Here is a 72,089-nt window from a genome sequence, read left to right as displayed (position 1 = left end):
CTTTGAAGAGAGGGACTGGACGGTACCCTCTCGAAAATGAACACCAGGGAAAAACTATTAACCCTTTCCAGTACTTCCATAGTAAGATGGGTTGTACTGGTTTGGTTCATAACTATTGACTAGTAAAGTCAATGGAGACTTTACATGCCCTGGGAGACAGTAGTCAGTCCCAGGGTATGGAGTCTATGTTTGGGGGTCACTATGACACCCCTGTGTTACTGCACTGAGGGTGCTGTGTAACACACATGTAAAAAGATGATACCTATGAGGGTGAGAAAAACCTCATAGACCATAAGCACAAAAATAGCCTAAAAACACACATCAGCTATGATATGATATGGAATTTATAACTCGCCTATACACAAGTGTTTCAAGGCGCGACGAGGCAGGAGGGGAACAAAAGGAGACAGACAACGATCCTACTAGGCCAGGTTTCATTCAGATCGCGCAAGTGCAGGGTGGAGGGGAAGGGAAAAGTGCAAGGGGGAAAGGGAGAGGAGAAGTGCAGTACAGGTTAGTTAGAAACAAGATAAATAATAAGGGCCAGCTGGTGGCAAGTGCAAGATAAATTCAGACAAGTGCTGGGAGGGGGGGCTGTAGGGATACAGAGACAGTCCCACAAGTGCAGGGGTTGCCAGGGAGGCAGTGCAGGGGAGAGTGGCAGGGCCACGGCCCGGGATAGGTGAGTGGCCCCTTTTCAGATTCATTGCAGTTACAGTAATATTAACAGGCTAGAGGGTGAGAGAAAGCATAGGCAAAGAGGAAGGTTTTGAGGTGCTTCCGGAACCGGAGATGGTTCCCCTCAAGTTTCAAAGAGGCAGGAAGGCTCTTCCAGAGGGAGGCACCTGCTGCGGAGAGAGATCTACCCCCAACTCGTTGCTTGGAGAAGCGGCTGACCCTGAGGGAGTTGGAGGTGGATGAGCAAAGAGCTTGAGAAGGAAGATATTTAGGAAGAGAGAGTTGAAGGTATTTTGGCCCAAGGCCCCAGAAGGCCTTGTGGACAATGCAGAGGGTTTTGAACTTAATCCTCGCAGCCACTGGGAGCCAGTGTAGCGATTTCAGTCCTGGAGAGATACGGTCCCTGGGCTTGAGGCCAAGGACAAGTCTTGCAGTCCTGTTCTGGATGAGTTGCAAAGGGCGGAGAGTAGAGGCAGGTAGATTTAGATGGAGGCTGTTACAGTAGTCCAGCTTCGAGAGAACCAGGGCTCTAGAGACAGTGAGCTTCTGGGGGAAGGAGAGGAAAGGAAGGATACCTCTGAGGAGGTGAAGCTGGTAGTGTGATTTCTTAGAGACGTCAGATATGTGATGAGAGAAAGAGAGTGTGGAGTCGAAGATGACCCCAAGGTTTTTAGCCTTGCAGGTAGGAGCAGGAAGAGGGCCAAGAGAGGCCAGCCAGAGAGCTGCAGGGAAGGAGGGAGTGGGTGTGCCGATGAGTAGAATCTCAGTCTTACTGGCATTAAGGCAGAGGTCATTGACGGCACACCATTCCTGGATAGCAGAAATACAGTCAGAGATGAGGGAAGGAGAAGAGGAGGCCGAGGGTAGCCTGAAAATGAGCTGGGTATCATCCACATAGCCCTGAAGGTTGGGGCAGAGAGCGGCGATGCGGTGGGCAAGAAGTGCCAGGTACTGATTGAACAGCCGGGGAGAGAGGTTAGATCCCTGGGGGACACCACAGGTAGAGGAAATTATGTCAGAGAGGAAGGACCCCAGTTGGACCTGGGAGGGTCGATTGGAGAGGGAAATATGTCTAAGGGTGGGAAAAAGAGTCTCACTCTTAGCAGGAGAAAAAATAAACCCTTCAAATCCAGCAAAGCTGCTGGGGGACTCTATAGGTAAGGGAAATTAGCCTTAGAAGACAATTCTCCCTAACACTTTGTTCTTTCTCATACATTCACATCCCTTCCTTTGGCACCCAAACTCGACATACACCACACAATCTTTCTCCTGCCTAGGCATACTGTTCTGGGCTACATATAAGGTAAATACATCCTCCATCACCTGCCAAATCTGGGTCTGGTGGGGCCGTAGCCACTGTTCTCGGGGGGGTCAACTCTTTGCTCGATCCTCATTATACAGGGTTTGTTAGGATCATCTGTTTGGGCCTGCCCATCTTTTATACCACAAGAAGCACTATTTACCCCAATTGTAAATCATCATCATTGCGCTATTAGGGAGTGTCTTTATGCCGCATTGAAGGATCATCTATGGAACTCTACAATGGGGACCAGTATATTCATCAGTGCTCTATCTGGGATTGCACCCATGAGAACATATTATCGAACCAGTCGTCTGCATCACCCACAGTTTGCATATTCATATTCAGCCCCTATAATGTGCATCAGGGACCCATTTTCTGAGTCATTTGGGGCTATGTAGGTGCTACATGATAGTCCTATTTTCCTACAAACCCTCCCTCTATGGCAGTGAGCAGATCGAGGACATAGCGGTTCTGGAGTGTCATCAATCTAATCACACTCATTTCACTCTTGATCACGTTTAGTCCTTGTTCTGTATCATTGGCCAACTGGATCACTTCCCACCTGACTATTGGCAGCAGCCCTTTTGCATTTGTAACTGCTTACACTCCTGCTATCAAGATTGATGTGAAGAACACGTCAGCTATGTTGTATAGCAGATATTTGTCAGGGATATCTTTTAGTAATTTGGTAGAGTCCTCAGACAAGTAGTTCAAAGGGCTCTTCTGCTGTCGTCTGAGTGCGTGCTTATTTCCTCTTGGTTGTGGGGGTTGGTGAGTGGGGTGTTCAGGTTGATTTGTGCCAATGTTCAGTGCTGTCACAAGATGCACCTCATGACCCACAATGATCGCTGTATGCAGGGTGGCCAATGAACATGTGCCCCTCCATGAAGGTCAGAGGTGCAAATGTACCTGTTGCCTCGCACCCAGTACATGTCCATGAGTGCTGCAGTGCCCTTTTTGAGATCTGTAATATGCAAAGTATTGTTACATTTGTTATTATTCTCTACAGGAACAGTTCTGACTCCTTGGAAGCACACCTGATATTCTTCTTGCACCTTCACCGGAGCTTCTTTTCCTACAATACATGTTAGTTTAAAAAAGGGGCGTGTCCAGATCTCTTGACAGAAGTTGTTTGCTTCCCATATGACCTCTTAGTCAAACCCACCCAGGCCTCCAGCTGTGCAGCTGACCATTGCACCTTCCCGTCAGTTAGATACAAACAGTACGCCATCCATCTTTATGAGTGGACGTGGCATACACTGAGGGCCTTTACTATTCTTGGTACACTTTTCACTGTCTGCATCCATCAACATGAGTTGTATCCTATGCACCTGGAAAAAGCTTCACACTCGGCATAACGCTAGATGGACTAAGCACTGCGCATCCAATGACAACGATTCTTGGGGTACTTACATTTTGGGTGCAACCAATGCGTTGGGGATCAGGGAGCACACATAGCAGCTCCCATTTGCCCCCTCTTTCCCCACTGTGCGTGTGTCATTGTACCACATTTTACTAAATTCAGAATGGTACACGTCCTCCATTGTATCTAAACCAAGGCCTCTGTATTCATCATATTTCCTTCTGGTGTCCATTTCTCTTTTACTTCTAAATAACCATATAACAGAAAAATTAATTGCTCCTTGAGTAATGATTCAGAATATATGTCAGTTGGTACCTTCGCTTCTCTGTCTATTCCAACAGGTAAACATTCCCGGCTATTATCCCCCCCCTTTATATGCCTCAACCATATCAAATGAGTACTACTTATATACATTGTTAATGCAAAGGAGAAACCTACAACTATCATCACTGTCATATACATCACAGAATTGTAATGGGAGTCATAATGCATAATATTATTTTAAAAGTGCTGTACATTTGTGATAATGCAGGAAAAGAAACATGGGTATTAGGAATACTCATGAAGATGTCAACAAATAGCAACGTTTGTGGGTACTTGAGTGCAATTAACGTTGATTGTGTTGATGAGTTATATTTGTTGTGCTACAAAAACAAAGCATATATACAGATGTCCCTTTTTTCATTATTTTTCTTTGTAGTAGAGCGCTCTACTTTAAACCCGAGGGTATCCAAAATTAATGACAACAACACAACTATCTGTCAGCAAGTATTGGTACTATGTTAGAAGAGGGGGGGCAAATGGAGTCGCATTCATGACCGTGAAGGGACCATTATATCTGGCTCGGTCCACCAGCGTGCAAAGTTTCTAACATAGATGGAGTCTCCAGGTGATAGCTGAAGGGGTGGCAAGCTTGCGTCTTCCAGTGCAGCGCTGGTGCCTTTTTCCACTCATCGCAGTGCTATCTATTGAGAGATCATATTGATTGAGTTCTATCAAAAAAAGATAAATACTGTTTAAACTGATCCCCCAGGATTGACGCAGCCCTGAGAGCATCAGAGGCACTTCTGATTGGTGATACAAGCGTGTGCATACTCCAGCCCATTACTATTTCTTGGGGCCATAGGTGGTGATCCTTACAGTTCTGCGTTCTCATGTTAAACAAGGACAAGGAAAAACAATGGACCCAGCTTTTCCTGAGGGTATCAAACAACTTGGAAAGTTTTGCCTTCAAGAGGCCATTGATCCGTTCCACTATGCCATCGGCCAGGGGGTGGTACACTGAAGACATTTGTATGCTGTATGCCCAATAGGGCTGTTATTCCCTTAAACAGCTCATTAAAGAAGTGTGGTCCATTACCCAAACTTAAAGTGTTGCACACAGACCATCAAGGTAATACCTCTCTCACAGGGTCGGATTGGCCCATCTGCCACTCAGCTCGTGGCCGGGCCTAAATCATGTATAGTCCCTGGGGGCCGGTTTGAAAAAATTAAGTTTAAAAAAAAAAGGTTTTTTTAAAAACACCGCAACAGCATAATTCATTAAAGCAAGGTAACATATTATGTTACCTTGCTTTGATGATTAATTTGCATGCATGATGTGTGCATCATAAATTATCATGCATGCAGCATTCACATGCTGCTGCAGCATGTGGCCAACTTTACACCAGACCTGCAGATGAACTTAACTGGTCTGCTCTTAAATCTCAATCACCAGTTTAATGGTATCCACTGCAGAATAAATGCTCAGTTTACTATAGCTGATATGATAGATCAGTGAGTTGAGCGCTTGCTGCAATGATTTGTGTGTGATCTGCAGGTTGCAGGTTTGAATCCCAGCAAGGCCATCTCAGCCTTTCATCCTTCTGAGGTTGATAAATGAGTACCAACACAGGTTGAGTGATATTGTGTGCATATGTGTTCTATAAAAAAGAGTGTAAGTGCTATACAATAACATATTATCATTTGGCCTTGGACGTCTGCTCGCATTTAAAGTAATTTGACAATATGGATCTATACACACCGATATTAATGATACATATGGTGACCCATTCTTGTATGAAATGTATATTACATTAGTGAAATCATAACAATATTTTTTGTAGTGTACTTAGGAACAATGCTATTTGATGCCACTTCCTGTTTTGTCAAGGGGTGAAAGGTCATGTTTCATTGCATCCAAGGATGTCACTTTTGGGTGTGGTCAAATGACAAACACTTCCGGTGATGTCATCTGAGGTCAAGGGTCATAAGGTGCGGTGTGGGCAACTTTTTTGAAGCGAGGGGTGGGCCACTTTTTCTTGGGTGTCCTGCCTATTTCTTGTCCCAATCTGACGCTGCTCTCTCACCAAGAACTTGGTGGCTGATTTAGCATCTGGATGTATACAAGGACCAGCCTCGACACATCGGGAGAAGGGGCATAACACCACGATAAGATACTGAGGTCGAAAAATGAGTACCAACACAAGTTGAGTGATATTGTGTGCATATGTGTTCTATAAAAAAGAGTGTAAGTGCTATACAATAACATATTATCATTTGGCCTTGGACGTCTGCTCGCATTTAAAGTAATTTGACAATATGGATCTATACACACAGATATTAATGATACATATGGTGATCCATTCTTGTATGAAATGTATATCACATTAGTGAAATCATAACAATATTTCTGTAGTGTACTTAGGAACAATGCTATTTGATGCCACTTCCTGTTTTGTCAAGGGGTAATGAGGTGCGGTGTGGGCAACTTTTTTGAGGCGAGGGGTGGGCCACTTTTTCTTGGGTGTCCTGCCTATTTCTTGTCCCAATCTGACGCTGCTCTCTCACCAAGGACTTGGTGGATGATTTAGCATCTGGATGTGTACAAGGACCAGCCTCGACACAACGGGAGACGTGGCATAACACCATGATAAGATACTGATACTAGTTGCACAGTTACCCCTTTCCCCGATGTCATGGAGCTCCTGAAGCGGCCCAGTAGGGCATGGTGTCTCATATTGTCTGGAGTGTTTGCCCAGTACTATAGCTTTGGCACACAGTACAGTTACAAATAAACACATTCAGCTTTTCCTGCAGGTTGGGGACAAACCAGTCCTCCTGAATGTCTGCAGCAACTTGTTGTGTGGATACATGAGGAGTTGCTGAAATGCACTTAGCCTCAGGTTCTCCTCCTTGGCTCCCCTTAGCACTTCCTTCCTGGGCCCCCTTCCAACACTTGTCCACTCCCCTGCTCCTCCTTCCATCCCCATCCCCTTCACTTCTACCTCAATGCACTTGCATGGCCAAATGCCTTAATGCCTAGTAGGACCATGACTGTATATTTATTGTTTCTGCCATTGTTATTATTTTGACTGTTTCTTTTTCATTGAGCCTTGTGGGGCTTTAAAACACAATTCTGCTGTATGAAGCACCTTACAAATTCTCAATAAAATTAAATAAACGACGATCAACTCATATGGCATAACCACCTTTCCTGTAGTACTCTGCCTCCACAATAGGTCAGTAGGGGATTGTGCACACCCTCTCTTCTGCCACAACAATGTGTCCTCCTGGTGAGCCTGCCCCTGTAACTCAATTATCTCAATGGTTGGTACGGATGTATAAGGTATGACAATGGTACTTACATGTTTGCAACCCCTGGATATTCAGCTCTCTCGGGTATTGGAATATATGTTGAATGTTTGGCCGCTGCGTCCACTGCAGCGTTTCTGAGAGAAATTTCACCCATGTTGTTAGTGTGGGCGGCACACTTCACCACTGCCACTAACGTGGGCAGGGATAGGGCATATATTAATCTGTTCAGCAGGGCGGCATGCTGTACGGTGAACCCATTTGCTCTTTGGAATCCCCTCCTTTACCACTGGGCTAAACTGGAATGTATGAACGCCAAATCAAAGGAGATCGTCATCTCTACACCCCTGAGATGCTTCAAGTGCTTCAAGTGCTTCTATCAGCGCTATCAGTTTGGCCTCTTGTGCAGAATAATGCATGGGTAACCTCATTTGTACTAGAGTTTCGTACTCTCCATCCGCTAATCGGACCACAGTTGCACCTGTGTGTCTTTGGCCTGTCTCTTGATCAATAGTGGCCGACCCATCAACAGAAAACACCTCTTCTTCATCTAGGGCATAGCCACATGCTTTAGGAGTGTCGTCATCTGGTTCTTCATAGGTGACAAAGTCATGAACTTCATCATCATCAATGATAGGTTTAGTCAAAAAGGTTACGGGATTCACTATTTTGTATGATGTTATGTGGATGTCGGGGCTAGACAATATAATCTCATATGTGGAAGCTCGCTGTGTAGTGAGGATGGATTTAGAATTTTCTTTTTTTTTTTTCAACAACACTTTATTGTTTTCATATAAACAATGATATTAAAAGCAACAATGCTTCACAATCCGCTTAAAGAATGAAATTACAAAGAGACTAGAGCATCATAAACAATACAGCTCAAACAAGAAATCAATCTTAGTGAAGCATAACCGGCAAGTCAACATCGAACAAACAAAACAAACAAACCAACAAACCAAAAAAAAAAAAAGGAACCCCACCTTTTCCACCACAACCACCTAAACCTTCCCATCAATCATATAAAGCCATAAAGGGACCCCAAAGATTCAAATAATCATCATCTTTATCTTTGTTATGAAATGAAACCTTATCATACTGAGCCAAAACATGTAATTGCATCAACCATTCATCTACATTGGGTTTCTTCCTTGATTTCCAGACCCTAAGTATTAGCTTGATAGCCACCATTATGGCCCTATCAATCCAACAAGAATGTTTCCTAATCCGAACACCCCTGTCCTTACGGGAAAGCAGTATAATATTCATTGCCGACCTCTGCAAAACCACATCATAAATCAAATCAATCCTATCTAACACTGCCGTCCAATACTCCAGCACTCTCGGGCAATCCCACAACAAATGCAATAATGTACCCCTATCATTATTACAGCCCCAACACAAATCATCCGTCCGGAGCCCCAATCTAAACATCTTAACCGGTGTCCAATACAACTTTCCAATAATTTTTTGTCGAATCAAACGTAAACCCATGTCAGGACCCAATGTCAAATGAACCCTCAAAATGTATTTCCACTCCAACTCAGAGATTTCAACCAGAACATCGTCTGACCATACAGTCCTTAATCTAGACCATGCCCCCTGGAGTTTCTCTTCAATAGGCATAAATTGCATATAGGTACGTACCCCGTATTCCGGACCTTCCAATAAAGTACAAATCTCTGGTTTATTCCCAATAGAACCATCAGCCAATTCCAATCTATTATTTACCATAATCTCTAAAGCTAAGTACCTACGCAACTCAGTCCGCCTCAGACCATACATATTTGTCAATTCCTCAAAAGTCAGCAACCTATCGCCATCTAACACATCTGCCAGTTTCATAATACCCTTATTAATCCAACTGAGCCAATTCAAGTATTTATTATCAATCTGTAAAGCAGTATTGTACCATATAGAAGCATCCCTGCTGAAACCATAGCTCATTCCATTATCTCGAAACCATCCTCCAAGCACATGTCTAGTAGCCACAATTGGGCGTAACTTCAATCTAATAACTGGCAATTTGTCCATACTGTAAACGGATCTCAGGTCAAAAGGAGCACAAACGCCCCTTTCCATGCACAACCAAATTGGATCATTCACCCCACCATCTCTAAAGTAATAGGAGCTTTTTTTTAGTAAAAAAGCATTATAATATTTTACCAAGTCAGGGAATCCAAATCCCCCATCCTCAGCTTTTTGTACGAGTATATATTTCGGAACTCTAGGTCTCTTACCAGAACCCCACAAGAAGGAAGAAAAGAGTTTGTCAATTTTAATTAGCTGTTTCTTGTACAACAGCAACGGGATGGACTGAAGAATATACAATATTTTAGGTAAAAGAACCACTTTAATTGCATTGATCTTACCCCACAGGGTCAAAGTCAATCTCTCCCATCTCCTAATCAATAGGGACAAGTGTCCAGTTACCAAATCCAGATTATACTGCAGTAGTTTCTTTAAATCCCCAATAATTTGAATACCTAGGTACTTAACCCCCCCCTGGAGACAATTTACAATTCCACAAACTCAAAATTGAACCGTCACTCCGACCAGACAAAGAGAAAACTTCTGTCTTCTCCCAGTTCACCTTATGCCCTGACAGTTCACCCACTTCTTGAAACATCGATTTTATTACCACTCCACACTCTTCTGGATTTGCTAACATAAGAAGCATATCATCAGCATACGATAGGACTTTCACTTCAACTTGTCCAACATTGATACCTTTAATAATCTCACATTGTCTAAAATAAGCAGCAAGAGGTTCCAACGCCAAATCAAACAAAAAAGGTGACAACGGACAACCCTGTCTCGTGCCCCTCCACAACTGGAATGAATCTGAAACCACACCATTAACCAAAACCCTGGCCTTAATATCATTATGAATACAATCGACCATCCTCATAAAAGACGGGCCAAAACCCATTTTTAGCAAAGCAAATTTCAGAAACTTCCAATTCACCCTATCGAAGGCTTTTTCAGCATCAAAGAAACATATGACTTCATTTGTGTCCTTCCCAAACCGGGCATCAACCACATTTAACACAGTTTGAATATTGTCATAGCCATAACTTCCTGGGATGAATCCCACCTGTGACCCATCAACCAAATCTTTCACACATAATCCCAATCTATTAGCCCAAGTTTTTGTGAAAATGTTCAGGTCCACATTTAGCAAAGAGATAGGCCTGTAGTTCCCACATCTAGTGTGATCTTTATTAGGTTTTGGTAGCACCACAATCATTGCCTCTTTCATGGAATCACACATCATTCCCGACACAACAAACTCATTATAATGTTCACACAAAATAGGCGCCAATTGGGTTTCGAATTGTTTATAAAATTCAGAAACAATACCATCAGGACCAGGTGATTTCCCATCCTTCATTTGGGAAATGGCCAAAGAAACTTCAGCAACCTCAATTGCAGCATCAAGAGAGGTACTTTTCTCCAGAGTCAGTTTGGAGAGTGAAATCTTCTCAAAAAATGATTCCAGTTTATCAATAGTCGGGTCACAATCTTCTTTATACAAAGATTCATAATAATCTTTGAAACAATCACAAATATCACCACTCCTATTTAAGGTAGAACCACCTTCAGTCTGTATGGAAGAAACACAGGAGTCAGACACCATCTCCTTAAGCTTATATGCCAACAATTTGCCATTGCGGTCACCTGCCTCCCAAAACTTCTGTTTTGAATAAAACAAACTTTTACTCGCCAAATTCTGAATGTGAGAGTTCAGTTCCGCCTCCAACCTACGCAATTTCAGTTTGGAGTGTCCTGAAATATCAGTAGCACAAACCCTCTGCAAGTCAGTGATCTCAGTCTCCAGAGCACTAATCAAATGTTGCTCCTTTTTCTTCACATGTGCAGACCTACTAATAAATTCACCCCTCAAGACCGCCTTAAAACAGTCCCAAACAGACTTAATACTAGCCGAGCCTAAATGTTCTTGAAAGTAATGCCCAATGAATGCCCCTAGATCTTCCGTAACCAACTTGTCCTTCAGTGACGCGGCCTGCATTCTCCACCTTCTCGTTTTAGGGCCCACACTGCCCAAAATCAGCTGAAGGTCCAATAGAGCATGATCAGATATAATTCTTTCCAATATATTCGTTGAGAACGTGTGACTACTCAAAGCCATACTAATAAAGAAATAATCAATCCTGGAGAAAGAGTCATGAACAGGCGAGTGAAAAGAAAATTCTTCTTCGCCACGATGAAGCTCTCTCCATATATCAATAAGATTGTATTTAAATACAAATGCCCTAAGTTCCTCACTAACCTTCTCATTGTAATATCTACACTCAGACTTACGATCCATCTTACTGTTCATCACTAGATTAAAGTCACCAGCCAAGACCAAATATTCACCCTCCATGCCATCCAACAAGAGACCCAATTGATCGAGAAAAGAAACAGTTGCCGAGCACGGCGCATACACTGAGCCAAAAGTCATTTTTTTCCCATCAAGGAGTACATCAAGTAACAGGATTCTACCTTCTCCATCCTTAACAGTCTTTTCAATCCTAAACGACGGGCCCTTTCTGAACAATATGCTCACCCCTCTAGATTTAGAATCAAAGCAATTCGAGATCACCCTAGAATATTTGGAATTGACCAAGTATTTTTCAGTATGTTCATCCAGATGGGTCTCTTGAAGGAAGACCACATCAGCCCTACTTCTCCACAATCTTGCCAGAACCTTACGTCGTTTCACAACATTTCCAATTCCTTTAACATTCCATGAAACAAAAGTTAACGCGACCATAACTCCCAAAACAGAGCAGTATAATGTAGGCAGTAATCGTCAGGGAAAAGGCCGGGTTCCGAAAAAAAAAGAAAAATGTAAACACAACAACAAAACACACACAAACAAACAAGCAAACAGAAAGCATAAACATCGTACAAGGATTTCAGTCTGACAAACCGCAGACTTAAGAAAAGCATAAAAACATACATCAAAAAACCATTCTGAACCATACCCACCAGAAACGAAACTCCAATCACAAACTTTATATGAAATTAAATACGATAAACTGTTCCCCTCAAACCAACTTTAATCCTACAATTTCCCTCATTTAGCTACCAATCCCTCACTGTCAGGTCATGTAAAAACAATTACTTGGCCCATACAATACTGTACACCAGTCACAACCCCACAACCCAACACAAAAAGACCCACTCAAATTTTCAAACACCAACTCTTTAAAGGCCTAATATGGATCCCACCCCCAGAACTGCAATCCCCTATAAATTCAAACCCCTAACCGCCAAACTCAAAGCCCATACAAAGGCAACAATTAACACGCCAAACTCCGATGGAAGAAGAGCCCCCATTCCCTCCCTCCCTAAAAAACAATAAAGATAACCCCAACACCACAAGTAAAATGAGCCCCGCAGACAGGGCAATCAACATATTAATCAGTAAAACTCAATGTCACATCTCAGCACCACAACCAACAGCAGTCTCTGCCTTCCCGTTTAACCCAGCATCCCATCCTCCCACCACTCCACAATTCACAGAAAAGCTAATATACAAAAAATAAAATAAAACAAACAAACAAACAAACAAACAGGCACTGGAGCGAATACTCCCACCATAACAATATGCAGCAAAGATCCAATTCAAATGCATTCAGACAAGCAAAGATCCCACCACAGTCAACCACAATTAAATGCATTTTGGCACTACTCTGAGTATAAAAGGGTTGTCCGACTCATGGCATAATGTCTTCTCAATGTCATCTCCAATACCACAACCATTCCATCTCAACATTTCACACCAACCATGTATAACCGACCAACCAGCCAACTAGGCAAGGATAATAAATGCTGGCAAGGCCATCCGCTGAAGGCATAATGTCATAACCCAGCCGGCCAAACCACAGGAAAACCCCATAAAACAAGGAAAATGGACCAAAGTGCCATAAAGGTTAATCCGTAACAATTTGTAAAGAACTAACCCCTACACAACCATTCACGTAGAAAGTAGGATTCCATGGGAACAATTCATTCTCCACACACAGAGCAGCAATCCACTCCCAAGCTTACACGTAATAGCTAATACTATAGAGTCCCATATCCCACATGATGGCAGCAGTAATATAGTGTATACAAACACATAAGAAGGTTAAAGGCTGCGAGCACATGCCAGTCAAATGCAGTAATGGACCATGCATGAAGGGTGAACTCCGAAATAAAGTCTGTAACCAAGTACATTCAAAGGCAGCAGTAGACAAAAAGAAAGTTCTCAATCTGCGATCTCAAATAAACCGCTGCATCACTTTGGAGTATTGAACCAACGCTGTTCCGGAAGTTGAAGTGAAAAGGAGCCACATTTAAAGTCATACGGGCATATGCAGTCAATGGTTGGGTGTACGGGAGGCACAGAAGAGAGCTTGATAAGCATGAAAGACAGCGTGTGAGGGCATCTTGTAAGTGACGCCAAAGCCCCACATCCCGCCTCTGCATATTCACCCGCAATGCACCCCATAAGGAAACAAACCTTTCACGTAAGGAAGTCCACCCGTAGCAATATCGATCGGGAGCGGATAGAAACACGTCTTGGACCATCCCCGTCCAGAGGAGTCAACCGGAGCAGAACAGCACCCAGGAGATTTCCGCAAGAGGGGTAGAGTAGCCGAAGCACATGTCCCAACATCACTTTCACGTACAGAGCGCGATTGAAGACCTCTGCTGCCACAACGTCTGGTCCCGGAGAACATGGCAACCCGGAAGGAAAGAGCTTGTCAGATAGCTACGTCGCCACGTCTGGCGTAACACGCATCATGCCACAGGGTGCTTTTCTCAGATGAACCATTTTAATCCATTGTATGTATGAGCAGCCCTGAAACACGAATTTCCTCCCAAGTAAACATTCGAAATCCGTTACTCTTGAGCAACGGAATACAGCATTGGCGGCCATTTTCTTCAATAGAAAGTGATAGTGAGGAAGAAAAAAAATAAAAAAATAAAAAAAAATTATACGAGCATCAAATGTTCACATCACATCTCAGTGCATGTCAGTCCTCCCCTTTTTCCTCCTCAGCCTTTCCTTGGGCTCCAAACCTGATGAAGTGCCTTCCATAGGATCCAAGTCCAAATCACACAGAAATCGCTCAGCCAGTTTATTCTCTGTGAATGAATGCAATTGACCCTCCACCACTATCTTTAAAATTGCCGGATAGATCATGTAGTATTTGAGGTTCAATTCTCTGGCCTTATTCTTAGCCTCATTAAAAGTCTTCCGCCTGTCCATAATATCCTTACTTAGGTCTGCAAACACCAATATTTTGTTGCCGCCCCAAGCTAGGTCTTTCAGCTCCCGGGCTTTCTTCAGCACCAGCTTTCTCACAGGGAAGCGCAGAAACTTCACAATAATATGTCTTGGTCTCTCCCCCAAGGCTGGTTTAGGGCCAAGGGACCGATGAGCCCTTTCAATTTCCAGTGAAACTGCTGCATCAATATTCAGTAACTTAGGCAAATTCTTATTAAAAAAATCAATGGGGTTCCCTCTCTCTGCATTTTCAGGAAATCCTACAAAGCGAAGATTATTCCTCCTGGAAAAATGTTCCTGCGCTGAGAGCTTCAAGGTAAGTTTCTCATTAATCACCTTCAATTCCCTTATCTGGTCCAGCATCTTTACAGTTTTCTTATCCACAGCATTTAAATGGTCCTCAACAGAATCCACTCTCTTGGCCACTGTGAAAAACTTTTCCTCAGATTTCAAAAGGGCTGCTTTTATCTCTCCAATGTCCAAAGTCATTTTGCTCAGCATATCAAAAAGTTTGTCTTCCCTGCTCTCTCCAGAAATATCCTTTTCATCACCCTTTTGCCGCTTAGCATCTGGAGTGGCAGGAGTTGACATCTTTCCAGGGATAATAATGATATTTTCAGGGAAATCAAGTTCAATTCAGTTCAGGTACAGGAGCACAGCAGTTAAGCTGCCATCCCTGGAGCTGACAGTTCTAGAATCCGGATTTAGAATTTTCTAAGATGTCAAAAATGCTGTGTTACACATACAAAGTTACTGAGCACCCCATGGTAATCGTTGCATACTCTCTATGGCAAATGCAGAGACGGCAAGTACTTGCTCAAATGGAAATTGGCCCTGCATGACAGAGTCGAGCATACCATTGTAATATGCCTGGCGCTTGTGGCCCATTGTGCTCTTTTGGGTTAGCACAGCTGTCATCATTTGGCCATCAGAGTGGAAAAAGAGATGAAAGTTCTGAGTGTAGTCAGGGGTAGCTAACACTGGTGCTGTGGTAATGTCTTCCTTCAGCTCTTTGAAAGTAGGGAGAATTTCCTCCATTTACTCAATACTAGATTTTATCCTTCAAGCCTCTTTGAGCACCTGCAACAATGGTCATGTATATGTGGTATTATCAAAAAACCAGGCCCTGCCATAGTTACACAATCCCAGAAATGTCGGTATTTCTTTTACTGTGATTAGCTGCGGTGTGCTGTGCATGGCTGCTTTGCAGTTAGGTGTTATTCATTTTCTGTGGACGGAAATGAGCTGACCTGGGTACAATATGTTTTGCTGTCAATACTGTCATTTTGCTCTGTTTACTTTGTAACCCTTGTCCGTTAGTAGCTGCAAAAGGGTGATAGAATCTGCTCTGCACTGTTGTTCACTTCTACAGCACAAAATAAAATCGTCCACCGACTGGATAATGTTACAGGGAACATGTATGTTGCCCAAATCTGCATGCAGCACCCTGTAAAAATGCTGGCCGACTCACAATACCCCATGGAACAGCCTAGTATGCTGGAATCACTTTCCTCCATGGGTAAAAATGGTAAGACATTGGGAATTGGGATGTAAATGCACAGAGAATAGTGATTTTTTTAGATCGATAACTGTGACATGGGTAGCTGCCGTAGGTATATTGCATGATATTGTGACATGGTTCGGGACAACCAGAAATTCTTTCTGCCTGTACTATGTTGTTCGGAGGGCGCAAATCCCGAATCATTCTCCAACTGGACCCCTTTGATTTTTGAATAGGGTATATAGCCGTGTTACAGAATGAACTAAACGGTACAATAATCCCTTGATGTAGGAGCACATTGATAGTGTCATGTTTCCCTTCCTCTGCTTTCTTTGACAAGGGATATTGCTTAACTTCTGGTAACATTGTACTTGGATTGAGGATGATACGTAATGGGTCAACACTTAGCAAAAGACCTACATTATGTGGGGACTGGTTGTTCACAAAACATTAGCGGCCTGTGCTAGATCTTCTTGAACAAATGAGGCAACACTCCCTGCCACAAACATGGTGCACGGCACCTGTCGATATTGGACCATAATTTTACAGGGAAGATATACTGCCATAATTATCTCCCCTTTGTCATCCCTGTCTTCAAACAGCTCGGCATCAGTCAATTCCTTAAACGGCTTGGTCGGGTCAATGCACAACAATGTACGCCAGCCACTGTGTTCCATCAGGGTCTACAGCTACCAGAAAAATGTTAGCCTTTGACACCAACACTCCTTCAATGTCTAGCATGAGGATTGCCCCTCCAATGTGCTCTTCGGGTACCGCAGATCAAATGATAAAGTCTGAGAGTATTATTCCCCATCCATTCCCTATACTTGGGATTGCATGCAACAACACTGTCACTCCGTAGACGAACAAGTCTGGATGTATTATTACCCCTCGGGCTGCCAGCTCACTTACTAGGGCATAAATAATTACCCTTGCTCTTATGTGGCACATTGCTGGGGTGGAGCACAATACTCCTCTTTTGGTAAATGAGATGGTCATGTTGAGCTTACTAAGCATATCTCATCCCAATAGGTTGACGGGAAGGTTTCTGAAAACAGCAGTGGATCCTGCATTGTCTTGCCGCCCATCCTAATAGCAAATTCTTCTGTAAAAAGAGCCAATTTCACTGCCCCACAGAAGCCCTGCATATCCATGATTTCACTTGATAAAGGAAAGCACCCATCCTTAATACATGATTTGGTGGCACCTGTGTCCACCATGAAAATAAAGAGTTTGTCACCTATCTCCACACCCAACCAACCATGCAAGAAGTCTCTGTGGGCTGACCTAATCTGGATAGGTATTTGTCCCTGGGAAAACAAAAGGGTTGCCTCCCAGAACACTTGCTCTGTGATAGTGTGCTACCGTACCGTTGGGGATCATATTACTATTAGGTATTTGAGGCACCTTCAGAGTGCTGGGGTGCGCCGCATATGCCGCCTGACTGTTAGCACTTGGAGGATGCAGCTGTGAAAAAGACAGAGGTAGGGCTGCTTGGGCAGGTGGCTGTAGTGCTCCGTACTGAGCCTCTGCAGGACGAGGGGCATACAGTATTTTATAGGGGGCTGGCACTCCTTGGGTATATGGGGGAATCTGTTGTACCCTCCACCGATCCTGCTTTTACACTCTTGTGTGAAAAGTTTCCCATTCTCCCACATGTCCAACAAATCCTCCCCATCCTCCCCAGGGGCCTGCAAAATCCCCCTTCCTTGCAGGTAACCTCATTGGGCCCATCCTTGGTATTGTGGTTGAACCCCACCATTCCAGTCGTGCCCTTCTGTCCATGCAGGGGCTGTTCTCACATGTGCCTGCTCTGCCCTTGTCTGTCTGTGGATCATATAATGCAGCGATCATGGGCCTTGCCACTGATATCTTTGCTAGTTTCCCTTTTGCACTAGTTTTGCTTCCTCTGACGGATGTCGCTGGCCTGTTTCCTTCTCCTTTCCTCTCAACCATTTACAGTAATGTATGATGATAGATTGTATCTCCACCCACCCTTTTGCTTCAATCCCTACTATTTTGTCGAGTCCCTTTTGAACCTCTTTGGGGAGTCCCCTCTTGACCACAAAATAAAATATTGGAATTGACCGATCCCATGATTCCCCTGTTTCAGACCTCCACATTTATTGGATCTGTAAAAGATATTGGGTGGGATCTTCATGGTATCCCATTGTACATTTCATAATCAATGGAAGATCAGGTGTATCAGGTTCAGTGCGGCGCAAGGCTGCCCACACCTGTGCTCTGATGTAATTAAAATAGGCGTCATTAAAGTAAGCTACATCATGAATATCATCCCCTAATTGTATACCCGGGTACCCTGCCTTTACCCAAATGGCATCTGCCTGATCTCCCAGTATAGCAACCAATAAGCTCTTCAAATTCCCCACAGCTAAGGTTACCCCCGCTGTTTGTTTCTCAAATGCGTAAATCCATTTCCTATCCCCAGCAGTGAGGGATGGCAAACGTTTTATTCTATCTGTGGCCATGGAATATACTGTTCCATTCCAGGTCCTTTGTGCAGTAAGGGGAACTGTGTTCCCATCACCTTCTTCGCTTTCTTCCTCTCCATACCTTTTGCTTTAGCCACTGCTGCACACCCATATCTGTTCCATAATCTGGCCGCCCATAAACTTTCCACTTGCAGCGATATCGCGGGTAGGTCCTCTCCTTCCCCTATCTCATCCACTGTGTCCCACTCCTCCTCTACTGGTTCTCCACTGATCTCATCTTCCAACCTCACTGTCCCGTAATCCAAACTTCCCATTTGCTCTCTTCCATTCCCTTTGTCCTTCCTTTACAAATGTACCCCCGTAATGGCTGTACGATCGATCCTAAACAAATTGTCTCCTGCTCTCCATTCGTCCAGTCCACATGGTGCTTTCTGCCCCTCCCTATGTTGTATTCTTTATCTAGCCAGTTCTTCCTGTGCTGCTTTATAGAGTGTCTTCTAACTCCTGTGAATTTGTATCAATGGCCACCCTCTCATTTGGCTTTATTGTGTCTGAGGGCTGAGGGCATAGTATTAGGAATATTTTGATATGGAGCTTGTGGCAGTGATTGGGCAGAGCAGTGGCAGCTGGGGGACATACGTGTGGTTGATGTATCCTAAGGTAGCATGGGTCGGGTAGCACCCTAGCAGAGACTGTGGTGTAGTGATGGTCTTCTCGTTCCTCATACCTAGTCCGGGTGGGACAAGCAGACTATGGTGGTGCCATGGGAACAGTTTTTATTTCTATCATGGGTGCTCCTGCAAGTTATTTCACCTGATTGGGGTAGGCCTCCTCTAAGTCTTCTACCCTCTTCCACAATTCTAGGACTTCTTTCCTCCTTTAATGCTTTTTACCCTTATATTTAGGTGCCAAAAAGGTGTAGATGTGTCCCAATATTAATTTGTTATTTGCACCCTGCTCGGACCATGATTGAAACAACTCTTCCTGTGTCTCGGTCACCCAATCCTTATGGTATTTCCAAATCTTGTCCTCGTACAGAGGTAAAGCGGCACACATATATTTTAATGGGGCACTCTGCACCATCTTCGGTGCTACTCCTCTTATCCTTTTTGTGCTAATAAATATACTTGCCAGTCAGAGATAAATATACTCGCCAGTCAGAGAGCTACCCTCGCAATTCCCTCGTACCTTTCTGTTGCCGGCCTCCCCTCCAGTCACCTTCAATACTACGACCCATTCCCTGTGCCCCACCCTTATTTTTTCCCTACTCTCACTTCTCCAAATCAGTACTTTCCTCATCATCCACCACACTCACCATTCACACCTCCATCTCTCACACCCTACACCACATCACCAACACCATGAACCCCTCCTCAGTCCCACCTAATTCAACAACATCAATAAAACACAAAAACGACTATGTATCCTTCCAGCATCCCTTTATATCGGGTGGGGAGATTCCAGGCCCTCTATATATACGGAGCCTCTACCCTTTTTCCTTTATTTTATCTCCTTAAAATACAGCACAGTCTTTTTACCTTAATCAAAAAGGCTCCTGTGCGCCTTTATCCTTGTATTCCACAATAATAATAATATTTTTTTGTAGAACCACCATGTGGTCTTTTCAGTCACTCAAATGCACCACTCACTATGCTCTCCCACTCTTTTCAACAGCCACAACCACATATATCCCCTGTACCCTCTTTGTCGCCCCATGTTGTTTTCTTCCACAAAATGTGCACTTACGTCTCTTCATTCTCCCGAGTTCCTCCGTCACAGGGTCCTATCAATGGCCTGCAACTTCAGGGAGCTGCACTCCACTCCAAAGAACAGACAGGAATTCTGGCAACACAGCTCCTGTAAACCACTCCAGGTTGTGCACAAGGGACTGGTTGCTACAGGTGGGCGTGGCCTCTCCAGATGTCTGGGCAGGAAGCTCCGTCTCTGTGGAAAATCTGTGTTTACGTCGGGGTCACCAAATTTGTGTAGTAGACCACCTGACAACAAGACACAGAATAAATGCAACCCTCGAGGGAAAAAAGCTCAAAACGCCTTTTGCAAGGATAGCAAAGTTTTACTTCCAGAAAGAAAAATGCATGTCGGCAGGTGCATTCAAACCCTACTGCCATGGAGCGTACTCATTAGTTCAAGGCAAACAAAGCATTTTAAGGAACAATCTTACCCATAACGCAAATAGTGTACAGTATCATCTCATCATTATCATTGGTGAGCCCTCTTTCTACATACAGTCGGCCCCTTATTGACCACCAGATGATTGGCTGTAGTTGCTTGTGTCGATCCTCTTCCACATGGTCCTTGGCCTTGATAAATTCACAGCCTAGCAACACAATTGGTTCAACAGATGAAAGCCTTTTCTGTTTGCATTTCAACCATGTGATGTGCACCTGGTAATTTACACATGAACTCAGTGGATACTCTTGAGGTCAAGGTAGCTCTCAGGAATGCGAGGCGCTTTGGTTGATCTCAGACGCTCTGGCGTCCCGATCATGCCTCCCTGTCATTGGCCTAAATTTGTTATCCTCACCCTGCACATCTCGCAGTACAGATCACAGGAAATTCTATGCTTTCTCCCCTTTGCATTTTAGCTTCCAAAATGGTGGTGGTTCAGTATAATTTTACCACTTGAAAAGCCAACGTCTACAAACTTTACACTTCCTACACACTTCTACATCATATTGGCCCCTCTATACACCTTCCCCCTCCCCCTGCCACCTTGTGCAATTAGTACATACACTCTTAGCATATTGCTCTGAGTCTGGACCGCTTGGGGGGACAGGAGAGCTGGGCATGAATCCCAACAAACTTCTAATGTTGCCCTTGGCATGCTACTTTTGTATTTTTCTGATTCATGCAAGTTTGAAGAGCATGTGGACTGGAAGGGGGTACACGTGCATATTTTGATTGCTGCAGGGCAATGTATAAAGCAATGGGTTGTGATTACATCAAGGGGGGACACCACCAGAGATGCTTTATCTTTTCATTTCATGTGTTCAGGGGTTGACGGGCAAAATCATCTGTGCCCCAGGACCCAAAATTCCTTAAAATGGCCTTGGCATCAGGCATACTGTATTGGTAAGTACTACATAAAGTAGAACACAAACAGAAACAATATACAGTACGCTTCTCAATGAACCCCTGCTCCATCAACCTTTTCAAAAATGTTGTTCAGATCAAGTACAACCTGACTTCTCCCTTGCCCACCTTTTGTCCCCCAACCATTGACCCCTCACAGCAATAGGATCCCTTATGAAAGGGTGCAGGTGCAGACACTTTGCAAAAGGCTAGTTGAAGTATTAAGCACTCACAGGAGCTTAACATATTTTTTATGTGTGGTGTGTCCTCACTCAACAGCCAGCACAACCTGAAATTCAAAGGTACCGTGAAAAAAGAAAGGATGAACAAAGTGACCCACACGTAGCACAAATTGCAAGAAAGATGTCACAATAAATATACCTCTTTGCAGTTATTATTCTTTTTCCCAAAAAAACTAAAATGACATTGGTTGGCAAACAGTTCCATCCCTGGGCCAACCTGGGCATTTTGATACATAGACCATTTTCAGCTCCCAGGTCAGTGCACAGAAACCCTCAGCCAACCAAGTCATAATGGTAAAACCTGCTCCAAATGTACGTAAGCGTACATGCAGTACTGTGAGCTGCAACTAGCATTTGTATTCTTTTGTTACTCTTGTTTGTATTGTAATTGCTTCAAGACATCAACACAAAAGTATCAAAATACATTTTAAAAAAGCCAATTCAAGATTGCGTTGATGAGGCGAGAGGCAATCCTAGCTCTGCTGGCTTCCTGCCACCAGAGGTGAACAGTCTTCCCACTTCACCATCAATGCCATGATGAAGAAGTGTGGAGCGGGAAAGAAGAGCAACAACTCATCGCCACAGATCACAGTAGATCCTGCTCAAAAGTGACAATCAGGCTGCTCTGTACACAGCATGCAAGGCTCATTGACTTTCTCGGGGTGACTGTTTTTGTTTCCATTTACATTGTTACAAAATAAACAGAGACATGCATTGGCAAAGCTAGTTTTGCTTCGGTATTGGGGTTCTGCAACCTGTGACTCTCCTGATTTTGGACCACAACCCCTCTGATTCTTCCCCCTTGACAATGCTGGCTGTGGCTTTTGGGAGCTGCAGTCCAAAATAAATGGCGAGCCAATGGTTGCAGATCCCTGAGTGTAACAATGCATGCATGATGCTGTATCACTTAGCACTGCTTTGATGATATTAGCGGGACGTGCTCCCACACTGTTCAGAACATTGCTGGTGGGAGGCAGAATTCTCAAGACTAGTCCTCATTCTGCAGGCCATGGCGTATCCACTTGCCAATGCAACACCGTGCTAGAGAAGCCAGCAGAAGCGCAGGTGGCCTTTTATGCATCCCATACTTCACGATAGACTTGTATTTGACAAAACCTTGAGCACGGGCAGAATGGTTTCTATCTAGCGCCACTCTGTGGGGAGAGTGGGAGGTGCAGTAACTGTCTCCTTTGGCATATCAGCGACTCGAGCAGAGGCCACTTGAGGCAACAGGGCTTGCAATGGGGTAAAGGCAGCAGCAACACGTGTTGGCCGATAATGCAACTGTCAAGGAGAGGTACTGTATGTAGGGTTAACTCCAGTGCAGTTTCACTTAGTCCTTTATCCTGAGGCTTCTACATTAACTGCAACAAGTGCATCCCCCCTGCACTTGTTCCCCCTCCACTCTCCTGTACCTGCTCTGCACTTACACACTCAGAACATGCCGTGCCTGAAGATCGTTGATCATTTCTTCCCTGTCTCCCCTCCTGCATTGTAGCGCCTCTAGGTTCTTAGAAAAGATGCAGAATCGTAGCCAGAGCTATTTGCTGTTATTCACACTGTTCTTTGCATTTATGCACTTACTCTGCCTGAGCAGACTTGTATCGAAACTCAAGGGCCCTGAATGACTGTTGTTTTTCTCACATTGCCTCTCCCTCAACCCCACCCCGCCTCGAGGGCTTTGAAACACTTGTCTTGTGTATAGGCGCTATATAAATACACATTAACACAACATAACAATGTGGTTGGATAATAGAACAGCTCTCATCAAGTGCCAGGAACCTTTACAGTTTGAGGTCTGTGTTTATAATTGGCAAATATTATTGAAAATGTTAATTTTGGTTAACTTTTTGTTGAATGTTCGGGCTTAAAACAGCCGATAATAATTATTTCAAAAAAGATGGGCATGTCGTGAAACGTGGTGTCTGTCTCCGCAACACGGAGTCGTGCGGTTAAACTATTTTCAATGGGTTGACGGGATCCAGACTATTTGGATTTGGGGACCTGTCCTTACGTGGCGTCGCTTTTAGATTCCTGCCAGTATTTTTGATAAACGTTCTACTGCATCAACTAATAATAATATCAGGTGTTTATTGTGTAGTTCATTCCGGATCCCGCAAGCTTATGCGTGCTGCAATAGTGCAGGCTTCTTGAAGTCAGAGACAACCACTTAACTTGCTGAGCTATCTTCCTGGCACTTGGGTTACGTTAGTGCATGGTTTGTACTTAGGCACATTTGGAAATGTGTTTTTATTAAATGTTTCCATTATATAATTGTAAAATGAATCCTATAAAGATTACGTGAATCGACCGAAACACTAATATAGTGATGTTTGTTATTAGTACTACTGTGTTTGTCGTTCGACTACTCTTTATTTGTATCTTTATTTCTGTCACTTCCGAGACTATCTCTATCAGCTGACATGTTGTTCCATGTCAAGTCAGACAGCTTCAGCCAATCATTTACAGTTGGCTTTTTTAAACCCAGACTACTCTCGAAAAACAGAAACTACAAGTCCCAGAATGCAAATGGGTGTTGGCTTGAAATCCAGTAATGGCAGCTAGTGTGAACGTTAATGTCACGTGTTCACTTTAGTCTAACAGGTAGGGCCCACTTTTTATTACTTCTATTCTCCTTCCCCCTTTTCAGCTGCCCTCCGAATTGTAAAACATGAATTCCGCACGTATTAGAGACAAGAAACACTGGCTCCCACGGATCATTTCTGTGTTCATTTTAAAACCATCTCAAGCAGAGTTTTTAAGTGACCCAACTGGCCCTGGTCTACGAGGTTAACTTTTACCCAGTACCCCATTGCAGCCTAACCATCCTTTGCATTGTAGATTAACCCACACTCATAATGACAGCATCGTCGCGAGTGTATAATGGTGACCTTGCTGGCCTGAAGCCAGTGTGGTTCTCGGCTGGTGCGTTCTTCATCTAAAGCACACCTGATTTCGAGAGAGGAAATAACAAGCTGGCGGGAGGGAGGGATGCAAACACCGAAGCCAGTTATTGCAAGATGACTCACTCCAATTGCCTTTTGTTTTCAGCTACAGCTTTGGCAAGACGGCCATAATCACCCCATTGTTAACATGATTCATTGAGATATACAAGGCGAAATTGACCATTCACAGCTACTGGCTGATAATTCATTTAAAGGGCAAAGTCAAAACCGATTACTGTTATCCGAAGGGTAAACTTTTCACGCTGCAAATTTACTTAAGCTCAATTTAGAAGACGGCGAATCTAAATCAGAGCCCAGCCAGAGAAGGGAGGAGCACCTGCAACTAAACGCCTCATATATTGTGAACTCTTATGCCGTGAATATTTCATCCCAGTAGAGAGCAAAAACCCTCTGAAAAAAACAGGCCCTCCTTCAAATTAAAAGATCTGCAATTTCCTTTTTAGCTTTAGGCAACTCCCCATACAACAACAGTATTCATCTAAATGCACCGCCCAAGAGCGCCCCCCCCCATCACAATAGCACCAATACACAGACATGTACTTCAGCAGGAAAGTATTACAGCGCTTCTGAGTGCAATTCTATGGCAAGACAGGAGGCTCCTATTATGCATTCAATCTTTACTCTGACATCACAGCAGCAAAGAAGAAAAACTTTGTTTAAAACTTTTTGAAGACATTTTTTTTATCACAACTTCAACAAACAATATATAAAATATCCCAATCCAAAATGGAGGACAGGTCATGCCCTCAGGGTAACCAATGGGCATAGAGCCAGTTCCATAAATGTCCCTTCCTCTAACACCAACTCCTCTTTCTTTGCTGCTGACAAACACAGCTAAGTCACTCCTCCTAGCTCTTGCCTTACTGTTGGTTTTAGGTCATTGTGAAAGAGCCTGCTATTTTATTTCATTGTGCTAATGAATTTGTCATTGCTTTGATGCTATGCTTTAGTTACTGGAAAAGGCGTACGTGTTCGAACGCTGACCTCAGGGTCAATTTGTTACTTTGTAGCGGCGTTCCGTGTGGAACGCTCCGCTCATTAATTGTTTTATATTTCACTCAGCGGGGTCCGTGCCAAGTTTTTCCTTGTAGCCTCACACGTCGCCTGCCTCGTTTTACACAGGCGGCGACGCGCATATAATATAATATAATATTGTTTCCCTCAGGTGAGGGGTTTTGTGCATAATACGCGACTGCCTCCCCGAAGTCAGCGCGTCCTCCCTTTGTTTATTTGGTAATGTGCGCGGCTGCTGTAGAAGCAAAGCTTCTTGCCGACGTCCGTTACCTCAGGAGTTATTGCTTCACACGCGATGCGTGTGTTTTCCTTTTGTACACTGCTCGCGTACCGTGCAGGATTTATTGTTTCACACACGACGGATGTGTTTTCCTTTTGTACGCTGCTCGCGTACCATGGATAGGACACAGGCGGAGGCCTGTCCTTGGAAATAGTCACCTGTTAAGGTGTTTGTGTGCAAACCACTTCCCCTATTTTTTGCCTTACTTCCCCAAATTTAGGTGCATGCTATTTACTGGTTTACATTGTTGTTTTGTTGGCCTGCTCGGCTATATCCTCTCCTGTCACCCTGCCAGGGTGCTTTGATTAATAGCCTGCTCGGCTGCCACTGGTTTTAGTCAACCAGTTTGGGTGTATACAATTATTTATTGGCCTGCTTGGCTAAATTGGCGCAAGTGCACACAGCCTGCTCGGCTTGGTGATTGGAAGTTCACACTTCTGTGGTGGCAAAGTATGGATAAGAATAACATGGGAAAGAATTTGATCCCTGCCTCTGCGGATGCCAGTACGCAGGTGAGGCCTTCAAAGAAAACAGATAATGGGGTAGACCAGGCGAATCAGCCGTCTGTGGCACAGGCCATTCAGTCTTTCCTGGATTCAGCCTTTTCGGGGTTTAACAATACGCTGGCTTCAGCGTTTGACAGACTGATTAACAGAATCGCTGATTTTCACTCCACTCCGACTGCTGGACCCTCTGTCGAACCTCAGCCCCCAAGAAAGTGTACTATGAAAACTAAACACATGTCAGGACAACTCAGTCCTTACCCTGTCACGTCCCCTGATTCTTCCCCTAACAGAGCTCAGAAGCGCAAACGTAATGAGTCACAGCAACCCCTCTCCTCGACCCCTTGGCCTTCATATGCACAGGTCCCTGTAGCAGTATCCCCTATACCTATTTCTACCTCAGATTCCTCGGAGGATTCAGATTCACCCCCTAAGAGGCGTAAGAGGAAAGTGGCTCCTGTCCCTTCACAGATAGGTCCTGTGTTATATATCAATGGAGTTCCGTTTTTTGACCCAGCTCTTATACTGCACCCTAGGTCGGCTGAGTGGCAACCCTCTCAGGAAATTTCCTCTCTCCTTGAATATTGGATTAGGCGCCCGCTGCCTAAAGGGGACAGGAGCAAGTTGAGGTCCAAATGCCCTAGACCTGTCCTGCAAGACAAAGTAGCTTGTACCCCTGAAATTGACCAACCAATGGTGGTTTTTCTGGCACAGAAGGGAAAAGACGCCAGAAAAGCGGTGGACATGGCCTGGTGTAGCTGCTAGGATAACCTGTTAGATGTTTTAGGTCCTGTGACGCAGATATTTGAGATGGCTGAGGAGGCGGCAGCCTTCAATTCCCCTGTGGATGTTAAGCTTTTAAGAGGTTGGATAAAGAGGACCATCTGCCTGCTCGGCAATGCCAATGCCTCAATATCTAAAGAAAGGCGCAAGTCTCTGCTGATGAGACTAGACTCCAAATTGGCTGACATGTTGGAAAGGGAAGCTGGACCTTCCGCACAAGGAAAATTGTTTGGAGAGAGTTTTCTAAAAGACCTTTCAGCATGCGTGCACACTTTTACGGCTTTAGATAAAGCGCAGGTCAACATAAAGAGGTTTTTACGCAAAAGTTTTCCCCAGGGCCGGAAGAGGTAGATCCCGCTCTTCCGGCCGGTTCTCCCAGGGCCATTCCCGCCCTCGCCAGTTTGCCTCACGAGGTGCACAGAATTCCTCCTCTGCTTGGGGAGCGCACAACCAATTCTTCCCTCAGCATAATGCGGGTTGGAGAGGACATGGAGGAAGAGGTACCAGAAAATCCAGAGGTGCATCAGGTACTGTCTCGAGTGTTAAAAGTTTTTTCCCACAGAGGTCTAGGGGAGAGACTGGCCAGGTTTCTCCCACAGTGGGAATCCCAAACAGTCTCTAATAGATGTAGAGGTCAAAGACCTCATCTCCAAAGGAGCGGTAGTCCCGGCCTCTTACATGGCGTCTCAGTTCCTGAGTACCATTTTTCTCGTTCTGAAACCGCATCAGGGGTTTCGCCCAGTGATAAACTTAAAAGCCCTCAATTCCTTTGTAGTATACCACCACTTCAAGATGGAAGGAATTCACCTTCTCAGGGACACCCTCCTGCCAGCAGACTGGATGGTCAAGCTGGACCTCAAGGATGCTTACCTAGTGGTTCCTGTGTTCCCTCCGCACCAATAGTTTCTCCAGTTTCAGTGGGGGGGTCGGGTTTGGCAATTTGCCTTCCTCCCGTTTGGCCTGTCTTCAGCCCCATGGTGCTTCACCAAGTAGATGAGGCCTGTGATGGCTCTCCTCAGGTCCAAGGGGATCCGAATCATTATATATCTCAACGACATGCTCCTGTTAGCCCAGAACTCTCAGACTGCAATCTCATCTGGAGTTTACGGTAACCCTTCTTCTGGGGTTTGTGTTGAATGCCAAAAAGTCCATATTGAAGCCTACGCAATGTGGTGGGCAGTCATAATTTCGAAAAAAAAATGGCGACAGACAAAAATGTCGACAAAAAAATGTCGAAAAAAAAAATGTCGACTTTCGTTTTTTTTAATTATATATTTATTTTAGGGGTTCGGGAGTAAAAAAAAGGGAAAAATTAAAAAAAAAAAAAAAAGGGGGGTTGGGGGGGGGGAACCGGGGGGGAACCCTCCCATTTTAAAAAAAAAATGCATTGGAAAAAAAAGTCGACATTTTTTTTTTCGACATTTTTTTTTTCGAAATTTTGACTTTCGACATTTTTGTTGTCGAAATTATCACTATAAACCACGCAATGTATCCAGTTTCTAGGCTTCGATATAGATTCAAAAGATTGCATCCTTCTCCTCCCAGACAGCAGGCTAGCCAAGATAAGGAAAGAGATCCGAGTTATCCTCAGGAAGGACAACATTTCCCTCAGATTGTTAGCCAGAATAGTGGGGTTGTTGTCCGCATCAATCCAAGCTATTTTCCCAGCCCCTCTTCATTACAGAGCGCTGCAACGTCTGAAAGATCGTCACCTTCGCAGATGTCTTTCTTACTCTCAGATGGTAGTGCTGTCCCTGGAGGCCAGGTTGGAACTCCTTTGGTGGCTCAAACACATGGAGGCCTGGAATGGCAAAGCAATTTTTGGTCCCTCCCCGGATGTAGTTCTGGAGTCCGATGCCAGCAGGGCAGGTTGGGGAGCCAGGTTGGGTCAGGTCTCCACGGGGGGAAAATGGTCCGAGGGGGAGAAGGAGCTTCATATCAACTGTCTGGAATTGTTAGCTGGGTCTTTTGCAGTCCGAAGTTTCCTCAAGGATCAAGGGAATTGTTGTGTACTCCTTCGCGTGGACAATGTCTCGGCAGTGAGATATGTCAATCATTTGGGAGGGACCAGGTCCAAGGTCCTAGCGGATCTGGCGAAGGAATTTTGGCATTTTTGTCTGGACCGCAATATTGTATTGAGGGCAGAATACCTTCCGCGGATCAGCAACGAGGTAGCGGATTGGAACTCCAGACACCTCCAGGACAAAAGCGACTGGATGTTAGACAGGGACCTATTTGCCAAGATAGAATCCCTTTGGGGTCCGTTTAAAGTAGATCTGTTTGCCTCGAGACTAAATTGTCAGGTGCCCAAGTTCTTCAGTTGGAGACCAGATCCTGGCGCTTTAGCTATCGATGCGTTTCTACAGGATTGGTCAGGTCAGAGGCTGTACGCCTTCCCTTCCTTTGCAATGATAGCCAGAGTATTGGTTCAAGTTCGCAGACAAGAAGTCATGCTAGTGATAATAACCCCCTTTTGGCCTTCCCAAATTTGGTTTCCGGCTCTCCTAGAGCTCTCAGTGGACATTCCTCATCTTCTTCCCTTTCATCCACAATTACTAACGAACCCGGGAGGTTTTCCTCACGAGTTGGTCCTTCAGGGGCACCTCTCCCTTATGGCATCGAAGATTTCAGCGCTTCCTGGTGCTTCCGAGGACTTTCGCAGGACTCTATGTCAATCATCATAGACTCTTGGGCCCCCTCTACCAAGGTGGGATACTCTTCAGCTTGGAACTGCTGGGTTAGCTGGTGTGTGGTTAGGCACCTCAATCCCATTTCTGCCCCTCCGGTAAAGGTGGTTAATTTTCTGGTGGATTTATTTAAAGAAGGCAAAGCTTATAGAACCATTAATGGCTTCAGGTCTGCTATCTCAGCGGGACACCTTTTGGTAAAAGGGGAACCAGTAGGTAGACATTTTTTAGTGCGAAGAGCCCTCAAGTCTATTCGTATCAAAATCCCTCCAAAGCCTAGGTATTCAGTTCTTTGGGATGTTAATTTGGTATTAGATCTGTTTACAGCATGGCCCCCTAATGAGGATCTGTCTTTACAACAACTTTTCTCAAAGTTAGCAATGTTGCTGTGCCTGGTGTCTTTTAAAAGAGTGTCAGATAGCAGAGCTTTAGATGTAGATAATAAAATGTTTACTCCTCAAGGAGTTACCTTTTTTGTTTCACGAAGAACAAAGTGTATGACTTCCTCAATATCTTATCCAACCTTCCCTGAAAACAAGAAATTGTGTGTTATAGCATGTTTGAAATGTTTTGAGTTAAAAACTGAGAGTCTGCGGCCTCCTAAACCTCTCAGCTGCTGATTTCATATAGGAAACCTCATAAACCAGTATCCCCTTCCACTTTGGCCAGATGGATTAAGCGGGTCATGCGGGAGGCGGGAGTTGACACTTCCTGTTTTGGTCCCCATTCTGTCAGGGGTGCTATTGCCTCTAAAGCCGCCTTTTTGGGCGGCAGCCTAGAACAGATCCTTAAAGCAGCTGATTGGTCAAGAGAGTTAACTTTCAAAACATTTTTTCATAAACACATTGCCCATGTAGCTGTTAATGTTCTGCAAGGCCTTTGAACTTGCATAATAGGAGCCTCCTGTCTTGCCATAGAATACCTAATCCCCCTCACTAGCGTGAGATTGGGGTTTAGATTCTATTAAAGACAAGGAGGCGAATATTATAACACCCACCCACGCTTACTTGTGTTCTGGTTATTTCAGATTTCGGGTGAGAAGTCCTGCTTTAAGGAGATCCGTTCGAATTCAGTTGTGAAAGTTCAAGTTCGCCTGTTTTCATGGAATCATCGCTCCCGGTGCTACGCAGAGGATTTCTGCAGTGAATATCCAAGGAAGGACAGCATCAGAAAGAGGAGTTGGTGTTAGAGGAAGGTACATTTATGGAACTGGCTCTATGCCCATTGGTTACCCTGAGGGCATGACCTGTCCTCCATTTTGGATTGGGATATTTTATATATTGTTTGTTGAAGTTGTGATAAAAAAAATGTCTTCAAAAAGTTTTAAACAAAGTTTTTCTTCTTTGCTGCTGTGATATCAGAGTAAAGATTGAATGCATAATATTCGCCTCCTTGTCTTTAATAGAATCTAAACCCCCATCTCACGCTAGTGTGGGGGATTAGGTATTTCATAATGACTCACTGATTAGACTCACCTGTGTCCAGAGCCCATCACACCACACGACTAATTACAATCAATACCTGGTCCCGCTTTGCTTTTGCTTGCAATTAGCGACCCTGACACGGAAAACGTTGTGTTTGTTTTCTCTCTCTCTCTGTCTCTCTCTCTCTCTTTTCCTTTCGCTCTCGCTCCCCCGCCCCTCTCTCTCTCTCTCTCTCTTTCTTTTTCTTTCTCTCTCTCTTCCTCTCCCTCTCTGCAATCCAGCCATTGCTGATAGCAGCATAACCAGGCAGTACTGTATTTTATATAGTAAAACATGGAATGAGACCAGCAGTGATAGGGGCACCCCCCCCCCACCTCCAAAGGAGCTTTCGGTTTTTTCCATACAACTCCTGGATTCAAAGGGCAAGAGTTCTAGGACATAAAGAGGAGTGGATGGGCATCTCCCAAAATGATATGATGCACATTGGCATTTACAGCAAGGTGGTGCTCTCGGGAGGATCAGGATAGAGTGGTATACATACACACGCGTGCACCTGCAGTGCATACTGAGTTAAGCTTTATTCTTTGCATTCTGGGAAATTCTTTTATTCTTTTCCATTTTACGATTTGGACTGGTCGCCCCAGAATGAAAAGAAAAATCAGAAATGGATGACCTATCAATGAATATCATAGGGCATCTTAAGAGCTCTTCCAGTGTCCCTCATGCACAGAAATAGTACACAGCATGGTTGGCTGTAGCGGAAGCATCGTTCATAGACAACATTGCGTCCCAGCTCAAGTAGCAGAGCAAGCGTTCCTCTTGCACAGAGTCAGAACTGGAGGTTTCAAATTGCTCCAGGTCTGCTGAGTGTAGACCATCCAGTCCTGTTCATTTATTTTCATTACAAAACTTGTAATCCTGAGGTCCTTTCTCTACCTCTTGCTTGTTCTTCCCTTGCAACCTACCGCATGGTGGCCGTAGCACCGGGATTTGGGGTAAATTACCAGCCTACTCTGGGAGCTCCATGCCCTGCTCAAACAGGATGGGTTTTTGTAATCCTTAGGGCATGTGGACTTGGCCAAAAGGAGTCATAGACCAAATACAATTGAAGAGGAAATAATTACAATCTGCCACTAACCTCTAATCTGTTTCAGTTTCCTGTACCGCAGTTCCTTCTCCACTTGAGCCTCAAGGTGCCTGTACACTGTCATGCAATGTGACCTTGGAACAAAAGCCTATACTCTGTACTGCAAAATAGCTTATAAAGCATGATTGTCTGTCAAATGGCTTGCAAGCTCTAGATTATGTGTTCTCCTGGATACACCAATAGGCACCCCAAAGGGATAATAACTATAAGAGGTTAATTTATCATGATGAGTTGCACCCAAGTCTTGAAACTAGTACTGCCAATAGAACGGCTTGCTAAGTTATCAAGTTGTTTCATGTTGTGTGTAAATTAATTAAAAAAATGTACTGTCTTTGTGACGGATCAACTTCTGGGGTGCCAGTGGTCTGTGGTGAATATTGGTTTCTAAACCACCAATCAGCCCCACACCTCTAATACACCAGAAGGGGTCCAAACAGATTGGAATAACAAGCAAATTATAAGCCTCCTTGTCCAATTTTCGGTAACATGTACGGAATTGCAGGCTTATCTACGAAAGGCTGTGGATCTTTGGTTAGTTGCAACACAGCAACAATACAATTACTACCAAAAGAGGGTCAATTCAAGGTTGTACTAAAAATATCAACTTTATATTCACAACAGACAGTCTAATAACACTACGAAATACAACCCACCCTGTTAGGAATGCAGAGGGCAGTTATAAAGAAGGAAAAGGGATGCACTCTGGATACTGACAGGAGGGTAATCAGAATGGTTAATAATCACAACAGTTTGTTAAGGTTTCTTGGCTTTAGCACAAAGGTGGAAAAGGATTTTAAAATCTCTAGCGGCCTTCTGGGAAGGACTATGGGTACAGAACCACAATGCACCTTTGGCTGTTGGCTTTCTTGGTGCTCGACAGGCTCGAGTTGGCTTCAGAGAGCTTTGCAGGCTTCTGCGACATAGTTCGAGACGGAGTCCACTGCGAGTATCAGGCGGCAAGACGCTTTGGCGAGCAAAGCTGAATGAACCGCTACAGCCTAGCCTACACAGCTGCTTGGGGTGAGAATCTTTGTCTCAGTGCTCATCGGCTGTTCTGAAGCACTGGTCGAGACATCTCAGATGTCTTTAAGGGATGGCGGATTGACTATGGCCAGAGTTACCGGCGGTTGCGGATCGAGCAACTTGACTGGCTCAAAAATATCCTTTAAGGCGGATGTCAATAGATGCCATTGAGGCACTTCTCTCAGCTTCTTCAATGGGCTTCTGTCTTCCTTTAAGGCGGACGGCCCACAGCTGTGGAGTGTGTTGCAGGCAGCTGCCTTTTCCTTGGTCGTGGGTTCATAGACATTCTGACTCTTCCTATCCAGGAACCTTGCTGCAGAGTTTATCAGGGCATGCTTTGTGCTGGCTGGATACCAGTTCTGGATAATCTGGAGGGTCACCTGGGTTCTGTATCTCCCTCTGTTCCCTGGGAGTTATTTAGGGGAGGGCTCTTGCTTCCCTCTTTGGATAGCCTGGCCTTCTTTCACTGGCGGAAGATGTAAGACAGAATGTACCTTCAGCCAGGGTCAAAGATTGAGTTTTTCTTTGTTACTTCTGGTGAAGTCTTCAGATGATCTCCAAAAAGAGGGGCTCAGCCCTCTTTTACAGCCAAATGGGCCACAGCGGTTGGTGGAGGCTAAGCCTACCTTAATGAACCAATCCCAGAGTCACTACCAACAATATCCTCTATGCTTGAGGTCATAACCAGAGTGGACTGCAACAGCAAAGGAACAGGGGTGAAAAGAGGAACAATGTGTGCCCCAGAACTAAAATGCCCAAACCCTTCTCTCAACAGAAAGAGCTCTGGGCTCGCTCCCTTGTGCTACTAATTTCCACCCATCACTCTGTCAGTTGTGTTCAAAGAGCCTCTCTGGTTAGTGGTCCTCCCTGTGTGGTCCCTGTTAAAGCAGCAGGTCTCCCTTGAAGCTAAAGTGAGACCAGACACTCTGGCTCCTGCAAACCACATGTTCTAACCTTATGAATGGGGTCCACCTAGCGGGGAGGCCTAATGTAAACAACAGAGCCAGACATGACAGTTCACTGTCATTGATACTGAGAGGTGTGAGCTGGCTTCTGGTTGACACAATTACATATGCAAGGATGTTGTATTTCCTGCTTCCTTTGTTATCCTTGCAGCCAGGCCCCATGTGGGCTTGTCTGAAGTACCCCATGTTGGTATGATAATCGCTGCCACCAGCTGCAGGGCCTTACAAAAGAGCAGGGCAGATCCATCGAGCCTTTGTCAGTTAATCAGGCTAACCATTGCAGGGGGAAGGTTGGTCCTCCCCCTTCCTGGAGATGACATTGTGCACTCCTCGGCTGTCTCAGTACAACTAAATATGACAGGGATGGACTGTGCCTGTAGGCATTGTCCAGCCCGGAGTACACAGGTATATGCTTTGTCGTGGTGTGAGCGTAGAAACATGTGTGGATTAGACCCACACATTCATTCCATTTAATTAAAAACTTCCAAAAAGGCCAGGCTAGCCGACACCCACTATACGGACAGTCAAATCCCTCACAGTCTTGTCTTATAAAAATATGCTGAAACAGATCTCTCATATCATCTGAAGCAAAATCCTGGCATGCTTATCATGTATCACGTTGCATTTGAGTACAAATTACAAATGTGAGACTGCAAGTACTAGAGTGCAGTTTGATTTGAGTATAAAAGCAATAACAAGCTGCATATTTCGTCTTCTACAAGGGAAAACCTGACTTCTCAGCAAACTGTGCAATGTGCTGTACTATTTTCAAGACTTATCTTTATAATAAAGTCACTGACCTATAGTCATTATTTGATGCATACATGCAGTTTGCTGTGATTCATTATGTGCATGACATTTACAGCTACACAAAAATATGAACACATTTTTGTGCATCAAACTAGCAGACATGCATTATGAAGCTTTATACATTTGATCTTTGTTTTACTTGTGATCCAGTTTACTTAATATTACGTACAGACTGAGATGCCAGCTGGGGGGCTTGAAATGCAAAATGCCCACCTGAGGGCAAATGTGCCAAACATTATTGTGAACATGAGCTCAGACTTGTCAGAGAAAAAGCCTCTCTCTTACTGCTTCCCGTTTCTTATGCAGCCACTAATGAAATAGCTTGCATTGGTTACAAGAAGGATCGTGCATTTCCATTTCAGTACACGGCCCTGCCTGTAGATGTGCAGTCTTTGTAAGAAAAATCATTAGATTGGTCTTGCAATGGCATAGAAAAGGCTCCTAAAAGCCCGGGAGTCTCTTCACATCCAGTATCCCACTGAAACTAAGCAACATAGACAAGAATGGTCACAGATTGGTCTACTGGAACACTGAATGGATACATAGCACTCCTTAGTAGACTTAAGTTCTGAGGAACTCCTAAACAACAGTACCCAACAAGCAGATCACTAAGTAACCACTCAAAACAGGTAAGTCATTGAAAATTGCTCTTTCCAAGATTCCAGCTCACAATTCCTTATAATTATCTGATTGTATACTTCCCAGAGAGCGAGCAAAGCTACAAGGCATATGGTTAGCAGGGGGATAGTGTGCATGTATTGATAACAGCCCGGCAGGTGAAGGCTGCCTTCATATCTGATTCTCCTTGTCCTCTCTACGGAAACTGAGAATATGAACCATGAGAGGTTTATTAACAATCCGGACCTATGTATTGGCATTAAAGTATGAATCCTTTCATGGTTTGCAGCCTTTCTGCATGTTAGAGGGCTGCTCTGTTTCTACTATCAATATGGGGGAAAAGACTTGACAAATGCCTCCTATTGTTGGAGACTAAAATCTGGACCACAGTACTCTATGGCGCTGAGATCTGGGGGGCTTCCGCATGCGGGAGACTTGAGGCAATGCAAAACACCTTCCTATGAAAGGTTTCGGGGCTTTCCTCGAGCTCCCCAAGGGACATGAATTGGGCATCCTTAGCATAACAGGCCAGGCCCAAAGGAGGTTTCTGGAGTTCTTTCTAAAGGTCCACTCAGCCCTTCAGTGAATCCAAATATGGGTAAAGCGATGGGGGAGCTACCTCGCTTTGCCATTAAGGACCCGTCAAGTTGGCTCGCTAGTGGGAATGCACTGATGAAAAGTTGGGGGTCACGGAATGTAGCCGCCTTAAGCACACTCTCAAATACTCAGCGTAAGACCCTCCTTAAGCAAAAAGCCACTGAGGTGGAGTTCTGCGCAGCTCAGGATAGAATTGTCCAATAAGTCCCAGAAATTCTATTCCCTCTCCTGTAAACAACCAAGAGCCCCTACACTCATAGATACAATTAAATCCCCTTAGTGCCGTAAGATCATATTAATGGTCAGTTTAAATGTCCCGCCTCCGAGATCAAGAATGCGCTGGTTAGGTTTAGGGAGGTTATATCCATGTGGTATGCGTAGGAAAGAAGACCTTTTGTATTTTTTAATGACTTGCATATTTTGTATTGGTTTTAGAATAAAATGGCTGAGTCTACATTTTATCAAAAATAATATTAGGGCATGTGCGGCTGCTATGTCAATGTTTTTGTCAAGCAACAAGGATGACTTTTTATATGATGTTTTAAATTACTCAGTGGAACTACCCTGAGGAGGACAGTACACATGTAATATATAGCTTCAAAAAAGATGTCTTAAATTAAATGAATATGGCCTTTATCAGACAATGTACTGCAGTCTGTATGTTTATGATTCATTGTCATGTTTTAAATTCTGTTGTTTTTTGTGTTAATGGATAACAATCCGAATAAACTTGATTGCCTACCTAATAGGTAAAAAAGAACACGTACAGACCTCATTTCACAACTAGTCCCCATGCCATACTGAGTCACCAAAGGCTTATTCCACATTCCCATGATGGAGTGCCTCTGTGACTTGATCAGGAACACGGGCATCATCACACCCTAATCATGTGTAGATGATACTTAACTGCAGCTCATGGTAGCCATGAAACAAGGTCACAGCGATTGTGATGAAGAGAGAAGAAAATAACTCCTGAGACAGGTGTAATGCAGTTACACATCTGTATTGAAGACTGATTCTGTTCTCTGCCAATTTGAGAAAACCAAAAACCTCTTGGGCGGAATTGCAACAAACCACCAGCACCCCCTGCTTTGGTTTGTGCCAAACTTGTTTCAGATTTGAAGCAAATCCACCCAGAGGTTTAGGCTGTGCACCTTTTTTAATGAATTCACATTTTCCCCAATGCAAAAGGTAAAAAACACCCCCATTCTAACACTTTATTACTTTTAAACCAATAGACAAATGTAACCCAAACTTTCCAATTTTGGGGACCTGGGCCTGAAAATAACTTTTGGAAAATGTCATACAGCTTTAGCAAATGAGACAAAGGTTTCACCTCAATTATAGGTTGACCATACATTAAATCCTAACTGGATTCTGGGCCTGGAGACTTCATCAGGGGTTGGGCGGAGTGGTAAAAATGAAGCAGTAAAGCTATTACCTCTGCATTACCGCTCTGCCCAATGCCGGGTTTGGGTGGAAAGAGGGAGTTTTACCTCCAGCTTTTTGCTGGAAGTAAAAACCTCAATTTCCGCCCATTTTCGGCACTATTACCGCTGGCGGTAAAAGCATCGGAAAGCCCCATAGAGTCGTGTGGACTCAGAAGAAACGGGGATTAACAGTGCTACCGCAAGTCAGGATCTTGTGCAAATTGCGCCAAACCAGGTTACAGTAACACTAATAGCGTTGGGCGGTATCCCTGTGCGTTTGCCGCCAGGATACCACCCAACTTGTGATGAGACCCAATTCACTCAGTTATAGCTGCCCTGATGCCTGCGACCTTCCACCAGGGCCCACTGCAGAGTAGGGTGCAGCTGGTGCAGGCCCCTTCTTACGAGAGTTCCTTTGGTTTTCCGGGTGTTGCCAAGCTCTGTCACTCCTACTGCAGGAAATGTTAAGCTTTCACCATGACTATGAAGCGGGAGCAGCGACACGGTAATGCATAAATGGACTTGATCATAAACGACACGGACTGATGTGTTCCCATGCAGTTCTTGCCCCTCCCCTCCCAAAACACCTTCTCATTGGAACTCTTTGAGTTCGCTTTATTCAAGCCTTGCCATCAAACTTTGCACTCGAAGTACCTGCTGGTGTTTTTCCAAAGCAGTTTTCTGAGAGTTAATGGACTCATTATAAGTTTGCTAGTCCGGTGGTAACGGCGCCGGTACGCTACCGGTGCCGTTACTACTGGACCAGCAAACTACGAGTTCTGCTCGTGGGTGCCTTTACATCCACGAGGTCTGATCTGGTGGGCGTACCGGCACCCGCAAGCAGAGCATGTAGGATGCACCGGCACCATTCACAAATGGTGCCGGTGCATCCGACCTCCCCGTTTGGGAATAGGGAGTAATAATTACCGGCACCCGGCAATGGGAATGTACCGGGTTCGCCGGGGCTTGAATGCCCGGGTACATCCCCAATTGCCAGGTGCCGGTAAAAAAACAACTCCAGCGGCAGCCGTGCCAGTAATTACCAGCACTTCTACCGCCGTAGTCGTAATGAGGCCCAATGCCTTAATTACAGTTGTAAATGCACTACTGGTGTAATAAAAATGTCTTCCCTAGATCTGGCTTCAACCACTCTATTTATAAGTACTATGCGTGTCCTTCATTAAAGACCTGTTAAAAACAATCATTGGCAAAGCCAACTGTTTTGGCTTGTGTATAAGTATGAGGCATTTGCCAGGCACTGCTATAACATATCCATTTACCCACACCATTTTGCACTTGCTACCAATGATAGTGAGTTAATGCTACTATGGCAGTGCCTGGCAAGTGCCTTTCCCAAGCATACACAAAAGCCCAAACTGTTGGTATTGCCAATGCTTGCAGATCTTGATGCTTCGACTAGCATTGAGGTTGAAATGGCAAACTCACCATTAACTATGTAGATTGATTTTTTCCACTGAATGCTTCCTAATAACCTTCCGATCGTTCCATTGTAACTGTAATTGTGCATTTATAACGCGCCCAAGCGCGGACCCGGGTATCAAACCTTTGTTGCTCTGAGTCGTCTTGCTTCCAAGGCTAGTGTGATGCCCCTGAACTACCCTCTCACCCTATTGCCACATTGGGAGTGAGGTTCATTTGCTCCAATTTCCTTAAACTTACTCTTGATTTGCTGAAGGATTTTCTGTAGCATTGTGGTGTCACAGTACCACATCCATCGCCCACTCTGGTAACCAGGAGTAACAAAAACTTCATAAGGTCTATTTATTGAATCATAAATTGAGCTCCTGCTTGCTGATTTTTAGGAGCTTACTCTTCTGTTCTGACGTTAGACAGTGGCTAATGTCTACCCAGAATGACATTCTGTACCAGGTTTTCTTCACCTCACTCAACACTGCTTGCAGGACATAGGGGAGTTGACATGCTCTGCCTCCCCTGCCAATTCACAGTCGCGGGGTTGAGGCGTGGCACAAGAAAACAGACTGGGAGCGAAGAGTTGGGGTAGCCAGTGACACCAATGAGCCGGGTCCGGTATCTGAATCAGGATATCAGTGTGATCTGAGGTGGAATCAAGGCGCATGGTATCTGAATCAGGATATAAGTGTGATCTGAGGTGGAATCAAGGCGCATGGTATCTGAATCAGGATATCAGTGTGATCTGAGGTGGAATCAAGGCGCATGGTATCTGAATCAGGATATCAGTGGGATCTGAGGTGGAATCAAGGCGCATGGTATCTGAATCAGGATATCAGTGTGATCTGAGGTGGAATCAAGGCGCATGGTATCTGAATCAGGATATCAGTGGGATCTGAGGTGGAATCAAGGCGCCTCCAAATTCCTCATTGGCTTCGCATTGTGATGCTTTCCATCTAACAGTTGCAGGAATATGTTGACATCTTCTTGCCTTGGGGGTTGAGCACGTCCTAAGGATGGTGGCAAAAGAGGGTGAGCTTTGTTCCCTCGACAAGGGCTTCCTCGTCCGCCCATTAATTAATTTCAGAAATCTGAAAGGATTCCACTTCAGCTCCTTGAACCTTTCCTGTTGCACCATCAAGGAAGGGGTGCTGTGTACCATTAAGCCAAGCAAAACAATGAGCAACTGCACAGACGCTTAGTTTCAGCTCAGCAGATCTACTGATTCTCTCCTCCAATGCTGAACTCTGTCGGTCAGGTGGAGCGGAAGGACCAGATGGTGGTGCTCTGTCTCTTGGACTGGGTTGCAGGCATCTGATTGGCCAATAAATCGGCAGACACACAGCCTTACCTTTGCAGGACACGTCAAGGCGTGCCTCACAGGCAAAATACATGTGAGGGGTTATTGTTCCATCCGCACTCTGGCTATCCTGATGGTGTAACCACTTTAAATAAATAACAAAAGCGAGGAGCGGCCAAGCCCTACCTCCACAGCTTCTGTTTCTTAAAGTAGTTATGTTAGACATCCTCATCAAAACCTGCATTCTGAGATGTTAATGGGAAGCACGGGAGATGCTGCAGATTTAAACACACGCTTCACATCTGTGCTCATTTTACAACAGATAAAGGAAGAGCATCAGAGAACAGCACTCGTTTGGTTTAGAAAAGGTAGCACCCATTATCTTTTACCAGAACATCTAAATCTACATTAAAACCCTTTTTTGGATAATCACAGCAGAAGCTGAAACTCTGACCACTATAAGCCTCCTACCGAAGACATTCAGTATGACTAAATTCACCCCCTTTCTGCGTTAATGGGGAGCTCCATCATGCCACACCCACCTTTCCTTGCACCCCTTGGTATGAGAGGTACAGCCCACCTATAACCTGAGTGCCTGGGGGTGCTCCTGAGGCAGTCATGTATATGAGTGAACCAAAAGGCACCTACAGAACATGTATAAAATGATGTTCATTCTGTCTTCCTCTGACTACTTATGCCTTATGTTAGGTGCAGTCCACCCTAACTACAGCACAGCTGCTCTTCCATAAGTCCTGTGAGGGGGGTTACTGAAACAATTATGTCTGCATCGCCAAGAACCATCTTACTTCGTCCTCATTTCTCAAAATGACTCTGTCTCTCTATCAATTGGTAGAACAGGGCCAAACCCACTGACCAACAGAGTTCTAAGCATTGCCAGAGGCTGTGCTCAGCCTAATCCTGAACACTCCACCTCTTGAAAATGCATTTCTTTAGACCATACAAATATAATATTAGAATACCAGGCAGTTGTATCATGTATGTGGGGCTGGGGGCCGTTCCATATCTAACAGCGTGGGTGCCCCTGGAGTTTAGCAAGGTAAAACTCCTAGAACAGGAACACAGTTGTGGGACCCCTTATTACCCACACTGTATTGCCAAGCCTTCATCTCAGCATACTCACAGAATCCAGTGCTGTTAGAACCAGCTGTCAAAATACCTCATTCTGAATGGTCACAGCACCTGCCAATCAGGAGCAGTTATGACAGCTGGCCAATTAAACTAACCCTACCAGTGATGTCAAGGTGCTTCAGGGGAAAATAAAATTGTTACCCCCTGCAAGCAAGGAAGCTGTCTCAAGGGGAAAACACTTGAAAGACAAACAGAAAATAATGCTGCTCATAGCACCAATGTAGGCATGGGGCTAGACATGGGTCACTGTACTGCCAGGTATTAACGCAAGGCGAGAACTGCAACCTACAGAGGGAATTCTGGAGGGTGTGCCCTATGCATATGTATCGAGAGGAGCCTATAACAGTCTTAATAGGAACCAGACATTTATAAATCCACTTAAACTGTAAAAGTGTGCTAACATAATCTGTCTGTTGGAGGAAAAACCTGCACTGGGGCTGGCAACCTGAAGCAAACCTACAATAGCAGTTGACCAGCACCTGCAAGTGTCTTCAGGGTCACTCAGATATTATAACAGGTTCTTCATGGGCTTTCAGGGCTTTACCCGCCTCAGGTGCATTGAATCCTAATGCCCGGCACAGGCCCTTTTGAGAATTGATGCAATTTCCTGCTGTTCATTGGGACATGATTTTGTTTTGGTTCTGAAGCATGTTAATATTACTTAATTAATTCATCTTTTTTTTAATACATGCTTAATACTGGAGATCAGTCTCTAACTGCAAGGCCGGGATTACAACCTGTTTTGCTCTTCGCTGTCTTGTCTGACATAGGCTCCGGTGCAGCCAATATGGGCATTTAGTCTATACAGAACCTCTGAAAACACAGGAGAAGAAACAAATAAAAACAGTAGGTTTACATTTGATTTTTTACATGTTTTCAGTATGTTATGTTACGCATAACATACAATGTCTCTGCTTGGAATTCATGAACATCAACTTGCCTAGATCTAGTCCTACCTGGTACTGCGTCAATTTTCTGTTTCCTGGAACAACAAATCCTTTCAATTCACTCCTTTTGCTTTTGGTGTTCTGAAAGGCTGTTTTGGGTCCCCTCCTGTTCACATTGTACAGCTCTGCTCTTGGGGAAGTTATCTCTGCCTTTGGGCTATCGTACCAACTCTTCATAGATGATACCTAAATCTTGTTCTCCTTTCCAGAACTCTCCACTGACCTATATACCAAAATCCTTGACTGTCTCTCTGCTATTAAATGCTGGATGGCCTCACACGATCTTATGTTGAACTCCTCCAAGGTAATTCTTTTCCTGCCAAATTCTCTCTTCTCCTCCTCCCCTGCCTATCCAGTAGTCACCTGACACTCTTCACTACTCCTCTTGAGCTGGAAGCATTGGTGTAATCTACAACACTTTGCACACATTCTCTACCTTCATCTCTAAAAGTGCAACATCAGCAAGCCTCAACCTCCTAAATATCAGAAAAATCAGACACCTCCTTCCCTTCAAACCCCCCAAACATCTCCTATCCACTCTTGTATTCTCTAAAATGTCTACTATGCCAGTATCCTCTTTGGTCTTCCAAACTATGTTATTTGGTCTTGTATTGCACAATGCTGACAATTTCATGGTCTCTTACTGCTCTGGCAGATCTGAAAAGGAAGGAGAGCTGGGGGAGCACTGTTAGTAGGATTGAGGGGAAAACGTGCACGAGCCTTGATGTGCTGTTGGTAGCTTTAGTTTGGAAAAACCAGACACTGTGTGCTGGTTTGTGTTGTTTAGTGGTTGTAATGTTGTACGGATGTGTGAGCAGTTGTGTGGGTGGCTTAATTTCCTGTTCATTATTGTGCATATTTCATTTTGGTCTGTGCTGGGTGATGCTTTGTTGATGTAGAGGTATGTCATATCTTGTTCTGTGTTTTAGGGTGAGTAAGCAGAATATTTGAGGGTTGTTAGTGGGGCTGTAGACCTTTGTATCAGGTTAATTTAAGTTCTGTACAGTGGCAGGTCCCAACAAACATCAAAATAATTCAAAACATTGGATGCCCTCAAGAGTTCAGCGTGTGGCAAGGCAACATCTAGAGGCCTTTCAGAGCACACTGGAAACATTGTGAGTTTGTGATTTGTAGATTCAGAACGTACGCTCTGTGGAAGTGCACCTAGCTTCAAGTATGCACTGTGTGAACAATACATCCAAATACAAACATATACTGCCAGAAATACATCTCTGCTCAAAACATACACTGTGTGCAAAATACATTTAGGTTTAAAACATTTGCTGTGCGAGCAATACACCTAGATTTGAAACATGGTTTTGTGTGAAATGCACCTAGATTCACAACATCTTCTGTGTGAGGGATGCACCTAGATTCAAAGTATTTGCTGTCTGAGGAATACACCAAGATTCAAAACATTCACAGTGTGAGAAATGCAGCTAGATTTAAAACACTTGCTGTTTGAAGAATACAGCAAGATTCTAAACATTTGCTGTGTGAGGAATACACCTAGATTCAAAACATTTCATGTGTGAGGGATGCACCTAGATTCAAAGCATTTGCTGTGTGAGGAATACACCTAAATTCAAAATAATTGCTGTGTGAGCAATGCACCAAGATTCAAAACATTTGCTGTGTGAGGAATACACCTAGATTCAAAACATTCGCTTTGTAAGAGGATCAAACAATACTTGGGTATATGTCAATCTGGAATCAGTACATTTGTACATTTGCCAGGCCCAATATGTTACCTACCTCACTAGCCCCAGTGCAACCCTCGCAGATCCTCTAGATGAAATGTAGTGGTAGTGCAGTGGAGGACTGAAGAGCACAGTGTGACAGCACATGGTGTTAAGAGCAGGTAGTGGTAGTATAAGAGCGGCCGGTTTTTACTGGAGCACAATAATGGCTGTACTCCCCGCACATTCCACCTTACGTGTTGTTGCTGTAGGGTGTATCGCCGGGCATCCATAATGTCCATACTCTGAATTCTGTCCCCTTGACAAAATTATTAACTTTTCTACCAGGACTCTTTTAGCTTCCTTACTTCATCCCTACCTCCTCCTATAACCAGCAGACTGTCTGGCCAACTTTGCAAAACAGGACCAAATTTCTCCAACTGGTGCATACATCCATCCATGTTACGGCACCGCCATATCTATCCTCTTCTAGCAACCTCTACAAACCTCTTGCAGCCTTTGCTCTGCCTCCTCCACCACCCTTGTGGCACCTCAGCCACCATGCGCTGCCGAACTCTTTCTCTCTTCTTGCTTGGCTTACTTGGAACTCCCACTTCTGCAATTCGACACACGATCCGCATCAATCTATTCAGAAGCAAATAGAAAGCCCACCTCCTCGCTTTTGAGCTATCATTTTTACTCACCTCCCCAGCCGTACTACTTACACCTTCCTTCACCGCTAACCAGACGCTTCCCTCTCTTTTCCCCACCATACTAGAACTTAATAGTTTGAGGTCACAGTTCAGGCTTAGACGGCTGTACTGCTTACCCTCTGACACTTTCCTAAGTCTGTCCAGCATATGTTCCTGATATCTGTCCAATACACCACTTCTCACAACCAGTCATCATGCCACTCAAACTCTCCCCATTATAAGAGGCTCGCCGCCTCCAGTTTATCTGCTATATTACCTTTTGTACGCTCCTTTGTGACCAAAAGAGCTTGTTTTCCTGTATGTAAACAAATAAATAACTAAATAAAATATATGTTTGTTGAGTGCATGACAACCGCATGTTGGTCTCGCTACACTCCGAAGTCAAATGTCATGTCATTATTTGCATAAATATGGGATTGACGACCCATAAATGCTTGCAGTGTTTTTCCATGTACTGTGTCTGAGAGCACTCGCAAGCAGCGGTAAAGGGCATGTTTGTACAGGTAAAACACATACACACACAATATGTTTTCCCTCCATTGCAAAATAGATGTTACATGTTTCTGTTTAGTCACTTTGCACTTCTTGGTGAACGCTTGACAACCTCACGTTGTCTGTTTGACCTTTACTCTTCCATTGGAATAGCTACATGGTAATGGCCTGAAGGGAAACGTCAAGTCTTTATTTGCTTTATAGTTATGTGTCTGCGTACTCCTGTGCGTTTGCAATGGGCCTCCAGCCGACCCCCTAGTATTCACACAGACTGGCCACTTCCCTGGCCTGTTCTAGGAACTGGCTGAGAAGGCAGAGTCCTGATCATTGGTCACCCTTTTTAAAAGGATGCTTGCCCTGCAAAAAATGGACCTGTGCTGTTGTTTACACAGGTTTGGAGTAAGCTATTCTGTTTTACAGCCTATGCCTGTTTACACCCCCTGAGAACCTTGCCTGGGTGCACAGTAACCCTTTCAGCCAGCAATAAAGCCCTGCCTAATGAAATGAGCAGGATTTAGGACTCTGCCCTGGCAAAAGCATCGCTGACACCTCTGCAAACCAATCTCCTGCCAAGAAGCGCCCCAACCCCGTCTTCCAAACCTGCCCAGGATCCAGGTCTCCCCTGAATGCCCGTCCATGAATGATAGCAGTTCAGGACACTGTAAGCCCTTCACCATTTCCTTCTCATGCTCTCTGCATATTTTACTGCTACATGTGAGGGAAAGCAGAGCCACACAGTTTGCAAGCGTTTGTCTGAGTACCAAGGACGCGACTACTTACCTGCTTGTTCCTCCTGGCCCACGGTGCCACCTAACTTCTCCCGGTTATTGTGCACCATTTCAAACAACCAACACCAGACACAGATGCATCCTCACGCAATGCGTCATAAACCCACACATAGCTTCTGCTTACAGTGTATTTCTAAAATTTCTGGACAGCGAAAGTGCAGTCTCCTGCTGTTGTAATTAGTCTTTCATCATCATATGCGCTGACTGTTGTTTTCAGGCTATGAGCTCCCAGGAATCCAGTTAGAATCAACATGGTCTACCGAAAAGTACTCCATGTAACAAAACAACCGTTATGGCGGTTTAGCGCTAGCCAAATAACCATGACATAGTATACTTCATCCTGTGAAACATTGAGCTTTGCCAACACTTATTTAAAGTTCACAGGACAGTGCTTTAGACTTAAGTTTTCAGATATGCATCAGACTGCAATTGGCATGACATGTGTGGCGACTTTGTGGGCAGAAACACCATGCCCCAGGGCGCAGCTTGCCACTGCACATGCACAGATGCACACAGCAAAATGTACATCACACAAGAGCACCACATGCATGCCTCTCACCTCCAGTGGAGCCAAAGATGCACACCCTTCTCAGCAACACATATATGAGCCACTTTGGCATAAGAGGGACTCCCCAGCCTCCTTCTGCAAAGTAGGAGAAAGGGAACACCTCAGTAGGAATGTGATGTGAAGGGAGAACATGTGTGCCGCTCAACCGACAGTTTATGTGGACACTGGTTTTTAGGGTGGCATCTACATCACATTCATACAATATGAGCTTACAGAATTCCAACAGGGGTTGGATTAATTGGGGGGCTGGGTAGTCCCCGCTCTCCCAGATTGGTTTATATCTGTGCTGCTGGGGAGGTGCACTTATCCATGGCTTTACAAGAGGTGAAAGGCTCTTTTGTGATATATATTTTGCTATGTTCTCCGCTGTCTCAGCAGACCTGCAGAATTGCATCACCAGGCTTAAGATGAGCTTCTAATACTGAATTCTATCAAAATCCTGACAATTATTAAATATGATGCAGAGCATTAAGTGATTTCAGTCAGAACTCGTCTAGGCTCAGAGTAGTAAGAGGGAATTGAAAAGGACTTTGGAGACCAAATGACAAAACATGTTCATTTAGATATTTTAAGACACTTCAGAGCAGGCTTGAACAGGGCATTAGGGATAGAAGGCAATGCCTGGCGGTCTGGCCCAACATTCTAGAGTAAGACCGTGTTTTTTATCAAAGAGGAACAGTTTTTGGGCCCAAGTGGGCCAGTTTGCTGAATCCCCACACTAGAATTAATCATTCAATAGCCAAATAAGCTTCAAAATGCACTATTAGTGATACGTTTGGCCCAAAACTCCCCCTTGTGTAGTACTCAAAAAATCTGTCATGAAAAGTAACAAACTGGTATTTGTGATTGTGGAACACATTTTCATATGTGCACAGGACACCTTTTTACCTTAGTCCGCCCGTACTTCAGGGTGTCTACAGATATGTAAAAAAATCACTAAAAATACACATCAGAACCTGATCCTCAAAGAAGCAAACATCCCTCAAAGAGAAGATTTTAGAATATTCCAAGAGATCAGAAAAATTTTCTCAGCACTGCCTGAGACTGAACAAAATAGTACTTTTGGGCTATTTCTAGTGTGAGCTAACTAACTACCACAAATATCAGGTTCAGGAATGCCACTTGTCTTTACAATTCGTTTGTTGTTATTGGGGTGTTCCTGCACTATCCTAGGTTGGTTTGTGACCTCAGCCCTAGATCACAGTAAGTAATGCAAGTTAAAATACACTCAGGCTACTTGCGCCCATGTAGCCCTCCTAAAATTCATTTGTGATATTAATGCTGCAAAGTCACTTCAAAACTCTTGAGTTTTTGAAAAAGAAACTCTGAAATGGTTCTATCTTCCACAATCCATAACAACAGGCAACACATGTTTTGGCCACCTCTTGTCCTTCCTCAGGGCTGCATCACAAAATCAGTTAAAATAACATGCTTCAAAATTATCATACACCATTGTTGGTTATAAATTGGTTACCATTATTACAAATTATATTTTCAAAACAAAACAAAACATTTTAGTAAAAAAACCGCACGTTTAATGTCCATAAATTGCACATACAATTAAATCAAAATGCACACTGTTTAACACATGATTATGAGGATAAAAGAAGGAGAAGCCAGGAGAGAAATAAACAACAAGAAACAAAAAATGGGGGAAGAAAAGAATCAGTTATCAACCCAATAGCCAATTTTCCATAAGATTCCATCATTGATGGACATGTAAACTAATTAAATGATAGTTATTGTTCAAACATGAGTAGTTTGAAATGGTTTATACCACCGTACATGAAAACATGAGCACAATAGTGCAAGACAGTGGTCAAGTGTATAAACTGTGTGTCACACACCTTAACACAACCTCTAGTGTGCTCCCTTCATCACGATCTGCAACGTCCCATTCTTTTTAGTCACCAATCACTTTTTGTAGGTACACACAAATTTAGGCACACCTTATGTGAACCGTGTTCATATTTGGTCAATCCAACTCCACCAACTGATTGAACTTGTAGTGCGTCCTCACACTCTTTTAGAAACCAAGTTACAACCACAAAAACACTCCAATGATATGTTCATAAGTCAAAACAACACCCTATTGATATAATAGTTCCATATTCACTGGTTGTAAACATACCCATAAATGAAGCTTGTCAGCCTTAACCTGAACGCTGTATAACAAAATAATGTTATGCCTCTAATGAGATATTTTACCACAAGGGCTTAGCTTGACCATAAGTTGGGTATCAACTGTTCCCAAATACATCACCTTTGCTTTGTGATGGGAGATGAGCGGATCTGGGGAAATTAAACAATGTTGATATGTGTAAAAAAAATCAAGTCGAGCCATGGAGGACAGAGATATATATATATATATATATATATATATATATATATATATATATATATATATATATATATATATATATATATATATGGCCGCAGTAACTTCGCTCCCCCTGGACGAATCCTCACCAAGCTTTGCAAAAAAAGTATATGGCCCACTCTGAATTTTTTTGCAAAGTTTGGTGAGGATTCGTCCAGGGGGGGAAAAGTTATATGGGGGGTCCCAAAACTTTTTTTTTCCCCATAGACTGAATGGGAAAAAACTTTGCCCACGGCTACAGCCCGAACCGCTGGACGGCTTTACACCAAATTTGCGGCAGTAGCGGCGGCCTGGTCCCGAAAGCGTGATTTTGCAAATTTGATGTAAATGCGTCCAGTAGTTTTTTCAAAAATGACCAAAATGTAAGGCAACAAAATTAGTGATATCTGTGTTCGCTTTGCGGACGGACTTCCCGGAGCACCCCGATTGGCCCATCGCCTTGCGTCATGTCTGCGGACATGTGACGTGTTCGCTGATTGGACGGCGAGAGGTGTGGAGCGCGTCAGATTTTCTGTGGCACCCGCCATCTTGTATTCGCCGTCGACCGCGTACAGCGCAGTGAAACATGGATAAAAAATTGTATTTAGTGCCCTGTGTTGGTGTGTAAGAGTGTTTGGGGAGGGTGGGGGAGTATGAGATAGGTTCAATGTTTTGTTTTTTTATGTGTTAGACATTTTTGTTGCGTTCGATTTGTCCGCGGAGAACACGGCTGTTCTGACATTTTGTAAATAAACTAAATGGTGGGGTGTTTAGAGGACAGAGTATGTGTCATTTTTGTTCGCAAGGAAGGTAAAAATGAGCTATGAACACTCGCAGTGTACTTAATTGTTCGTAAATACACAAACTGGGGGTGTCCTCAGGATGCTGTCCGTATTGTAATCTGTCTAGTTGAATGTGTTCTAAGAACACTCGCGGTGTCCCGAAATGGTTGCAATTACACAAAATGGGGGTGTTCTGAGAACCTTGTTTGTATTGTTCGTTGTCAGGGTGAAAGTGTTTTAAGACCACTCCTTTTGTCCGCTAATAGTACAATTTCCTATGGGCATCAACCGACTTTTTGTCCACTAAAGAAACGATAAATCCGGCTGGTGTGCGCCGACATTATGTGATAATCCTATGACTGGCGCTATTGACCTGGCTGACTTGCTTTTGCGACACTAAATCATATCTCCCGCCCCTAAGCCTGATATTATCAAAGCATTCATATTCCCCGCCTCTCTCCGTGACGTTACAGGGTGCGTCATCAAACGCGCCCAGTCCTCTCCAGTCCTAAGTGACTTTACACAGAACCCGGAAGACAACACATATTATGTCACAACACAGCGCGCCACAATTCGGAATATGAAACAGTGATTTAAAAGCAAACAGCAAGATTGTAAATTTTGTAAAGTACATATATTTGACATCAAATGTTTAGAGAATATTCAGCAATTTGCATTTGTCTTTGTTGTCGATCCGCAAAAGTTCATGTTGAAGCACGCGATGTTCCTTTGCGGTACAGAGGGTGTTAGATCAGCTTACAACTCAGTGCGCCACAATTCAGAATATGAAACTGTGGTTTAAAAGTAAACAGCAGGATTGTACATTTGGTAAAGTACATTTATTTCACATGAAATGTTTAGTGAATATTTAGCGATTTGCTATTGTCTCTGCTGTCGATCAGCAAAAGTTCATTTGGAGCCACGCGTTGTTCCTTTGCGGTATATAGGCTGTTGGTTTATGATAAAAGCAGTAAATGGTCGCTCTGACAATAGGAAGGTTGCTCCAACAACGAGCCATTAGACCACCCTATTGGTTGGTATGTAGTTTGTAGCCGCTAGTACTGCGTAAGGGCATATTGGTCCTTTGCGATTGTCCCATAAAATGGTGAGGGTCATGAAGTTGCATATTTGGACCTGCACCTGGCAGTTGAAGACCCCATCCGCTGGAGTCTGTAAATTGTGACATAGGCAAAATGGGGGCACATACCTGTTTTAAAAAACATAAATTATTCTCACCAGCCGATCTTCATTAAAAATCATCATTTTATTCATTAGGGCGTGAAACTATTTGCTATCGAAGATAGTGCAACGGTGTATGTTAGTAATAAAATAATAATATTTTCCCATTCATATAGCGCTAAGAACCGTGAGGTATTTAAGCGGTGCTTATTATTAACCACAGTGTGGTGCTCATTTATCGACCACGGAAGGATGAAAGGCTGAGTTTGGCCTTGCCGGGATTCGAACTTGCGTTAGCAAGCTGTGCACGGATTTCAAAGCGAGCGTTGTACTCGCTGTGCCACTTGACAGGCTACAGTAAAGTGGCACAGCGAGTAGAGCGCTTGACCGCCTATAGACCGGTTAAATTATTTATATTAACCCACCCTGTGTCGTCTGCCTTTTTCAGAGCCCTCTAAACGACAGGGGATCAATTCGGCGGTGATAGTGCGCGGTAGAAAACATTATGCCACTTTCAACGAACAAGTTCAACTTGAGCGGTCTTTAATGCTACGCTATTGTAATTATATTTGGTATAAATTAATCTAAAGGGTTACTTACAGTACAATTGCAATTTCCATTGTCTACCAGTGGTGCAGTCCCAAAGTACGACTCCGCGAGTGCCAACGATCTTTCGCATAGTGATATAATATATAAAAGTGGTTTCGTTTCAGAAATTTCATACTTATCTTCTCTTACGTTTTAGCAGCACTACTTCAAGAGAAGTCTTTCATCACAATCTTTGTCTGTCAAGGTCAAAACACAATACAACCTTATAGTCCGCTTCGTGAGCCTCTCCGGGGCCCGAGAAAAAAATGGAAGCAGCTGACCTTCACTGTGAACGAGCATAAATTCTTACTTTGCAACATTCTGTGTAAAGCCATCTGTAGAAGTTGGTTTTTGCACGCCATGTTTGTATATTGTTTGCGTGATATTAAAAAAAGTTTGTTTAAAGGACGTTATGGTTCTAAGTACAGCCGAAAGACCCCTGAAAATAGCAAGTTATGGTAAGCTATGAAAAATAACTTGCGCCACCACCGTGCACTGCTAAGACTAACACTGAGGACATCAAAGATGACATCGCAAATGGTATTGATGAAATCACTGATGACATCACATGTGTATGTACTTTTCATGGAATTTGTGTACTAGGGATTTTTATTATAATGTTCCGAAAAAAGTGTCAAGGATATTGCAATAAATATCATACCGTTATTAGTGCTTTGAACGATGCATTGATATAAATAGCATTGTATTATGGGATTCTATCTATATACTGAGCTACTAATGGAGAAAGATAGCATTGTGTGCAGAGTACAAGATGAAAGTATAATATTTGTAATGTTAATATGTTGAATAATGAAATGATAATTGTCCTGAAATGTTCGAAAATTCACAAAATGGGCGTGTTCTGAGGACGTTATTCGTATTGTGTGATTGCTTAGCTGTATGCAAGGAGGGAATGGCACAGAGAGTAAAGTGGACGCCATCCGCAGACACCGCGGCTGTTCGTGGACAGGGCGTGCTACATCCTGGCTTTTCCAGGAAATCCAACATGGAAAGAAGGATGTACGGATCAGCCAATCAGATGTCGAGGTTGTGGATTTGTGTTGAAAGAGACTGTGTGTGGTGAAGATGGCAGAAGTGGAGAAAGTCAGGGTGTTGGTGCTCGGAGATATGTTTGTGCATGGTTTACAGCAGTACGCTGAATGCAGGCACGTTGCAAAGAACTTTGATGTCAAAGGAGTGGAGGTGGTGTGGAGCACTGTGCCTGATTGCAATGTACAGGGTATTGTACAAGTTTGTGAGGATATGGCCACGATGAACAGTCCGCATGTGGTAGTTTTGCACTATGGTGCTTTCCATTTGGGCAACGTCAGTGCCCCTACTTTGTTGGCTGATTTGGAATGCTTGGTTCAAGCCGTAATGAAGATCCTTCCAAATGCGAAAGTAATTTTTTCTGGATTACTACCTAGGGCAATATGGGACAATAGTTCAGTTTTTTGTCCTCAGCAAAACATTGCTAGGTGTGTCATCAACCGAGGCATGTGTGCCTTCATGCTTAGAGCTGGTATGTTCTTCTGTAACAATGAGAATATTGATGGCAGTAATGCTGTTAATTTTAAAGAAGATGGTATTTCTTTATCTTTTACGGGAAATTCCTTTCTATTTTGGAATGTAAGGGTTGCTTTGGAGAAGGTTATTGTGAAGATTTTAGGAGTAAAGTAAGAAAAAAAAACAAGAATAAAAATACAAAATAACTGGTGTCTGTCAAGCATCTGTAAACATTTTTTAAAAAACGGCTCTTTTCAGAGCCAACTTCAAAGGGGAAATGGGGCACACTATTTAAATTAACATTCACCACGGGATTTTCGATATGTCCGCGGACATGGTGGTAGTCCGCGGACATGAAAATCACTACGAGGGGGTTAGTATGTTCTATGTTACATGTATATGAAGTCAGGGATATCATGGTTAAGTTGTGCTACTAAAAACCAATGAAATTCAGTAAAAAAAACGTTGTTAAAGGGACGTTATGGTTAAGTTGCGCTACTGAAAACCTATGAAATTCAGTGAAAAAACTTTGTTAAAGGGACGTTATGGTTCAAATTAAAACTGAAAAACCCCTGAAATTGGCAGTTATGGTAAGATAAGCAACCATAACTCACGCCGCCACCATGCAGTGCTAACACTAACACCCAAGACATCAAAGATGACATCACAAATGTCATTGATGACATCACATGTGCATTTACCTTTCATGAAAAGTCTGTTCAAAGCAAGGTTTATCTAATGAATTTGGGTATACTGCACAGTATTGATTCCGGGTTAGGCACTAATGGGAACTCTTTTTGAATGACGTCATTGAGTGGGCGGAGATCTTGGACCATCCTCCACGCCCCTCCTTTTCCTTTTTTGATCGTGAAAATGGCTGTGTTACACAGGGAGTTTGATGGCACTATGATACCTTGGTTCAGGAGTGCATTTATTGTCTCCCTAATCCCTTCCTCTGCTTCTCTGGATATTGGGTATTGTTTCACTCTTGGCGGTATGGCACCTGGTTTGAGTTTTATCTTTGTTGGTGTCACTTCATGTAGTAACCCTACATCATGGGGGCCTGTAGTCCAAATTTCTGGTGCTACTTTTGCCATATCTTCCTCAAATATTGTCAGTGGGACATTAACACTAGCCATAAGTGGGTTGTGGACCTCCCTGTATTGGATCATAATGACAGACGGTATGCTTATTTCCATTATTATTACTCCATCGTCTTCGTTATCAGTGAATAATTCTTCTTCAGTTATGTCTCTTAGCATTATATTCGGATCTATGCATAACACAGTTCTCCACTCGCACCCATGCGAGTCCAAGCCTATGACCACAATATGTTTACTCGATACCTGAACTGCCTCGATGTCTATGGACATTATCGTGCCTGGCACGACATCTGTGTTTGCAATTGGGCGGAATATAAGGTGTGATGGTGTCCTCTATTCTTTTCTCGTTATCTCAGGTACTACTCGGGCTAACACTTTGATGCCATAGATAAACATGCCTATGTCAATGGGTATCCATCACTCTAAAATTTCATTCATCATTGTGCTAATCATCAACATTGCTCGTACTGGGCATACTTCGGGGGTGGAACACACTATTCCCCGCTCTTTAAATGAAATGGTCATGTTCAATTTACTTAGCAAATCTATACTCAGCAAGTTGATTGGCACGTCTTCATGGTACAGTAAGGGTGCGCGCACTGTTTTTCCCCCCACTGTTATATCAAGATCTTTGGTGTAAGGAACTTTTAAAATTGCCCCAGAGAACCCCTGCATTTCCAAATTCCTTCCTAAGAGCGGAAACCGCCCTTCTATAAGACATGATTTTTCCGCTCCTGAGTCTACCATAAAGATAAACTGCTTGTTTCCTATCTCTGCCCCCACTAGTGGTTCCTCTTCTGCACGTAGGGTGGTGGATAGGACTGTACACGCAAGTGCTCCCTGTGGGCTGTCCTAATCTGCGTACCTTTCTTGTCCTGGCACTGAAAAGACATTATCTCCAACTACTGTTACGCACAGGAATGGTGCAGGTGCACCGTTTGCAGCTGTTGTGAAACTGTTATTGCTGGTGTTCCCTACAGTATTTTGTCTTGCCATGGGCTGTGATGCACAGTGATGTGGTTGTGGGGGTTGCTGTCTTTGTTGAATTTGGGGTTCGTTATAGCACTGGTCCTGTGGTCTTCCCCCTCCCATTGGTAGTCCGTAGGGTCTACCTTGGTGTGGGCATCCCCATACCTGTTCATTGTCCATGGGTGGTTGCCCTTGAAAATACCCTGAAGGCCACATTCTGCAATCTCTTGAATAATGTCCCCATCTCCCACAATTCCAACATGACCCTTGTTGTCCCCCTCTCATCCCTTTCCCACTGAATCCCCTATTCCCCATACCTCTGCACCCCCCTCTCTGGCCACGGTACCCACCTCTTCCTCTCGCCGGTCTTTCTTGCCACTGTAGTCCTCTGTGTGGCTCTACTCCGTTCCACGGTCCTTGTTCTCCTGCTGCCCACAGCGCTGTTATCCCAACTGGTCTGTGTTACGCTTTCCCCTTTTATCTCCGTCACCCACTGATCATGGTATTTTTGTATCCTATCACTATATAGTGGGAGGTGCTGGCAAATATGAGCTAACGGTGTTATTCCCCCCATGACGATATTCCTCCCTTCACTTGTATGTGCGCTTGCACCTGAGCCTCCCTCCTAATCACACCCTCCAACCACCTGTCCCCTTGTATAGATCAACAATATGTCAAGCGTTTCTCAATTATTGGCAGTTATTGTGTATCAATATTCAATGTTACCTTTCCATTTCCAATTTCAACAGTTCACTTTCGCATGTGTACCCCTTACCAACAAATTACTTAAAATACTTTGACATATGCGACAAAAAATGGACAAGAAGCAAAAAACATATTCCACATAACATGCACATGCACTACCTGCGCGCCTTTATTTCCCCTTTGTTCCCGTTACTAAATCCTTTTACCCTTCCCTGTTTTACCTACTCTTCTCATTCACTCGCCATCTCTTGCACCCTCCTACTCTTACCCAAGAATTCTTGCTTACACGGAAAAAGAATATTCGAAATAATCTACTCCGAGTCTACTCAATATATTAGACTTCTACTATTTTCTCTTTATCTTCACTTATTTATCTGCGCTGTACGAGACAATGCTATACGGCGCCCCCTTCAACCCTGTTCGGGCTAGGATACCTCTTCTCTTCTTCTTCTAACTTTCACAAAACCTAATTGCCATATAAAGGACAGATCAGAAAAAGCCTCAACATCACTCACACAGTCCCTACTCTCGGTTTTAACCCACTATCACCTGTTCCCTTGTTCCCTTATTTTTCCCCCTTACCTTTCCTTGGAAACCTTCGCAACCGGCACTCACGTGTTCGGTCAGGTAATCCGAGGGTCACCGTTCACAGTCTGATCCCAATCAGGTCCGCACCCCAACCAAGCCGTGGCCCGCCTCAGCGAGCAGCTTTTCAGTCGGGTATTCATCAACCGGGAACCCTTGACCCTTTCTTGTAGTGCGCAGAGGCTGGTCGGCCGCAGAGGCGATGGTTTTGCTGGGGGGTGTCGCACGGTGCAGGCCTCGAGGCACCTCTCCAAATCACGTCGCAGGGGGTCACCAAATGTTTGTGCACTCCCCGTCTTACACATGCAAAAGAATAAAACACACACACCCCGGACAGGGAATAAGGTAAAGAGAGCAGGCTGCGAGAGTTCAAGGCAAGGTTTATCTAATGAATGGCATTCAAAAGATCTCTGCGAGTGCTCTGCCCAAGTTATCATTACATTACATTTTATAGGGTGAATGACGCAACTAACATAGGATACTACGTTGATCCAGGATTGGTCAGTCCACATGATGCCTCAGGTGTGGGTGGCATCTCTTCCTCCGGGTTCGCTGCTTGGTTGGTGGGAGGATTGACGTCAGACATCTGTGCTCCGAATGGGTGAAGGTCAGGTCGCTATGAAGCAGGGTGGTCACTATCTAAGCTAACATAATATATTCTCAAAAATGCATGCACTAAATAACAATTGTTCAAAGTCTTTCAGTAGTTTATCATGTCTCTATAAAAGTCACACGTATATCTATACTATCAATAACATTGGATTATACAGGTCTTAGGTTAAGGGTCTTGACCACTATAATACACTGGTTGAAGTTGAGGTCTGCATTCATAAGAATCTCTGGTAGGTGGCATTCGTTAGTGGTAGGCAAAAATATACTGCAGCAGGGGTCTAATGTTAGTTGGGGATCTGCTGGGTGGGCATCATGGCGTGGTCAGTGCCTGGCACATGAAAGGAATATCTTGCAGGGACACAGGGTCACGATAGCAGTAAGTTTCCACTGGCAAGAGGGCGGGGGGCAAGGACACGTTTGTGGAGATGGACGAGCTATATGCTTAGCTCATGCTGGTTCAAATGCAGGACAATGATCTCAGAGGAAGAGTGATGTGTTACATTTATTATTTGTTGCACGCACCTCCGGCTTCAGCGTGAGAATGGAACCACTGAGTTTTCCAGTCAGAGTGAGAACGAGGGTGGGGGCCATGTGCCCTGCGTGCCTGGCTGCTGCAAGAAAGGGAGGAGAAGCAGTGAGGCCTAGTCACCAAGATGGAGTCGAAAGGGGGTACAAAAATGCATGCCCCGTGTCCTGCTCAGTGGTCCCATCTACACGAAAATCAACCAAAGTTAACATCGCATAAGGGCAAGGGGTGAACCCACTACTGGAGGCACTTGGTCTGAGTTTTGTACTGAGAAGTAGAGGATTCGAGGGGCCTCATGGCCCCTCGCTCCCACACAAGGTGTACAACATTACAGATGAATAACGGAGCTGTCAGCGACTGCCTTACCGTGCATGCCTTGGATTCTTTGGGAGCGAAGAGGTAGGGTCTGTCTCTCAAAGTAGCCACTGTGCTACCTGAATGTAAACAGGAAAGCACAGAGGCCACCCAAAGAGATCAAGCCTCAGTACAGAGAAAAAACCCCACAAAAAACATTGAGATGGAAATGGTAAATCCTGGATGTGAACAACTGAATTAGGACTGTAGACTGGTGGTTTTAAAGTCCTAGGGGAGACTGAGGACCGGTTCTGGGCCATTGCTGAGAATCCACAAGGAAGCAGCACAGAGGCAGAGCCCGTGAGGCAGAGTGCAGAGAGAGAGGGAAGTCAGGAAATGTTGCGAAACAAGGGGCACAGGCAGATCATGGGATAGCAGGCCTGGGAAAGCAAGAGGAACTTTGGACAAGAAACAAAGTAGTGAAACAAGCACCACACAATCTGTGAGTTTGGCAGATTGCATTGGGATCCCTGTGACTGTGATAACACGTCCTAATGTCATCCCGTTTCCATGCAGGACGCACATGAAGGCCATCGTGGAATAGGCATTAAGCCCTTCCAACGTATCCATGGAGATAAGGACTCTATCAGCTGACAGGCCTGGTTGCGGCGGTGATAAAACATGACATCATGCCTTCTTTTAGCCCGAATTCCACCCGGGTCCAGGGATACTGTCGGTGGAACCTCTGCAAAAGAAGGGGAGCATGTAATTAGTTGCAGGTTCCCATGACTGTTCTGCCTTGGAGTATCCCTTCCAATTGATCAAGTGTTGCAGCATCCCTCGGTGATAACAAGAATCACAGATCCTGCACACTTCATACTCTCGTTCCTCCTTATCCTCTAAGGGAGTACAGATCAATAAGTCCTGTTTTCCAAGAAAGGGCTTGAGCAACGAGGCATAGAAAACCGAATCTAGTAGCTGAAGTCTGAGTGCCACAGGATTCATCATCTTTTGAACGAGAAATTTTCCAAAATATCTAGGAGGTAACTTGGCTGGTTTTAATCTCTTGTGTAGGTATTTGGCTGACAACCACACCATATCACCTTTCTTGTACTCTGGGTTCCTGGTTCTTTGGAAATCTGCATATTTTATATTTGTTCCTTGGGTGTGCTGGAAGGAAAACAGATCTTGTTGCTGAACTTCATATACGTTCGTTATTTTGCTGTCTACCAATGGTACACAGGATTCCAAGGGAGGTAAGGGAGGTAACCATCGAGGATGGAAGCCAGAGGAACAATATAATGGGTATTACCCAAATTGTTCGTTTTACAATTGTTCGAATGAATAATTGACCAATTTTAAACTGTCACAATTGACCTTTTGACAATTGACCGCATATATATATAAATATATATATATATATATATATATATATATATATATATGTAATTACATGGCCACAGTGGTGGCCATGTAGTTATGGTTAAGTTGCTGTTTCCATAAGAAGAGCACTTTTTGGGCGGCTTATAACTTCGTTCCCCCTGGACGAATCCTCACCAAACTTTGCAAAAGTTTGGTGAGGATTTGTCCAGGGGGGGCAAAGTTATAGGGGGGTCCCAAAACTTTTTTTTCCCATAGACTGAATGGGGAAAAAACCTTGCTCGTGCCTACAGCCCAAACCGATGGACGGATTTTCACCAAATTCGGATCAGGAGTAGCGGCTTGGTCCCAAAAGTGTGCTTTTGCAGATTTGGTGAACGTCCGTCCAGTAGTTTTATTTAAAATGACCAAATAGTAGGTCATAAAAAATTAAATATATCTGTGTTCGGTCAGTGGACACACTTCCCTGTTCGCTCCGCGGTGTAACGCTCACCTGAATCCCTCGGAGGCGCAGGTCCGGGCTGGGAGATTTCAGTGTCTTCTAGGGTCACGCGCAGGCCTCTGATAACACCCTGGATGGGCCCTCTCCTCACCGTAATTTTGACCCGGAGGGTGAGGTGTCTGCAAGTAGGAGAACAAAGGGTTAATGTACGTCTGGTTGGCCAATCTGACTTTCCCCTTTCTGGACTCCCCACGTTTCTCGTAGGCTGAATGTGCTCACCTTAGATAGGTGAAAGCGGGGCTCTCCATCCTGCGTCTGTGCAGGGGCGCTAATGCCAGTTGCTTCACTGGTTCATAACCCAGCCTCTTGATTGCAGAGGATGAAGTCAGGGAGCAAGGCCGTCGTTAACCGCACGAACGGTAAATGCTTGAATATGGAGTCTTATTTATATGTCCCCTTAAATGTCTCTTGCCTTTGCAGGTCCGGTATGCAGATAGGGTAAGCGAGAAGAATGCTGGAGCTCGTGGAGGCACGTAAGTAAAAGAATGTTATTCGAAGTTAAATGCACTTCTTAATGTCTCTTTTCCCTTTTTCAGGTAGCCGTAGCAGCCGGCGTTGGAGATGGACGCCGAGGTACGTGCCGGAGTATGGGCAAGCAGATTACAACTAGAAGACACGTGAGTAGTGATGGCGTACTGTGCCCCTAATGTCCTTCTTGTTTTTGCAGGTGCGGTTGAACAGCGCTTGGCGGAGATCGAGGAGTAAGTAGCACAGGTAAGCAAATTATCACGGAGGTTCACTAACCAATGTCCTTTGTTTCCGCAGGGTTGTCGGAGTATGAAGAGTGCGGCACGCGGCCTCGGGATGCACCGATGGACGAGGTAAGTGCAGCGATGGTTTTGCCTTGTCCTAACCTGGTGTCCTTGTTCTCTTTCAGACGCTGCTGAAGACTGAAGACTGGTTTTCCGGGAGGTAAGATAAAGAATTCTTGTTCACAGATGCTGAAGCTGAAGATTCTCTGGAGCTGACACGGTGAGCGTTCTGCTGCTAGTGCAGAATAACGCGAAGCACGTTGCACTGATCGGGCGTGGTTTAAATAAGCCACTAGAGTGCTTAGGTGTCTCCTTCCACAGCCTTGCCCAGGCAAGAAAGAAGTTCCAGCTCTCAGAACAGTTCCAGTATCCAGTCCCAGGGAGTGGTGCTGGCCACACCCAGAAGGTAAAGTAGTTCCAGCCAGGAATGGATGAGGATCTCATCCTACAGGTAAGTGAGCAGCATGGTCTGCAGCAGGTAGGTCCACCCAAGCACCATTCCTCTCAATATGAGCCCGGCGCTTCCTGTGCCGGGACTGGGTTCCCTTATGAGCCTGGCGCCACTGGTGCCAGGACAAGGTCCAAAAGGCCCCTGTGGGGACCGGCTGGTGCCTGGAATGGAAGTTGTGACCCTGCTTCCAAGGATGTTGGGCCGGATCTGACTCCTTGGAGGCAGCGGTCATGACAGCACCCCCCCTCAAGGCCCCTCCCAAGCTTGTCTTCTCTGGAGGCTTTGGATTATTGGGAAAAGTTTGATGAAACTTCCTGACTAGACGAGGTGCATGGACATATTCTGAAGGCTCCCAAGATCTCTCCTGGGGGCCGAATCCCTTCCAATCAATCAGGTAGTATAGTTTCGATTTGGAAATTTTGGAATCCAAGATGTTTCGAATTTCAAATTCAAGTTCTCCATCAACCTGGATTGGCTCTGGAGGTTTAGTCAAACGGGTTCCGGGTTGCATAGGTTTTAGGAGAGAAACATGGAAAACGGGATGTATCTTCATCCGAGTAGGTAACTCCAATTTCACAGCCACCGGATTTATCACAGCCGCGATCGTGTAGGGTCCTAAATACCTTGGGTTGAAGGTGCGTGGTCCTTTTAGGGATAAATGTTTAGTGGACAGCCAGACTTGATCTCCTACTTGATATTGAGGGGCCTCTTTTCGATGTCGATCCGCTCCTTTCTTATACATTTCCTTGGCTCGTTGAAGGTGGGCTGTGGCTTCCTTAAATGCTTGAGTTATTGTCGCATGCAGATGGTCTACAGCGGGCGTTCCGAGAGCTTGAGGTGGATCCAAATTAGAGGTTCGAGGATGAATTCCATACAGCAGAAAAAAGGGGTTTTTCCAGTTCCTGAATGGACTGAATTGTTGTAGGCGTATTCAGCAATCCAAAGGACATCCTTCCAAGTGCCCTCCGATTGTTGCAACATGCAGCGTAGATATTGTTCCAGAGTTTGGTTAGTCCTCTCAGTCTGCCCGTCAGTTTGGGGGTGATGGCTGGTGGAAAGTCGTACATCAATTTGCGCTAAACGACAACAATTTCGCCAAAAATGGGAAATAATTTGGCTCCCTCGATCGGAGATTAACACTGAAGGGAAACCGTGCAACCGGACGATGTTTTCAAGGAATTCTCGGGCCAAAACGGGAGCTGTGGGTAAACCTTTCAGTGGAATAAAATGAGCCATTTTTGAAAAAAGGTCCACGATTACTAGAATTGTGTTGTATCCGGAGCAGGGGGGTAAATCCGTGATAAAATCCATTGAGAGAGTATGCCAAGGGCAAGGTGGAATGTCTATTGGGTGTAGCAGACCTGCTGTCATGATCTCTGCTTCCAAAAGGTCAGGGTTTTCCCAACTCCCTTGGAAGCAGATCCATAACCCAGGTTCCGAGTGCCAACCAGTCCCAATTGGGACCTTTTGGACCCAGTCCTGGCGCCAGTGGCACCAGGCTCATAAATATGCCCAGTCCCAGCGCTGGAAGCGCCGGGCTCATAATGCTTGGGTGGACTTACCTGCAGCAGACCATGCTGCTTACTTGCCTGCCAGTTGAGCCTCTGATCCTCTTCTGTTTGGAACTACTTTTCCTGTTGGATGGGGCAGGAGCCACTCCCTAGATTCAGAACACTGGAACTCTTCTGGAAAGCAGGAACTCTTTTCTTACCTAGGCGTGGCTGTGGAAGGAGACACCTAAGCACTACAGGAGGCTATTTAAACCACACCCGATGGATGAATCTTGCTTTGCGTTATTCTGCATCCTCTGCAGCAGAACGCTCATCGTGTCTTCTGCATCTGATCCTGGGCCTAAGGAAAAAGGCTTACCATCCTGAATCCAGTCTTCAGCAACACCTATAAAGACAAGAAAGAACAGGTTAGCATTACGATCTTCAGTGACAGCTCTTCACTTACCTGGTCCATCGGCTGTCACCAACGCCTCGCGCTGCATTCCGGCATCTGAAAGACAAAGGCTTACCTACTCTTCGTGCGCTCCGGAGGTCTTCACACTGCATTCCGGCATCTGAAAGACAAAAGCTACCAACTCTTTGCACGCTCCGGAGGCCTTCGGCGCTGCATCCCGCATCTGAAAGACAAAACAAGGTGCGTTTAAAGACATTGGGGAACTTTAATACTCACGTGCCATTACTCCTTTCCACATCTAACCCAGTGGGTATTCCGGCACCCTGCAGCCGCTCCGAACTTGTACCTGCAAAATAAAAAGACAGTTAGAACGCATCGTGAAGCAGGCAACAAGCGCTTACTTACGTGCTTCCAGGCGCTTCTATTCATCACACGGGCTCCATCTTCAACTCACTTCAGCCCGTCATCCGCCATCGCCAGAACCCTGCAAAACAAGAAACATCATTACTAAAGACTTTAAAGACATTAGAATTACTCGAAACTTACCGTTTGTGCAGTAAACGACGGACAGCAGTCCTCTGAAGTCAAGAGGCCTGCTCCCCTTATCCAGTGAAGAAACTGGTTACAGCACCCTGCCCCGAGGCAGATGGAGAGCACGGCGTTCACTTACCTAAGGTGAGAGCGTTAACCTTTGGGGTTCTACAGGAGAACAGAAAGGGAAGAAGAGAGAGACATTCAATAACCCAGTTCCTTAAATCCCATATTTTCTATCTGCAGACATCTTACCCTTCGAGTCAGACATACAGTGCACAGAGGTCCAGCCCAAAGAGCCAGCCGTGTGTTACACATCACCTTTGAAGATACGGTATACGCCCAGTCAAGACCGGCGCCTCTATGGGAATCAGGTGAGCGTTACAGAACGCAAAGCCTACCACAAAACTCCCGTCCAGGCGCTATGGAAACCTCGGATACCGACCAGCTAGCCCAGTTACTTGGGGAACTAAGGGCAGAAGTGCATGCAGCCAGTCAGGAAACGAACGCTCTAAGAAGGGAACTGATTATTTCCAAGGAGCGAACAGATGATCTCGCTAGACAATTGCTACAGTCACAAGCCGGACAGACCCCGTTACCCGCATCTGGGGGAAATCTTCCTTCTACATCCTCTATGAATCCAGTGCAGATCAACCTACCTGGGAATGTACCTCTGGCTCCGCCCGAACGATTTTCTGGTGACCCAAAGAGGTTTGCAGTATTTATCAATCAGTGCAGGTTGCATTTCTTATGCCGGCCAGCAGCCTTTCCAACTGATCAAGCTAAAGTAGCTTTCGTGCTTTCGTACCTTAGTGGCAATGCGGCAGACTGGTCGATCCCTCTAGTAAATCAAGATGATCCGGTCCTCCATGATTTTCAAGCTTTTCAGCTCAGTATGGAAAAACTGTTCGCAAGACATTCACAGGGGCAGGCCTTGGACAATGAGCTTCTTTCGTTGCGACAAGGTAATCAAGACCTTTTGGCTTATATTGCGTCTTTCAACAGACTGATAGTGGAAACTCAATGGCCTGAGGACAAAAGGATTACGCTGTTTTATAGAGGTCTACGTGGAGAGCTCAAAGATGTGTTAGCCCAAGTAGTGAATCCCCCACAAGATTGTTCGGACTATATAGACTTAGTCGTTCAAATAGATCACAGACTGCAGAACAGGAAGGCCGATCGTTCCAAGTTTGATGCTCGAGTATTTTCCAAACCGCCAACTCCTTCCAAAGGAGTAGACTCCGGGGAACCCATGCAAATAGGGGGTCTGAAAGGTCCTCTAACACAAAAGGAGCGGGAAAGGAGAAAACAGTTGCAATTATGCCTCTATTGCGGAAACTCAGGGCACTTTCTTCGAGACTGTCCGGTGAAACCTGCCCAGAAGGCAGTAGGAGCTGCAGTTACCAAAGTTACAAACTCTGAGCAGGGAAACGACCTCGCCCGACAAGAATAGAGGTCCTCTTGCCGAGCGTGAAAACCAGTTCCGTGACCTTGCATTTCGTGATACCTATGGTCCTCATTAGCCCTGATAATCCGGATCGATTACATGCAATTGAAGCTTACGTCGACAGCGGTGCCATCGGCAATTATGTGGATCATGAAATGGTTTTGAGGATAAATCTAACTCTTTGTCCCAAGGCTGTAAAGGACGTCATTACTACGGTGGATGGTACGGAGATAGCCTCCGGGCCAGTAACGCATACCACTCAAGAGGTGACGCTAGTAAGTCAAGATGGACACCATGAGAAGATCGTGTTCGATGTGATCAAGGCCCCTCAGTTTCAGATTATTCTAGGAATACCTTGGTTAGAGAAACACAATCCTCTGATCGATTGGCGAGCAAGAACGGTCCAGTTTCCAGAATGTGTCTCTACTTGTCACCCTCCACCTGGTGTTGCACTGGCAGCAATTTCTTCAGAGACTCCCCAGTTACCTCCCGAATACCTAGAATACCAAGATGTTTTCCGGAAGGATCAGGCTAACTCTCTACCTCCTCATAGGTCTTATGACTGCCAGATAGACCTGATACCTGGATCTACTCCTCCTTGTAGTAGAATTTATGCCCTCACCGAGCCTGAGAACCTTCACCTTCGACAATACCTGGATCAATACCTGGCAAATGGGTTTATTCGTCCTTCCAAGTCCCCTGCTTCTTCAGCTTTGTTCTTCGTTCCAAAAAAGGAAGGAGACCTTAGAACTTGTATAGATTATCGCTCCCTGAACCAGATCACCGTTAAGAATAGATATCCGTTACCTTTGATCCCTGAACTCCTGGACCAAGTCAGAAAAGCATGCATATATACAAAGCTGGATCTTAGAGGAGCTTACCACTTGGTACGAGTAAAAGAGGGCGATGAATGGAAGACGGCCTTCCCCACCAAGTATGGGCTATTTGAATATCAGGTCATGCCCTTCGGACTTTGCAATGCCCCGGCCGCCTTTCAATATTTTATGAACGATGTCCTCAGAGAGCTCATAGATGTGTGTGTTGTTGTTTACATTGACGACATCCTCGTTTATTCTTCATCGGAATCTGAACATCGGAAACACGTGAAAATGGTCCTCGAAAGATTGCGTCAACACAAACTTTTCGCTAAGTTGGAAAAATGTGTTTTCAACGTGACTGAAGTTGAATTCTTGGGATTCATATTATCACCTGGCGGAGTGCGTATGGATTCAAAGAAGGTCGATGCAGTTCTCAAATGGCCATCACCATCCTCCGTAAAAGGTGTGCAAAGCATGTTAGGCTTCGCTAACTTTTACCGCAGGTTTATCCCCGAATTCTCTCGAATAGTCCAGCCCATCACTGCCTTGTTAAAGAAAAACAAACGTTTTGAATGGTCTACCGAGGCGGAACAAGCTTTCCAGGATTTGAAGACTAAATTTATCTCTGCACCAATCTTAAAACACCCTCGCCCCGAACTCCCCTACATCGTGGAAACTGATGCTTCAAGCCTTGCCATGGGGGCAGTTCTATCACAAAAGGACCCGGTAACCAATCAGTTGCATCCCGTGGCATTTTGGTGCCGCAAATTCTTGCCTCCTGAAATCAATTACACGATTACTGACAAGGAACTTCTGGCTATCAAGTCTGCCTTCAAGGCTTGGCGGCATTATCTGCTGGGGGCCCAACACACCGTTACTGTGATTACGGATCACCGAAACCTGCAATATTTGAAAACCGCAAAAGCCCAATCCTCTAGACAACTCCGTTGGGCATTATTCTTTGCCGAGTTTGACTTCATAATTACCTATCGACCTGGTACGAAGAACGGTAAAGCTGATGCCCTTTCTCGGATTGGAGTGGAAGAACACTTGATCAACCCTAAACCTGTACCAATCATTCCCGAACAAAGAATTCTGGGTGTAATCGCCACAGAATCCATAGAGGAAGTTAAGGATAAAGCCAGGCAACTTGTAACTCCAGCAGACATACAGAATTGGCATCTGCAGGGAAAGGACTTTGCAATAAAGGACAACTTATTGTATTTCCAAGAACGATTATACCTACCCAGCACAGATTTACAGAAAAAAGTAATCTCTTGTTATCACGATTCTTTAATGGAAGGACATCCCGGTATGGCCAAGACCTCAGAAAAGATCAAGCGCTACTTCTGGTGGCCGTCTTGGAAAAAAGATATCAGAGACTTTATAATGTCCTGTGGAGTATGCGCCCAAAACAAGAGTCAAAAGGAAAGACCAGCAGGCCTCTTACGCCCTATTGACATCCCACCTCGCCCTTGGCATACGCTTTCTATGGACTTCATCACCGATCTACCTCCATGCTCCGGATACAATACGATTCTAGTAATCGTGGACTTATTCTCCAAGATGGCGCATTTCATTCCGCTCAAAGGCTTGCCAACAGCAGCAACTCTGGCCCGAGAATTTCTCGAAAACATCGTCCGACTGCACGGTTTTCCTTCGGTTCTAATTTCGGATCGAGGTAGTCAATTTATTTCTCATTTTTGGCAAAGTTGCTGTCGGTCGGCTCAAATTGATGTGAGACTATCGACCAGTCACCACCCTCAGACCGACGGACAAACCGAGAGGACCAATCAAACTCTGGAACAGTATTTACGCTGCATGCTGCAACAAACTGAAAAAACTTGGAAAGACATCCTTTGGATAGCCGAATATGCCTACAATAACTCTGTCCATTCGGGAACTGGGAAAACCCCGTTTTTTCTTTTGTACGTCAGGCAACCATCGAACCTCGGAGTTGGATCCCTTCCAAGATCTTGAAACACCAGCAGTAGACTACCTGCATTCTGAAATCACCCAAGCCTTTAAGGAAGCTGTTTCTCACCTTCAAAGGGCTAAAGAACAATACAAGAAAGGAGCAGATCAACATCGGAAGGAAGCCCCTCAATATCAAGTAGGGGATCAAGTCTGGTTATCCACCAAATATCTACCTCTAAAAGGGCCACGCACATTCAACCCAAGATACCTTGGTCCCTATTCCATCACTACCATAGTAAACCCAGTAGCGGTCAAGTTGGACTTGCCCCCGCACATGAAGATACATCCGGTCTTCCACGTCTCTCTATTAAAACCCGTGCAACCTCAAACCCGACTAACTAAATCTCCAAAACCTATCCTAGTTGATGGAGAGCTCGAGTTTGAAGTCAAAAGCATTCTGGACTCCAAGATCTCCAAATCTAAACTATTTTACCTAATTGACTGGAAAGGCTACGGCCCCCAAGAGAGATCCTGGGAACCTGCTGAATATGTCCACGCTCCTCGCCTAATGAAAAGATTTCACCGAACATTTCCTGACAAGCCAAAACCCCCAGAGAAGCCCGGTTTGGGAGGGGCCTTGAGGGGGGGTACTGTCATGATCTCTGCTTCCAAAAGGTCAGGGTTTTCCCAACTCCCTTGGAAGCAGATCCATAACCCAGGTTCCGAGTGCCAACCAGTCTCAATTGGGACCTTTTGGACCCAGTCCTGGCGCCAGTGGCACCAGGCTCATAAATATGCCCAGTCCCAGCGCTGGAAGCGCCGGGCTCATAATGCTTGGGTGGACTTACCTGCAGCAGACCATGCTGCTTACTTGCCTGCCAGTTGAGCCTCTGATCCTCTTCTGTTTGGAACTACTTTTCCTGTTGGGTGGGGCAGGAGCCACTCCCTAGATTCAGAACACTGGAACTCTTCTGGAAAGCAGGAACTCTTTTCTTACCTAGGCGTGGCTGTGGAAGGAGACACCTAAGCACTACAGGAGGCTATTTAAACCACACCCGATGGATGAATCTTGCTTTGCGTTATTCTGCATCCTCTGCAGCAGAACGCTCATCGTGTCTTCTGCATCTGATCCTGGACCTAAGGAAAAAGGCTTACCATCCTGAATCCAGTCTTCAGCAACACCTATAAAGACAAGAAAGAACAGGTTAGCATTACGGTCTTCAGTGACAGCTCTTCACTTACCTGGTCCATCGGCTGTCACCAACGCCTCGCGCTGCATTCCGGCATCTGAAAGACAAAGGCTTACCTACTCTTCGTGCGCTCCGGAGGTCTTCACACTGCATTCCGGCATCTGAAAGACAAAAGCTACCAACTCTTCGCACGCTCCGGAGGCCTTCGGCGCTGCATCCCGCATCTGAAAGACAAAACAAGGTGCGTTTAAAGACATTGGGGAACTTTAATACTCACGTGCCATTACTCCTTTCCACATCTAACCCAGTGGGTATTCCGGCACCCTGCAGCCGCTCCGAACTTGTACCTGCAAAATAAAAAGACAGTTAGAGCGCATCGTGAAGCAGGCAACAAGCGCTTACTTACGTGCTTCCAGGCGCTTCTATTCATCACACGGGCTCCATCTTCAACTCACTTCAGCCCGTCATCCGCCATCGCCGGAACCCTGCAAAACAAGAAACATCATTACTAAAGACTTTAAAGACATTAGAATTACTCGAAACTTACCGTTCGTGCAGTAAACGACGGACAGCAGTCCTCTGAAGTCCCCTTATCCAGTGAAGAAACTGGTTACAGCACCCTGCCCCGAGGCAGATGGAGAGCACGGCGTTCACTTACCTAAGGTGAGAGCGTTAACCTTTGGGGTTCTACAGGAGAACAGAAAGGGAAGAAGAGAGAGACATTCAATAACCCAGTTCCTTATATCCCATATTTTCTATCTGCAGACATCTTACCCTTCGAGTCAGACATACAGTGCACAGAGGTCCAGCCCAAAGAGCCAGCCGTGTGTTACACATCACCTTTGAAGATACGGTATACGCCCAGTCAAGACCGGCGCCTCTACGGGAATCAGGTGAGCGTTACACCTGCTGGTCTTTCCTTCTGACTCTTGTTTTGTACGCAGATGCCGCAAGAAGCCACAAAATCTTTAATATCTTTCCTCCAAGATGGCCACCAAAAATGTCTTTTGATTTTCTCTAAGGTTTTGGCAACTCCAGGATGTCCTTCTATTAGTGAATCATGGTAGCAGGTGATGACCTGCTTCTGTAAGTCAACACATGGCAAATATAGTCTTCCTTGGAAATACAATAGATTCTGATCTATCGTAAAATCTTTTCCTTTCAGTTGCCAATTCAATGAATCTTCAGGAGTTATTAGTTGACTGACTTTCGCTTCGATATCTTCAAGGGATAGCGTGTTGATTACTCCCAGTATCTTTTGTTCGGGGATTATTGGTACCGGCTCTGGATTAGCTGTGTGTTCGTCTACCCCTATTCGGGAAAGGGCATCTGCTTTTCCGTTCTTATTGCCTGGTCGATACGTGATCACAAAATCAAATTCCGCGAAGAATAATGCCCAGCGGAGTTGTCTCGAAGATTGGGCCTTGGCTGACTTCAGATACTGGAGGTTACGATGATCAGTGATTACAGTGACAGTGTGCCGGGCTCCCAGGAGATAATGCCGCCAGGCCTTAAAGACGGACTTAATTGCCAGAAGTTCTTTGTCCGTAATTGTATAGTTGATTTCGGGGGCCGAAAATTTGCGGGACCAAAATGCCACAGGGTGTAATTGGTGTGTTTCGGGATCTCTTTGTGATAGCACAGCCCCCATTGCGAGGCTGGATGCGTCTGTCTCGACGATATAAGGAAGTTCTGGACGAGGATGCTTCAAGACTGGAGCGGAGATAAATTTGGCTTTCAATTCTTGGAAGGCTTGTTCGGCCTCTGGAGTCCACTCAAATTTTTTATTCTTTTTCAGGAGGGCCGTGATGGGTTGAACTACTCGAGAGAATTCTGGAATTAATCTCTGGTAAAAATTAGCGAAGCCCAACATGCTCTGTACTCCTTTCACGGAAGTGGGACGGCCATTTGGTGATAGCGTCCACCTTTCTTGAGTCCATGTGAACTCCATTGGGCGACAAGATGAACCCCAAGAATTCGACTTCCTTTACATGAAAAGTACACTTCTCCAATTTAGCAAACAAACGGTGTTGACGAAGTCTCTGTAGAACCGCTGTGACATGTCTTCGGTGTTCAGCTTCTGAGGATGAGTATACCAGGATGTCATTGATATAAACAATTACGCACACATCAATAAGTTCTCGGAAAACGTCATTCATAAAGAACTGGAAGGCGGCCGGTGCGTTACATAGTCCAAAGGGCATTACTTGATACTCAAACAATCCGAATTTAGTGCGAAAGGCCGTCTTCCATTCATCACCCTCCTTAATGCGTACCAAGTGGTAAGCTCCTCTGAGATCTAGCTTTGTGTATATGCAGGCACCTTTAACTTGGTCCAATAATTCGGGAATCAGAGGCAAAGGATATCTGTTTTTGACTGTAATCTGGTTCAGGGCGCGGTAGTCGATACATGTTCTCAGGTCACCTTCTTTTTTCGGAACGAAGAACAAAGCTGAAGAAACTGGAGATTTCGAGGGACGAATAAATCCGTTAGCCAGATACTGGTCCAAGTATTGCCTGAGATGGAGATTTTCTGGCTCAGTGAGAGCATATATTCTACTGCACGGAGGAGTAGATCCAGGTATTAGGTCTATCTGGCAGTCGTATGACCGATGCGGGGGCAAAGTGTTGGCCTGATCTTTCTGGAAGACGTCGCGGAACTCTTGGTATTCTGGAGGCAATTGGGGGCTCTCGGAAGCGATGGCTGCTAGCCTGATATCGGGTCGAGGATAGCAAGTTGGGGCGCATTCTGGAAACCGGATTACCTTGGCTCGCCAGTCTATCTGAGGATTGTGCTTTTCCAACCAAGGAATTCCCAGGATTACTTGAAACTGCGGGGCCTTGATTACATCAAACACGATCTTCTCCCGATGTCCATCTTGGCATAGCAACGACACTTCCATGGTGGTGTGAGAAACCGGTCCGGAAGCTATTTCTGTACCATCCACTGTAGTGATTACGTCTTTAACCATCTTAGAACATAGAGGAAGATTCATCCTGGTTGCCATATCTTGATCTACATAGTTACCGATCGCTCCGCTATCAATGTATGCTTTAATAGCATGCATGCGATCTGGCCGATCTGGACTTATGAGGACCACAGGCATTACCAAATGCGAGGTCAAGGAACTGGTTTTAACGCTCGGCAAGCGGACCTCTACACTTGTCGGGCGAGGTCGT

The sequence above is a fragment of the Ambystoma mexicanum genome, chromosome 9, assembly GCF_040938575.1.
Source record: "Ambystoma mexicanum isolate Mex_15411 chromosome 9, UKY_AmexF1_1, whole genome shotgun sequence".
In the NCBI taxonomy this organism is placed as follows: Eukaryota; Metazoa; Chordata; class Amphibia; order Caudata; family Ambystomatidae; genus Ambystoma; species Ambystoma mexicanum.
The sequence above is the reverse complement of the archived record's forward strand: the minus strand, read 5'-3'. Positions refer to the sequence as shown.